Here is a 72,089-nt window from a genome sequence, read left to right as displayed (position 1 = left end):
ATAATGAGATATAACCCAGTTTGGTGTCATAGAGCTCACTGCTCACTTGTGATTGTTATCTGAACTATTAAGGAAATGAAAGCGTGGCCATGAAGATCCTTAAGGTACATGGTGAGAGAAGAAGAGAGAAGAGGAAACATATAGTTAAGGGAAGGAGGAAAAATATTTCTTCTGCTTCCACACTAGACCTGTCACCATCCCTTCATTTGTTCATTCAAAAGTTATGTGCTGAGTGATTACTATGTGCCACAGTGTGGTTTTAGCACTGGAATATAGCACTGAACAGATGGGACAAAATTCCTGATGTCATGGAGGGTATGGTTCACTCTCAGAAGAGAAAAAGTGGATTCTCTGAATTCTAGCGGAGCCTCCTTGGTTCATTCCTTTCCCTTGGGCCTTAAAACCTTCTTTGATTACGGGCCTTGGGAAATCAAAATAAATACAAATCCTCAAATTAAATGACAATGATTTTATCACGCTGACTAAATTCAGGGCTGCTTGAATGATTGATTTGAATGGAAGCTTGGAGATCACTTTTGCAGTCCAGTCCATACAACGATTCCATTCAACCCTATGTTCCACGTCTCCTGATTGACTCAGCCTGCAGATGTCCTGTGTTAGATGCTACCATTGTCCCATCCTCACCAGGTACTCTGTGACTGCTTTTCTCAAAAATCTATTTAACTTCTGTCCCTAAAGATGGCAACAAAAGCAACATTATCCGTTCAGAATCAAACCCTCCGGGAACATACTGTTTTTCTGCACAATAGGCCCTGAAGTGGCTGTTCTGCAGAGAGACATAATCTTTATTATTTGGATATTTAAAACCCTGCAAAAAGAGAATGTATCATGCACTGAGTAATCAGCATCATTTTCCTGAAAATAGAAGAAGCCCTAGAAACTCTCTGACATTCGAATTAGTTTTTGTGTATCATTTCATAAATAACTATTCAAAGTATGGCTAATATTATGCATAGTAATATAGAAAATTCAAAGATGTAAATCTGCCTCATAATAACAACTTAATATACATGATGTACACCATGGAAAGTTAACAAAACAAGAAATTTCACAAAGCAACAGAGATTGAAGGGCCACATACAGGACACAGATCATGAGTGTTTTCAATACAGAAGAAAGGTCCCTATGATCAAGGGAAATAATGATAGCTTTTATGTTATTTATTATGTGCCAGATACTGTTCCAACATGTAAGACAATAATAGAATGCAATAATAGAAACAATTAAAAATCCTATGCATCGTATATTATTATCAATATCAATATGTCATTATTAATAGTTATACTGATATGCTATAATGATTATCCTCATATTACAAACAAGGAAACTGAGGCACAGAATCAAGGTCAGACACCTAATAGAGGGGAAAGATAAGTGTTGAACCCAGGTAATCTGGATCCAGAATCCATGCACGTAACCAGAATACCATACTGTTCAGTAGTTTGCCATGTCCTATGAGGGGACAGGTGGAATTCCATTTACACCTGGGAGAGATTTATAGAGACGTAAAAGCAAGAACAGAACATTCTTGAGAAAGAAGTGAGTCAAGGACACACATAAATTCTTATGTCAAAGAAAAATGTTCATCTGAAAAAGATACACAATATATAAATGGCTCATATCCTACAATAACTGATTAGTAAGAAAAATAAATGAACCCTGAGCGTGGACAAATGAAAATATACTACCATTGACAGAAATATGTAATTCTGTCATTACTCTGAGAAATTTCGTTGCCTAGAAGATATCAAAGAGGCAAGGCTTGGCAGTTTGGAACAGGTTAACTAGGTTATAGGAAAAGCAGCTCTCCAGATAGAGAATTAGTATTGTAGCTTTTGATCATTTCTAAAAATTGGTCTCCCTCCCTTCCTATGGACTCATTTCTTAAATTCTCTACTCATATCCTTGCATGACCATCTAAAAATTCCTTTAAGGGTTTTTGTTTGTTTGTTTTTCTTTATAGACCTCTTCAAAGGCTGTCTATTGAGGAGAGATTAAAGTCAAAGTTCCTTAAAATAGCATTCCAGGACTTCTGTAATCTGACCTAAAAATTTCAGCACACTCCCCGACTCTAATAACCCCTCATATCTTTTTTTAAGCCACATGAAACCAGCTCTTTGCAATGCATTCTTAGCCCGGAATGTCCTTCCCCCTATTGTCCATTCTTTAAGGTAAAACACTTCAAAGAGAACTTCCACAAAACCCACCACCACCCCTTCCAATCAAGTTGGCATCTATGCACATTTACTTTCCTTTCTGTTGCTACAGAGGGAAACTGATATATAAATTTGCAATAAATGAGGTAGGATTGCCAACAAAAAAACAGTGACAGGCATTATATAACAACAGACTTTTTTTTCCAAGGCTTTTTAGATAATGTATTTTTCAAGCTTTTTAGATAATGAGAAAATATCTGAAATTGTTTTCCCCAATAACTGAGCCAACCTGCCAGGTGGCAAGAAATATGAATGGAGGATATATAGAGTAAGAGTGTTTAGGGAGGCAGAGGAGCCAATTTCAAGAAATAATAACTGTAGCACTACTTCTCCATCTAAAGAAATGTTTTTCCCTATTACCTACTACTCAATCTGCTTCAGGCAAACTGCTCAAACTGGCCTTTTTGGTAGCTTCCAGGCAGCGGGATAACTCAGAGGGGAAGTAAAATCCACTCCTCCCTGACTCTCTGTATGTACTTGGGTATTTTTTTGTTTTTGGTTTTATTTCTGCCTTTTTTCCTTTTTCTTTTTGTCTTTACTCCCACATATTCAAATACATTTCTGTGGACATAACTGAGTAGGCCACAGTGATTCTTTGATACACTAGATGAACAATCTGTGCTCCTATCAAATGGACGGCAGCTGCTTTGGTTTGCTTTTGGATCTAAGACCATTCCCTCCCCTCCCTGCACAATAGACCTGACGTCCACTCACAAAGGCAATGTACCCATTATTTTCACCCATCTCTTCCACCAGTCTATTAGGCCATTACCATGACCTTACAAACATGCATGTAATTTATTCTAAAATTGCTCTCTTATCTTCACCAATGCTTCACCTACTCTCCCATTTCTCTGTGGGATTTTTCAGCAATATTTCTGTAAACAGTTATCTATATTCCCTACATTGCCTAAAAGTATGCCATCAGAAGATAACACAATAACATTTTTTAAATGCTGCAATTGTACAAAGTAGAATTTCATAGCCAGAGAAATATCTTTCAAATATGAAAATAAACTTCAGACATTTTCAGAACAAAGAAAAGGAAAAAAACAAAAGGCAGAGAACATGGATGGCTAGCAAACCTGTAGTAAAAGACATGTTAAGGGAGCTCTTCATGAGGAAGACAAATTACACCACATGAAAAACTGGAATTACACAAAAGGACGAAGAGTGCAGTAAATGGTAAATATGTGTGTAGTTTCCCATAGATCAGGGTGATTGATGTTGTTGCTTTTGTTGGTAGCTGCCATCAAGTCAGACCCTGACTAATAGAGACCCCATACACAAAAGGGATCTGACTCTTGTGATCCATTAGGGTTTTTTTTACAGATTTTTGAAGGAGCTCACTGGGCCTTCCTTTTGGGGGTGATTGGTAAGGCTGAAATGTACCAACATACCAATTCCAAACAAATGGGCATTGTTTGGGGACTATGAACAATTATATATGTGGTGATTAGTACAGTGTTTTTAAATAAAGAATCGTAGAGGAAACACATGACCCCTGAGCAACTACAGTAGCTATTTGTGCAATGTTATTTGTTATGGTCAAGAATTCTCTCACATTATTGAATGAATAGATCTATTGAAGTCCTGAGGTGAAGAGTGATCAAAAATCCTATTTAATGTATAAGACTTTTGGGTGGTGGTTGCTAACTGAAGAGTTGGAGGTTCCGGTCCACCTATATGTACCTTGAAAGAAAGGCTTCGCAATCTACTTCCAAAAAATGTAGCCACTGGAACCCTAAGGAGCGAGGTTATACTCTGACACGCATGTGGTCACCACATGTCAGAGTCAGCTTGAGGACAACTGGTTTCTAACCACTGGTGGGTGGAAGAATGTTTTTTTCATTACCTGAGTAGAGTAGAGTGAATTGCTTTTATATGGCCATTCCAGCCATGGTCTTGTAACGTCCACAAAATAATTGACTGGGATAATGCAAGTGAGGTATGTAAAACACTTGCAGAACTGTGCAAATGAGGTGACTGTTCCCTACCAAGAGGATTGCTTTTGCCATTCAGCTGGGCTGAAAAGGGCTAATCCCACAGAGATTTAGAGGAACCTCACTACCAACAAGAAGTCTGGAGCAGAGCATGTAGTTTGGACCAAGGAGCCAGGGTCGCTGCGCTGATAACCTCCTAGGCCCAGAAGAGAGAGAAAATGCTGAAGACAGTGAGAGATATCAGCTGTGAGCCTTCCTCACACATGGAGAGAGAATTGAGTGCCTTCAGGCAAGAGGCTTGCTGGTGGAACTAAAAAATTTCTAACACTTGCTTGTGCAGGGCAAGAGGGGCCTAAGTGTGTCCTGTATAGGGGTGGCATGCACCCACTCATGGGCATCAGAGTCCGGGATACCACGGTGGCAAGATGGCCCCACAGGCCCAAGTAGCATCGTGGGACTCAGCAGCAGAGGTTCAGGAGATTCCGCTCAGGGGTTTTCCAGCTGGCAGCGAGGTCCCATAAGGCCCAGAAGTAGAGCAGAAGCCTCTAGAGCAGTTGAAGGTCCCTAAGTGCATAGTGGTGGCCAGAGGCAGTGGTGATATGAACACTGCGTCTGACCTGAACAACCATGTGCCTGTCCAGCTATGTAAGAATTAATGTGGATAAACGAGGAAGGATAAGAGTTTCCTCTTTGAAAATCTGTTACTGTTTACTGCCTGTTTTCTATAAATAATAATAATGGAGTTCACTTCACCAACACTGTGAAACCCTCTCATAACGCCTGACTCAATCACAGATGAACGTAGCACCCACAGAATGTTTGATGCCAGTGGGTGTATGTGCCTCATTCCTAGCAGTCTACTGACTGCCTAGAAGTTTGAGGCATAGCTTGTCTGCATATGCAATGCACACAGACAAACGTGTACATACACTGACCGTGTTATTTTCCCTCTATTTTGTCTCAGATGTTGAAGTGTAGTTAGATTTCATTTGGGATACAGAGCACAACTCTGTGATATTTTTTGATGTATGGATTATTAATGCTAGACACAAACAGGCAGCACTCAATTCTATTTCTGCTTTCTTTTTCTTTTAAAATATTATTCAGAGATTAAAAACATGAAGAAAAATCTCTCAGGTTCGTATAGTATTAAAAACCTCCTGAATTCACGACCCTCACACTTCACATCACCAGCTCCTTGTTTTCTCTGAATTGTGAGTTAATGACTTATAAATACTGCTATGGATTAATGATGGAGCATGGGAAATGAAGTTGTTACTGAAGTGTGACAAAGTGGTTAAGATGACAAAACTATAAACAATAACTAATAAATATCAACATGTTTTAACCAGAACATCTAAGTAAATTCCAAAGACACATATCCCGGGATTGCAATATCTTGGAAATATGAGTCCTTCAGTCCTTACCCCCATGATGTTTATGTAAATGTAGTATTACCAAACAGAAAATTCTCTGGAGTAGTAAATTTTCTGTTTATTTTGGAGCATAGCAACTTTTGCCTGTATCTCTCATTGTGAAATAGAAAGAGGGTGCTTGTCTCCAATGAAAGTAATATGATAGAAGGTGTGTCAATAGAATCATTTGGAGAAACTGGGGATATTTTCAAAAGGGGAAAATGAAGTATTACTAACTAGCTGAATGCTTTCTGGTCAGCAGAAACTTAAGCCCTAATGCTATAGACTAAAGTGAGAGGCTGCTTGAAAGGAACTTACCCAAGGTAGTAACTTACTAGGGCAAGGACTCTGTCAGAGGTTTTTTGATGAGGCAAGAACTGACTGTGTATTACACTAGTTAAGATGGAAAAGAAATTGAGAAGAATGAAAGAGGAAGCAACAGCAGATGGATAGATGTCCTTCTTCCCTACAGCATGACTCTAAGCCACAAAACCTGGCCTAGTAAGAAGTATTGATTTAGACATGACACTGAAGTTTTGATCTTGATCTGATGAACTTTTAATATCTGATAATGAGATCCAAAAACCCACCCACTGCCATTGAGTCGATTCCGACTCATAGAGACCCTATAAGGTTACAAAATGAAAATAACAAGAGCTATGGTATCCGCGTAAGAATTCATCAGTCAACTTTAGGGAACAAAGTAGGTTTGGAGTTAGTAGGTAGGTAAAAATAAAAACATTTGTGAAATCTTTAAAAAATTCAATCAATAATCAGTTGAGAGAAAAGAATGCTATGAAATAGATGGAAACTACTCATATGTTGGGATGTGGTTCAAATATTTAAAAGCTATTACATGAAAGAGTCATCCGTTGTCTCTCAGTTTGTCCTACTGCTGTGGCTTTGTGTTGCTATGATGCTAGAAGCTATGCCACCAGTATTTCAAAAACCGGCAGTTTGGCCATGGTGGACAGTTTCAGTGGAGCGTCCAGACTAAGATAGACTAGGAAGAAGGACCTGTCAGACTACTTCTGAAAAGATTGGCCAGAGAAAACCTCATGAATAACAGTGGGAAATTGTCCGATATAGTGCCGGAAGGCACTGGTAATGTAACTGGGGAAGAGATGCCTCCTCAAATTAGAGTCGACTTTAATGACATAGATTGAGTCAAGCTTTCAGGACCTTATTTGCTGATGTGACATGAATAAAAGGAGAAGAAAAAGCTGCAAGCATCCTTTGATACCTGCAAAGTAAAATGTATGAATTATGAATCTAGAAAAGTTGGAAGTCATCAAAAATGAAAAGAACACATAAACATCAATATCCTAGGCATTAGTGAGCTGAAATGGAGTGGCATGGACCGTTTTGAATCAGACAATCATATAGTCTGCTATGCCTGGTCTGTTAAACCCAGAAAAACAAATTAAAGAGGAATAGAGTCACATTCATTCTCAAAGGAAGGTTTCAAGGACTATCCTGAAGTACAGCTCTGTCACTAGAAGTATAATATTCATACACCTATAAGGATGACCAGTTAATAAGACCATTATTCAAATTTATGCACCAACCGCTAATAACTATGATGAAGAAATTGAAGATTTTTACAAATATCTACAGTCTCAAATTGATCAACTATAGAATCAAGATGCACCGACAATTACTGGCAATTGGAAACAAAGAAGAAGAATCAGTAGCTAGAAAATACGGCTTTGATGATACAACTGAAGCTGGAGATCACATGATAGAATTCTGCAAGACCAACAACTTCTTCATTGCAATTAACTTTTTCAACAACATAAAAGGCAACTATACATGTGGACGCCACCAGATAGAATGCACAGGGATCAAATTGGCTACATCTGTGGAAAAAGATGATGGAGTCAGAAAGTGGCCAGGGGCCGACTGCGGAATAGACCATCAATTGCTCATACGCAAGATCAAGTTGAAGCTAAAGACTATTAAAACAAGACCACGACAGCCAAAATACAACCTTGAGTGTATCCCACCTGAGTAATCTCAATAATAAATTTGATGCATTGAACACTAATGACCAAAGAACAGACGAGCTATGGAATCACATCAAGGACATGGTACATGAGGAAAGCAAAAGTCACTGAGAAGACAGGGAAGAAAGAAAACACCAAAAGAGATGCCAGAAGAGACTCTGAAACTTGCTCTTGAATGTAGAGTAGCTAAAGCAAACAAAAGAAATGATGAAATAAAAGAGCTAAACAGAATATTTCAAAGGGCACCTTGAGAAGAAAAAGTATTATAATGAAATGTGCAAAGACCTGGAGTTAGAAATAACAACAACAGCATTACAAATCTTTTCTTAACCAATTGGACAGGGCTAATGAAATAGCTAAGGAACTGGAAGGTTTGTTGTTCTTGTGTGTCACTGAGTGTATATCGACTCATAGCAACCCCGCATTCAAGAGAACGAAACGCTGCCTGGTCCTGTGCCATCCTCGTAATCCTTGCTATGGTTCAGGCAGTTGGTGCAGCCACTGTGTCAATCTATCTCATTGAGGGTCTTCCTCTTTTTTGCTGACCCTCTATTTTACCATGCATGATGTCCTTCTCTAGGGACAGCCCCTCCTGATAACACACCCAAAGAACATGAGATGAAGTCTTGTCATCCTAGCTTAAAAGGAGCACTCTGGCTGTACTCCTTCTAAGTCAGATTTTTTGATTCTTTTTGTACTCCATGGTATATTCAATATTCTTCCCCAACAATAATTCAAAGGCATCAATTCTCCTTTTCTTTTCCTTATTCATTGCCCAGATTTCAAATGAATATAAGGTAATTGAAAATACCATAACTTGGGTCAGGCTCAACTTACTCCTAAAAGGAACATCTTTGCTTTTTAGCACTTCAGAGAGGTCTTTTGCAGCAGATTTGCCCAATTCACTACAACATTTGATTTCTTGACTGCTGCTTCTATGTGCACTGATTATGAATCCAAGCAAAAGGAAATCCTTGCCAACTTCAATAGTTTCTCCACTTATCATGGTGTTCCTTACTAGTTCAGTCATGAGGATTTTTGTATTCTTTATGTTGAGGTGTAATCCAAACTGAAGGCTGTAGTCTTTGAGCAGTAATTGCTCAAGTCCTCTTCACTTTCAGTAAGGAAGGCTGTAAGGCCGATGTTCAACCATTTCAAGAGGTGGCATATGATTAGGAACCGACTGTACTGAAGGAAAGCATTGATGAAAAACGAGGCCCCAGGATTGACGGAGTATCATTTGAGATGTTTCAACAAACAGATGCAGTGCTGGAGGTGCTCACTCATCTATGCCAAGAAATATGGAAGACAGCTTCCAGGCCAACTGACTGGAAGAAATCCATATTTATGCCTAGTCCCAAGAAAGGTGATCCAACCGATTGTGGAAATTATAGAACAATATCATTAATATCACACCCAAGCAAAATTTTGCTGAAGATCATTCAAAAATGGCTGCAGCAGTATATCAACAGGGAACTGGCAGAAATTTAGGCCACTTTCAGAAGAGGATGTGGAACCAGGAATATCATTACTGATATCAGATGGATCCTGGCTGAAAGCAGAGAATACCAGAAGGATGTTTACTTGTGTTTTATTGACTATGCAAAGGGATTCCACTGTGTGGATCACAGCAAATTATGGATAAAGTTGCGAAGAATGGGAATTCCAGAACACTTAATCGAGCTCATGAGGAACCTTTACATAGATCAAGATGTGGCTGTTCGGAAAGAATAAGGGGATACTGATTGGTTTAAAGTCAGGAAAGGTGTGCATCAGGGTTGTATTCTTTCACCATACTTATTTAATCTGTATGCTGAGCAAATAATCAGAGCAGCTGGACTATATAGAGAAGAACGGGGCATCAGGATTGGAGGAAGACTCATTAGCAACCTGCGTTATGCAGATGACACAACCTTGCTTGCTGAAAGTGAAGAGGACTTGAAGCACTTACTAATGAAGATCGAAGCCCACAGCCTTCAGTATGGATTGCACCTCAACATAAAGAAGGCAAAAATCCTCACAACTAGACCAATGAGCAGCATCATGATAAATGGAGAAAAGATTGAAGTTGCCAGGGATTTTATTTTACTTGGGCCCACAATCAACAGCCATGGAACCAGCAGTCAAGAAATCAAAAGATGCATTGCATTGGGTAAATCTGCTGCAAAGGACTTCTTCAAAGTGTTGAAGAGCAAAGATGTCACCCTGAAGACTAAGGTGTGCCTGACCCAAAGCCGTGGTATTTTCAGGTGCATCCTATGCATGTGAAAGCTGGACAATGAATAAGGAAGACTGAAGAAGAGTTGAGGCCTTTGAATTGTAGTGTTGGCGAAGAATATTGAATATACCATGGGCTGCCAAAAGAAGGAACAAATCTGTCTTGGAAGAAGTGCAACCAGAATGCTCCTTAAAGGCAAGAATGGCGAGACTGCATCTTATATTCTTTGGACATGTTGTCAGGAGGGATCAGTCCCTGGAGAAGGACATCATGCTTGGCAGAGTACAGGGTCAGTGGAAAAGAGGAAGACCCTCAATGAGGTGGATTGACACAGTGGCTGCAACAATGAGCTCAAGCATAACGATTGTAAGGATGGCTCAAGACCGGGCAGTGTTTTGTTCTATTGTACATGAGGTCGCTGTGAGTTGGAACTGACTCAATGGCACGTAACAACAACAACAACATCATCTGTACATCACAGATTGATAATAGGTCTTCCTCCAATCCTGATGCCACGTTCTTCTTCATATAGTCTGGTTTCTTGGATTATTTGCTCAGCATAAAGATTGAAAAAGTATGATGAAAGGATATACCCCTGACATACACCTTTTCTGATTTTAAAACAGTCAGTGTCCCCTTGTGTTGTTCTAACAACTGCCTCTTAGCCTAGGTACAGGTTCAGCATGAGCACAATTAAGTGTTCTGGATTTCCCATTCTTCAAAATATGAATAGCAGCAGAACATTTAGTGATACAGTGCTGGAAGATGAGGCCTTCAGGTTGAAAGGCACTCAGAATAAAACTGAGGAAGACACGCCTCCTCAAACTAGAGTTGACCTTAATGACATGGATGGGGTAATGCTTTTGGCACCTACATTTGCTCATGTGGCACAACTCAAAATAACAAGAAAGAGCTGCAAACATCCGTTAATAATTAGAATCTGGAATTTGCAAAGTATGAATCTAGGAAAATTGGAAGTCATCAAAAATGAAATGGAACACATAAACTTCAATAACCTAGGCATTAGTGAGCTGAAATGGACAGGTATTGATCATTTTGAACCAGACAATCATGGTCTGCTATGCCTGGAATGACAAGTTAAAGAGAAACGGCATCTCAGTCGTTGTCAAAAAGAAGATTTCGGAGGCGGGGCCAAGATGGCGGACTAGGTGGATGCTACCACGGATCCCTCTTGCAACAAAGACTCGGAAAAACAAGGGAATCGATCACATACATAACAATCTACGAACTCTGAACAACAAGCACAGACTTAGAGACGGAAAACGAACAAATACGGGCAGACAGTGACTGTTTTCAGAACCAGGAGACAGCGTACCAGGCAGGTGACCTTCGGAGCCTGATCTGGGGCAGAGCCCAGGGGGGCAGACGGCACAGAAAGGGGGCCCACCCCTTCCCCCCAAACCCATCCCGAAAGGAAGTCTAGCTGGTTGGCACGGGCGGCGTAGAGGCGCAGCCGGAGGGAGAAGCACCCGGGAGGCAGTGACTGATCTGGGAGTGGGGAGGACAGCGTCCCAGCTGGGGTGCCGTCCTGCCGGGAGTTAGGCGAGAAGCCGACGGGGCGCGAGCGGGGGGGGGTCAACTATATTTCCCTAAAGTGACCCCAGGGCAGGGCCCACACGTTCGTGCGGGAGGACGCACACCCAGTCCGCACGTGTGGCACGGCACACCGGAGGGAGAAATCCCCAGAAGTGACTGTTCTCAAAGCAGGGAAAGCAGCATCCCAGACGGGGAGCCATTCCTCTGGGATCTGGGCGCGTGCGTGGGCGGGGCGTGACTGCGGGGTCCATTTTTATTACCCTGAATTGACCCAGGGGATGGGCCCACCTGGCCGTGCGGGTGACGCCCACCCAGTTCACGCGAGAGGTGTGGCGCACCGGAAGGAGAAGTCCCCGGGAGGAAGTGACTGGTTCCGGAACGGGGAAAGCAGCGTCCCAAACAGGAAGTCGTCCCGCTGGGATTTGGGCACGCGCACGGGCGGGGCGTGACCGCGGGGCCCAGTTATAATCGCCTGAATAGACCCTGGGGGCGGGCCCACCCGTTCGTGCAGGAAACGCCTACCCAGTGCCCATGAGCTGTGCTGCGCACCAGAGAGAGAAGTCCCCGGGAGGAAGTGACTGGTATCCGAGCAAGGAAAGCAGCGTCCTAGCAGGGGACCTGTCCCACCCGGATTTTGGCGAACAGGGGCGGAGCGTGAACGCGGTGTTCAGCTCTATATTCTGTGGTGCTACACTCCTTTTTTTTTTTTTTACACTCCTAGCTCTCACATCCCTCTCCTACCCTCCCCAGGCGGCCCCATTAACATCCGAATACCCGGAGCCAGAGGGAGAATTCAGATAGGAATCTGACTGCATTTTTTTTTAGCCGACTACCTGGAAAATCTAGTTTCCCAGTGATGGCTCGGAGACAGCAGTCCATATCAAACACATAAAGAAACAGACCATGACAGCTTCTCCAAACCCCCAAACAAAAAACTCAAAATCTTTCCCAAATGAAGATACAATCCTGGAATTATCAGATACAGAATATAAAAAACTAATTTACAGAATGCTTAAAGATATCACAAATGAAATTAGGATAAATGCAGAAAAAGCCAAGGAACACACTGATAAAACTGTTGAAGAACTCAAAAAGATTATTCAAGAACATAGTGGAAAAATTAACAAGTTGCAAGAATCCATAGAGAGACAGCATTCAGAAATCCAAAAGATTAACAATAAAATTACAGAATTTGACAACGCAATAGAAAGTCAGAGGAGCAGACTCGAGCAATTAGAATGTAGACTGGGACTTCTGGAGGACCAGGGAAACAACACCAACATAGCTGGAAAAAAATCAGATAAAAGAATTTAAAAAAATGAAGAAACCCTAAGAATAATGTGGGACTCTATCAAGAAGGATAACTTGCGAGTGACTGGAGTCCCAGAACAGGGAGGGGGGACAGAAAACACAGAGAAAATAGTTGAAGAAATCCTGACACAAAACTTCCCTGACATCATGAAAGACGAAAGGATATCTATCCAAGATGCTCATCGAACCCCATTTAAGATTGATCCAAAAAGAAAAACACCAAGACATATTATCATCAAACTTGCCAAAACCAAAGACAAACAGAAAATTTTAAAAGCAGCCAGGGAGAAAAGAAAGGTTTCCTTCAAGGGAGAATCAATAAGAATAAGTTCAGACTACTCAGCAGAAACCATGCAGGCAAGAAGGGAATGGGATGACGTATACAGAGCACTGAAGGAGAAAAACTGCCAACCAAGGATCATATATCCAGCAAAACTCTCTCTGAAATACGAAGGAGAAATTAAGATATTTACAGATAAACACAAGTTTAGAGAATTTGCAAAAACTAAACCAAGACTGCAAGAAATGCTAAAGGAGATTGTTTGGCCGGATGACCAATAATATCAGGTACCAGCACAATACAAGGTCACAAAACAGAATGTCCTGATATCAACGCTACTCAAATAGGGAAAGCACAAAAACAAACAAATTAAGACTAATTCTAAAAAATAAATAAATAAACAAAATAATACACACAACAGGAAATCATGGAAATCTATAGATAAACGATCACAATAATCAAAAAGAGGGACTAAATATAGGAGGCATTGAATTGCCAGATGGAAAGTGATACAAGGCGATATAGAAGGATACAAGTTAGGTTTTTACTTAGAAAAATAGGGGTAAATAAAAAGGTAACCACAAAAAGGAATATCAATTCCATAACTCAAAAAAAAAAGCCAAGAAAAACGTAACGACTCAATAAACACAAAGTTAAACATTATGAAAATGAGGATCTCACAAGCTACTAAGAAAAACAACTCAGCACAAAAAAGCATGTGGAAAAATGAAATGCCCAACAACACACATGAAAAGGCATCAAAATGACAGCACTAAAAACTTACTTATCTATAATTACGCTGGATGTAAATGGACTAAATGCACCAATAAAGAGACAGAGAGTCACGGACTGGATAAAAAAACACGATCCATCTACATGCTGCCTACAAGAGACACACCTTAGACTTAGAGACACAAACAAACTAAAACTCAAAGGATGGAAAAAAATATATCAAGCAAACAATAAGCAAAAAAGAAGAGGAGTAGCAATATAAATTTCTGACAAAATAGACTTTAGACTTAAATCCACCACAAAAGATAAAGAAGGACACTATATAATGATAAAAGGGACAATTGATCAGGAAGACATAACCATATTAAATATTTATGCACCTAATGACAGGGCTGCAAGATACATAAATCAAATTTTAACAGAATTGAAAAGTGAGATAGACACCTCCACATATATAGTAGGAGACCTCAACACACCACTTTCGGAGAAGGACAGGACATCCAGTAAGAAGCTCAATAGAGACACGGAAGACTTACTTACAACAATCAACCAACTTGACCTCATTGACTTATACAGAACTCTCCACCCAACTGCTGCAAAATATACTTTTTTTTTCTAGTGCACATGGAACATTCTCTAGAATAGAACACATATTAGGTCATAAAACAAATCTTTCCAGAATCCAAAACATCGAAATATTACAAAGCATCTTCTCAGACCACAAGGCAATGAAGCTAGAAATCAATAACAGAAAAACTAGGGAAAAGAAATCAAATACTTGGAAAATGAACAATAGCCTCCTGAAAAAAGACTGGGTTATAGAAGACATCAAGGAGGGAATAAGGAAATTCTTAGAAAGCAACGAGAATGAAAATACTTCCTATCAAAACCTCTGGGACACAGCAAAAGCAGTGCTCAGAGGCCAATTTATATCGATAGATGCACACATACAAAAAGAAGAAAGAGCCAAAATCAGAGAACTGTCCCTACAACTTGAACAAATAGAAAATGAGCAACAAAAGAACCCATCAGCCACCAGAAGAAAACAAATAATAAAAATTAGAGCTGAACTAAATGAATTGGAGAACAGAAAAACAATTGAAAGAATTAACAAAGCCAAAAGCTGGTTTTTTGAAAAAATTAACAAAATTGATAAACCACTGGCTAGACTGACTAAAGAAAAACAGGAAAGGAAACAAATAACCCGAATAAGAAACGAGAAGGACCACATCACAACAGAACCAAATGAAATTAAAAGAATCATATCAGATTACTACATAAAATTGTACTCTAACAAATTTGAAAACTTAGAAGAAATGGATAAATTCTTGGAACAATACTACCTACCTAAACTAACACATTCAGAAGTAGAACAACTAAATAGACCCATAACAAAAAAAGAGATTGAAACGGTAATCAAAAAACTTCCAACAAAAAAAAGTCCTGGCCCAGATGGCTTCACTGCAGAGTTCTACCAAACTTTCAGAGAAGACTTAACACCATTTCTATTGAAGGTATTTCAAAGTATAGAAAAAGACGGAATACTACCCAACTCATTCTATGAAGCTACCATCTCCCTGATACCAAAACCAGGTAAAGACATTACAAAAAAAGAAAATTTTAGACCTATATCCCTCATGAACATAGATGCAAAAATCCTCAACAAAATTCTAGCCAATAGAATGCAACAACACATCAAAAAAATAATACACCCTGATCAAGTGGGATTTATACCAGGTATGCAAGGCTGGTTTAATATCAGAAAAACCATTAATGTAATCCATCACATAAATAAAACAAAAGATAAAAACCACATGATCTTATCAATAGATGCAGAAAAGGCATTTGACAAAGTTCAACACCCATTTATGATAAAAACTCTAACCAAAATAGGAATTGAAGGAAAATTCCTCAACATAATAAAGGGCATCTATGCAAAGCCAACAGCCAATATCACTCTAAATGGAGAGAACCTGAAAGCATTTCCCTTGAGAACGGGAACCAGACAAGGATGCCCTTTATCACCGCTCTTATTCAACATCGTACTTGAAGTCCTAGCCAGGGCAATTAGGCTAGACAAAGAAATAAAGGGTATCCAGATTGGTAAGGAGGAAGTAAAGCTATCACTATTTGCAGATGACATGATCGTATACATGGAAAACCCTAAGGAATCCTCCAGAAAACTACTGAAACTAATAGAAGAGTTTGGAAGAGTCTCAGGATATAAAATAAACATACAAAAATCACTTGGATTCCTCTACATCAACAAAAAGAACACCGAAAGAGGAAATAACCAAATCAATACCATTCACAGTAGCCCCCAAGAAGATAAAATACTTAGGAATAAATCTTACCAAGGATGTAAAAGACCTATACAAAGAAAACTATAAAACTCTGCTACAAGAAATTCAAAAGGACATACTTAAGTGGAAAAACATACCCTGCTCATGGACAGGAAGACTTAACATAGTAAAAATATCTATTCTACCAAAAGCCATTTATACATACAATGCACTTCCAATCAAAATACCGATGTCATACTTTAAGGGAATAGAGAAACAAATCACTAATTTCATATGGAAAGGAAAGAACCCCCGGATAAGCAAAACATTACTGAAAAAGAAGAAGAAAGTGGGAGGCCTCACCCTACCTGATTTCAGAACCTATTATATAGCTACAGTAGTCAAAACAGCCTGGTACTGGTACAACAACAGGCACATAGACCAATGGAACAGAATTGAGAATCCACATATAAATCCATCCACGTATGAACAGCTGATATTTGACAAAGGACCAGTGTCAGTCAATTGGGGAAATAATAGTCTTTTTAACAAATGGTGCTGGCATACCTGGATATCCATTTGCAAAGGAATGAAACAGGACCCATACCTCACACCATGCACAAAAACTAACTCCAAGTGGATCAAAGACCTAAACATAAAGACTAAAACGATAAAAATCATGGAAGAAAAAATAGGATCTACCTTAGGAGCCCTAATACAGGGCATAAACAGAGTACAAAACATTACCAAAAATGATGAAGAGAAACCAGATAACTGGGAGCTCCTAAAAATCAAACACCTAGGCTCATCTAAAGACTTCACCAAAAGAGTAAAAAGACCACCTACAGACTGGGAAAGAATATTCAGCTATGACTTCTCCGACCAGCGTCTGATCTCTAAAATCTACATGATTCTGTCAAAACTCAACCACAAAAAGACAAACAACCCAATCAAGAAGTGGGCAAAGGATATGAACACACATTTCACTAAGGAAGATATTCAGGCAGCCAACAGATACATGAGAAAATGCTCTCGATCATTAGCCATTAGAGAAATGCAAATTAAAGAAAACAAAAAAGGAGATGGGGGATGAGAGAGAGAGAGAAGGATAACAAAAGAGAACAAATGGCAAGATATAAAGTAATTATCAAAGTCACAATTGGTGATGAGTCAAATGTTGCAACTCTCAAACAGAACCTTTAAAATAACTGTTTAATATGTTAAAGGATCTGGTGGAAAATACAGACAAAATGTATGAGAAGAATGGAAACCTCAGCGGTAAAATGGAAACGATAACAAAAGATAAATGATAAATGTTAGAAATGAAAAAGAAAAACACCAGAGTTGTAGGATTCTTTCAAATGTTTCATTAACCAATTGGACAAAGCTCATAAAATGGCTAGGGAACAGGAAGGCTTGTTGTTTTTCGCTGTCACTGAGTCCATTTCGACTCATAGTAACCCCACATACAAGAGAACGAAACGCTGGCGGATCCTGTGCCATCCTCACAATCCTTGCTATGTTTCAGCCCATTGGTGCCGCCACTGTGTCAGTCTATCTTATTGAGGGTCTTCCTCTTTTTTGCCGACCCTCAGTTTTACCAAGCATGATGTCCTTCTCTGGGGACTGCCCCTCCTGATAACACATCCAAAGCACATGAGATGAAGTCTTGTCATCCTTGCTTGTGATGAGCACTCTGGCTGTACTCCTTCGAAGACAGATTTGTTCACTCTTCTGGCAGTCCATGGTATATTCAAAATTCTTCTCCAACACCATAATTCAAAAGCATCAATTCTTCTTCTGTCTTCCTTATTCATCACCTACCTTTCAAATGCGTATAAGGTAATTGAAAATACCATAACTTGGGTCAGGCTCAACTTACTCCTAAAAGGGACATCTTTGCTTTTTAGCACTTCAAAGAGGTCTTTTGCAGCAGATTTGCCCAGTGCACTACATTTGATTTTTTGACTGCTATTTCTATGTGCTTTGGGTATGAATCCAAGTAAAATGAAATCCTTGGCAACTTCAATATTTTCTCCATTTATTATGATGTTCCTTATTGGTTCAGTTGTAAGGGTTTTTGTTTTCTTTATGTTGAGGTGTAATCCGTACTGAAGGCTGTAGACTTTGAGCAGTAAATGCCCAATTCCTCTTACTTCCAGGAAACAAGGTTGTATCATCTGCACATCACAGTTTAATAATGAGTCTTCCTCCATTCCTGATGCCACATTCTTCTTCATATACTCTGGCTTCTTGGATTATTTGCACCGCTTAAAGATTGAAAAAGTATGATGAAAGGATATAACCCTGACTGACGCACAATTTTTCTGATTTTAAACCAGTCAGTGCAGAACAGATCATCAGTTGCTCATATGCAAATTCAAGTTGAAGCCGAAGATGTAAAACTTTGAGCATATCCTACCTGGAGAAACTTTGAGCATATCCTACCTGGAGGATATACCAAAAGGGAAGAATATGCTCAGCATTTCTCAAGCTGAAAGAACTCAAGAAAAAAAATCAGACCTTGAGATGCAATATTAAAGAATTCTATTGTCAAAAAAAAACTCCGTCTTATAGTGTCACTGAGTCAGAATCAACTTGAGGGAACTGGGTTCTGGGTTTATTGTCAAAACACTGAAGGACCAGGAAGCATCAAAAGAAGATGGAAGGAATACACAGAGTCACTGTACCAAAAAAAATCGGTGAACGTTCAACCATTTCTAGAGTTAGCATATGATCAAGAGCCAATGGTACTGAAGGAAGAAGTGCAAGCTGCACTGAAGCCGTTGGCAAAAAACAAGGCTCTGGGAATTGAAGGAATACCAATTGAGATGTTTCAACAAACTCATGCATCACTGGGAGTATTCACTCACCTAAGGCCAGAAATTTGGAAGACAGCTCCTTGGCAAACCTACTGGAAGAGATCTATATTTTTGCCCATTGCAAAGAAAGATGATCCAACAGAATGTGGAAAATATCAAACAATACCATTAATATCACACACAAGTAAAGTTTTGGCACAGATCATTCAAAAGTGGCTGCAGCAGTATATTGACAGAGAACTGCCGGAAATTCAAACCAGATTCAGAGGAGGACATGAAACAAGATCTATGATGGTTGATGTCAGATGGATCTTGGCTGAAAGCAGAGAATGCCAAAAAGATATTTATCTGTGTTTTAACTGGAAGGTAAGTAATTTGAAATTATTCAAACTGAAAGAAAAAGAGAAAAAAAGCAACCTACCAAAAATAAATAAATAAAATAAAACCAGAATATCCAGGCTATGTAGTAAAGTCTCTAACATATGTGTAGTTGGAGTCCCAGAAAGAAATGGTGAAAGAGAAACCAAAACAGAGCATATTAAAACAGCTGATAATCACAGAGTAAATCCTAAAGACAGCCAAAAGGGAGATGGGGAACAAAGAAATAAAGGGCATCCAGACTGGCAAGGAGGAAGTAAAATTATCTCTATTTGCAGATGACATGATCTTATACACAGAAAACCCTAAGGAATCCTCCAGAAAACTACTGAAACTAGTAGAAGAGCTTGGCAGAGTCTCAGGTTATAAGATAAACATACAAAAATCACTTGGATTCCTCTATATCAACAAAAAGAACATCGAAGAGGAAATCGCCAAATCAATACCATTCACAGTAGCCCCCAAGAAGATAAAATACTTAGGAATAAACCTTACCAAAGATGTAAAAGACCTATACAAAGAAAACTACAAAGTACTACTACAAGAAACTGAAAAGGACCTACTTAAGTGGAAAAACATACCTTGCTCATGGATAGGAAGACTTAACATAGTAAAAACCTCTATTCTACCAAAAGCCATCTATATATACAATGCACTTCCAATCCAAATTCCAATGACATTTTTTAATGTGATGGAAAAACAAATCACCAACTTCATATGGAAGGGAAAGAAGCCCCAGATAAGTGAAGCATTACGGAAAAAGAGTAGAAAGTGGGAGGCCTCACTCTACCTGATTTTAGAACCTATTATACAGCCCCAGTAGTCAAAACAGCCTGGTACTGGTACAACAGGCACATAGACCAATTGAACAGAATTGAGAACCCAGATATAAATACATCCACATATGAGCAGCTGATATTTGACAAAGGCCCGGGGTCAGTTAATTGGGGAAAAGATAGTCCTTTTAACAAATGATGCTGACATAACTGGATATCCATTTGCAAAAAAATGAAACAGGACCCATACCTCATACCATGCACAAAAACTAACTCCAAGTGGATTAAAGACCTAAACATAAAGACTAAAATGATAGAGATCATGGAAGAAAAAATAGGGACAACATTAGGAGCCCTAACGCAAGGCATAAACAGAATACAAAACATTACCAAAAATGACTAAGAGAAACCAGATAACTGGGAGCTCCTAAAAATCAAACACCTATGCTCATCCAAAGACTTCACCAGAAGAGTAAAAAGACCACCTACAGATTGGGGAAAAAATTTCAGCTATGACATCTCCGACCAGCACCGGATCTCTAAAATCTATATGATTCTGGTAAAACTCAACCACAAAAAGACAAACAACCCAATCAAGAAGTGAGCAAAGGATATGAACACACACTTCACTAAAGAAGATATTCAGGCAGCTAACAGACACATGAGAAAATGCTCTCGATCATTAGCCATAAGAGAAATGCAAATTAAAACTAGGGTGAGATTCCATCTCACTCCAACAAGGCTGGCATTAATCCAAAAAAACACAAAATAATAAATGTTGGAGAGGCTGTGGAGAGATTGGAACTCTTATACACTGCTGGTGGGAATGTAAAATGATACAACCACTTTGGAAATCTATCTGGCGTTATCTTAAAAAGTTAGAAATAGAACTACCATACAACCCAGAAATCCCGCTCCTCAGAATGTACCCTAGAGAAATAAGAGCCTTTACACCAACAGGTATATGCGCACCCATGTTTATTGCAGCTCTGTTTACAATAGCAAAAAGCTGGAAGCAACCAAGGTGTCCATCAACGAATCAATGGTTAAATAAATAATGGTATATTCACACAATGGAATACTACGCATCCATAAAGAACAGTGAGGAATCTGTGAAACATTTCATAACATGGAGGAACCTGGAAGGCATTATGCTGAGCGAAATTAGTTAGAAGCAAAAGGACAAATATTGTATAAGACCACTATTATAAGATCTTGAGAAATAGTATAAACTGAGAAGAACACATACTTTCGTGGTTACGAGGAGGGGAGGGAGGGAGGGTGGGAGAGGGTTATTTACTGATTAGTTAGTAGATAAGAACTACTTTAGCTGAAGGGAAGAACAATACTCAAAACAGGGAAGGTCAGCTCAACTGGACTGGACCAAAGCAAAGAAGTTTCCGGGATAAACTGAATGCTTTGAAGATCAGCGGAGCAAGGGCGGGGGTTTGGGGACTATGGCTTAAGGGGACTTCTAAGTCAATTGGCAAAATAATTCTATTATGAAAACATTCTGCATCCCACTTTGAAGTGTGGTGTCTGGGGTCTTAAATGCTAACAAGAGGCCATCTAAGATGCATCAATTGGTCTCAAACCACCTGGAACAAAGGAGAATGAAGAACGCCAAGGTCACATGATAACTATGAGCCCAAGAGACAGAAAGGATCACATGAACCAGAGACTTACACCATCCTGAGACCAGAAGAACTAGATGGTGCCCTGCCACAACCTCTGACTGCCGTGACAGCGAGCACAACAGAGAACCCCTGAGGGAGCAGGAGAACAGTGGGATGCAGACCCCAAATTCTCATAAAAAGACCAGACTTAATGGTCTGATTGAGACTAGAAGAATCATGGCGGTCATGGTCCCCAAACCTTCTCTTGGCCCAGGACAGGAACCATTCCCGAAGACAACTCATCAGACATGGAAGGGACTGGACAATGGGTTGGAGAGAGATGCTGATAAAGAGTGAACTACTTGTATCAGGTGGACACTTGAGACTGTGTTGGCATCTCCTGTCTGCAGGGGAGATGGGAGGGTAGAGAGGATTAGAAATGGGCAAAATTGTCATGAAAGGAGAGACTGGAAGGAGGGAGCGGGCTGACTCAGGGGGAGAGTAAGTGGGAGTATGGAGTAAGGTTTATATAAGCTTACGGTTGACAGACTGACTTGATTTGTAAACTTTCACTTAAAGCACAATAAAAATTATTTTAAAAAAATGAAGATGAAATATTAAGAATTATAATAGGACTGTAATACAAGCATCATTTTAAGAGGTTCTTTAGACATGCAGATGTGATAATACCAGACAGAAACTCAGATACAAAGAAATGAAAATCTCAGCAGTGGTAAAATTAAATGAGATATAAAAGTCAGTTTTAGAACTACTTAATCATTCTAATGCTGTGATCTTTCAGAAGCAGATTGCCAGGCCTCACTTCCAAGTTGCCTCTGGGTGGGTTTGAACCACCAACCTTTTAGTTAATAGTCCAATGCTTACCCATTTGCACCAATTAGGGGCTTAGAAGGTGGCTATGAGTTGGAATCAACTCGATGGCAATGGGTTTGGTTTTTTATGGTTTAATCATTCTGAAAGATAACTGACTGTTTAAATTTTTGAAAGTGCCTGCTGTTTATAACATGAGCAAAACTAAAATGTACAACAAGAGTACGAAGAATGGGAGGAAGAAATTAGAAGTATAGTGTTGTATGGTTCTTATACAATATGTGAAGTTGTACAATATTATTTGAAAGTAGACAGTAGTTAAAGATGTATATATTAACCCATAATACCACCACTGAAAGATTGTTCTTATAAAGGTAAAGCTAATAATCCAAAAATGGAGATAAGATGAAATTGTAAAAATACTCAAGCAATTCTTTCTATTTCTATTCCAATGCCTTTTGGTGAGTGAACATTCTTGTATTTCAGTTTTTTTTTAATTTGTTGAGATACAATTATGGTCTGTACTGGTGAATTATTCATGTGCACTTAAAAATGTATGGCCTGCTCTTGTTCCGTGGTGTGATCTTTCTATAAATGTCAATTCGGACAAGGTATTCATTAGTACTACTCTAATCTTTATATCCTTTTTAATTTTCTGTTTACATTTTCTATCAATGAGACAAGAGTATTGAAATTTCTCAATATGACTACGTATTTGTCTGTTTCCCAATCCTCTACTTTGAACACAGCTATCTATTCATATCTAACAGGATGCCTGGTACAGTATTTTATAAGACCTTCTATTTTATCCAATATGACAATCTCCACAGGAGTGGATTCAACTTTACCATCTTCCTAGGGTTTCCTATTTGTCCCATCTATTCACACACCCTAGAGTATCTAAATGTAAAAGACAGAGAAAATAAGTGTTGCTGAGGATTTGGAGCAACTGGAATTCTCTACACTACCAGTGGGAGAGTTGATTAGTACAATGGCTTTAGACAACTCTTTAAAGTACCTACTAAAGCTAAACATACAGCTAAGATCCAGCATTCTTACTCCTAGTCGTATACCAAAGCGAAGGCAGTTCATATGTCCACCAAGTGACATGTAAAAAAAAAAATTCATAGCAGCTTTGCCTATCATAGCCCTCAACAGGAAAAATTTTAAATCCATAAATAATAATAAAAAGAATATGTAGATATATATTCACACAATGAGAATAAGTAAACTATAACTATATGTAACAACATGGATCATACCAATAAAACATAGAATAGAAGCAAAAACGTGATATGCTTCCATGTATACAAACTTCAAAAATTTTTAAAATCAGTTACAGAAAAGTCAAGATTACTGTCATCTTTGGACAAGAATTTCTGGGTATTAAGGGAGATCTTTTGAAAATATTCTGTCAGTTATCCGGTTCTTCTGGATACATGGATGTATTCACTGTATAAAAACTCACTAAGCTATATATTTATGATCATGCACTTTTCATTACAGATGATATACATTAATTAAAAATTTATTCAAAAATTATAATAATGGTCTTTACTCAAATGTAACACAGAGAAGTGGGTTTTACCAAATGATTTTACCAAACATTTAAAGGTGGGAAAACACCAGTCTTACATGGATTCCCCAAGCTAATAAAGAGTAAAATAACTTATACACTTTTCAGCTAATATTATAAAAGTGTTTCACCTTGATACCAAAATCTGTCAAGGACAATGAAAGCAAGAAATAAATCAGGCCAATCTTACACCTGACCACATATGAACAGCAAGAAGGAGAATGTCCAGAAATGACAGCAGCTGGTAAAAAAATAATTTGATTGAAGTTAACAAGGTAGTGATAAGCTTTAGAAAAATGTCAAACATGTCCTGGAATCAGGCAATTTTTTTCCAGTTCTTGAGGTCCAAAACTTTCCATCTATTCATATTACCAACAGTAGTTCACAGCATACCTGAAAAACAGATAACCAAAAAGGGAAAGGATGGAAACACAGACCAAGTCCAGAATTTAAATGTTGGTAATTCTCTTAAACACTGGAGAAAAGAAACAAGTTTAGTATGAGGGAAGAAGGAGGATTTTTATATTCGAATAATCTTTTCTTCAAATCCTGTAACCCTACCACGTGACATCCAACTAGCTGCTTCTCTGCTTCCCAGTTTCCTCCTCTTTAAAACTAGAATGATTATATTTTACATTATAAGACAGTTCTGTTAAACAGAGATAAACTGTATTAAGTGCCAGGCACAGCATCTAATTCTAGAGGAAATATAAAGATTCAACAAAGAAGACAATGGAATTCACATGACATCAGACCACCTTCAATGTCCTTGAGGACACTGTTCCCACTGCTACAAGTGTTTTTGTATTGTTGATTCCACTGCTGATCCCTTAGTAACTTTTTAAACTGGGACACCTAGGACTATTTTGTTGTTCACTCAGGTGTTCCCTTTGAACTGGTAGCAAACTAAACATAAAAATGTTGCTATTACAGAATGTACAGGTAAATCTGTCTCCCTGCACAGGAAGATCATCTGCACTCCTCTACCAAACCCAGGGAGAAAAGTTCCTTTTTCTCTGCACTACACTTTTCTTCTTTTTAGGAAATCTAAGATCGGTTGCCATTTTAATTTGGCAAGGGAAGAGAAAGCTGAAACTGGTCTCAATATATTAGAAACAATGAAAACCTAGGTGAATATTGCCTGTTGTAAAACTTGCTTTGGGCAGGGTGTGTGTGTGTGTGTGTGTGTGTACAATAGTAACACGCTCAGCTGCCAAACAAAGGTTTGGCAGTTTCAGTCTACCCAGATTTTCCTCAGAAGAAATGCCCAGAAATCTATGCCAAAAAGATCAGCCATTGAAAACCCTATGGAGCACAATTCTACTGGGGCACAAATGCAAATAAATAAATCTGCTTCTCTAGCCATATGGCCAACTCACACTGTTGATTCTAAAAGCCCAGAGACCATTTCTCAATTATTGGAAAATATCGATATCTCACCTCTAATTTTTCAAGAGCTACTTAATATTACGTACTGCAGTTCACCCCCGCATGTCTGTCAGTTTGTCGTACTGTGGGGGCTTTCGTGTTACTGTGATGCTGGAAGCTATTGCCACCGGTATTCAGATACCAGCAGGGTCACCCACGGAGGACAGGTTTAGCTTATCATCCAGATTAACGCAGAAGAAGGACCCGGCAGTCCACTTCTGAAAAGCACTAGCCAGTGAAAAACTTCTAAATAGCAGTGGAACATTGTCTGATATAGTGCTGGAAGATGAGGCCCCTAGGTTGGACAGCACTCAAAAGATGACTGGGGAAGAGCTGTCTCCTCAAACTACAGTCGACCTTAATGATGTGCATGGAGTAAAGCTTTGGAGACCTTCATCTGCTGATGTGGTGCGAAACAAAATGAGAAGAAACAGCTGCAAACGACCATTAAAAATTGGAACCTGGAATGTACAAAGTATGAACCTAGGAAAATTTGAAATCGTCAAAAATGAAATGGAATGCGTAAACATTGATGTCCTAGGCATTAGTGAGCTGAAATGGACTGGTATTGGCCATTTTGAATCAGACAATCATATAGTCTACTATACTGGGAATGACAACTTGAAAAGGAATGGTGTTGCATTCATCGTTAAAAAGAACGTTTCAAGATCTATCCTGAAGTACAACACTGTCAGTGATAGGATAATACCCATATGCCTACAAGAAAGACCAATTAATACAACTATTATTCAAATTTACACACCAACCGCTAGAGCCAAAGATGAAGAAATAGAAGATTTTTATCAGCTGCAGCAGTCTGAAATTGATCGAACATGCAATCAAGATGCATTGATAATTACTGGCGATTGGAATGCAAAAGTTGGAAACAAAGAAGAAGGATTATTAGATGGAAAATATGGCCTTGGTGATAGAAACAATGCCAGAGATCGAATGATAGAATTTTGCAAGACCAATGACTTCTTCATTGCAAATACCTTCTTTAACCAACATAAACGGCGACTATACACATGTACCTTGCCAGATGGAACACACAGAAATCAAATCAACTACCTCTGTGGAAAGAGACGATGGAAAAGCTCAATATCATCAGTCAGAACAAGGCCAGGGGCCAACTGTGGAACAGACCATGAATTGCTCATATGCAAGTTCAAGGTGAAAATGAAGAAAATCAGAACAAGTCCACGAGAGCGAAAATGTGACCTTGAGTGCATCCCACCTGAATTTAGAGACCATCTGAAGAATAGATTTGACACATTGAACACTAGTGACGGAAGACCAGACGAGTTGTGGAATGACATCAAGAACATCATCCATGAAGAAAGCAAGAGGTCATTGAAAAGACAGGAAAGGAAGAAAATACCAAGATGGATGTTAGAAGAGACTGAAACTTGCTCTAGAAGGTCAAGCAGCTAAAGCAAAAGGAAGAATTCATGAAGTAAAAGAACTGAACAGAAGATTTCAAAGGGCCTCTCGAGAAGACAAAGTAAAGTATTATAATGACACGTGGAAAGAGCTGGAGATGGAAAACCAAAAGGGAAGAATGCACTCGGCGTTTCTCAAACTGAAAGAACTGAAGAAAAAATTGAAGCCTCGAGTTGCAATAGTGAAGGATTCTGTGGGGAAAATATCAAATGACGCAGGAAGCATCAAAAGAAGATGGAAGGAATACGCAGAGTCATTATAACAAAAAGAATTAGTCAATGTTCAACCATTTCAAGGGATGGCATGTGATCAGGAGCCGATGGTACTGAAGGAAGAAGTCCAAGCAGCTCTGAAGGCATTGGTGAAAAACAAAACTCCAGGAATTGATGGACTACATCAATTGAGATGTTTCAAGAAACAGATGCAATGCTGGAGGTGCTCACTCGTCTATGCCAAGAAATATGGAAGACAGCTTCCTGGCCAACTGACTGGAAGAGATCCATGTTTATGCCTATTCCCAAGAAAGGTGATCCAACCGAAAGTGGAAATTATAGAACAATATCATTAATCTCACACCCAAGCAAAATTTTGCAGAAGATCATTCAGAAATGGCTACAGCACCTTATTGACACAGAACTGCCAGAAATTCAGGCCTGTTTCCGAAGAAGACGTGCAACCAGGGTTATCACTGCTAATGTCAGAAGGAGGATCACCTCTGTTTTATTGACTAAGCAAAGGCATTCGACTGTGTGGATCATAACAAATTATGGATAACATTGTGAAGAATGGGAATTCCAGAACACTTAATTGTGTTCATGAGGAACCTTTACATAGATCAAGAGGCAGCTGTTCGGACAGAACAAGGGGATACTGAATGGTTTAAAGTCAGGAAAGGTGTGGGTCAAGGTTTTATTCTTTCACCATACCTATTCAATCTGTATGCTGAGCAAATACTCCGAGAAGCTGGACTATATGAGGAAGACTCATTAACAACCTGCTTTATGCAGATGACATAATTTTGCTTGCTCAAAGTGAAGAGGACTTAAAGCACTTACTACTGAAGATCAAAGACCACAACAGCCTTCGGTATGGATTGCACCTCAACATAAAGAAAACAAAAATCCTCACAACTGGACCAATGAGCAACATCATGACAAAAGGAGAAAAGGTTGAAGCTGTCAAGGATTTCATTTTACTTTGATCCACAATCAACAGCCATGGAAGCACTAGTCAAGAAATCAAAAGACACATTGCGTTGGGTAAATCTGCTGCAAAGGACCTCTTGAAAGTGTTGAAGAGCAAAGACGTCACCTTGAAGAATGAAGTGCACCTGACCCAAGCCATGGTATTTTCAATTGTATCATATGCATGCGAAAGCTGGACAATGAACAAGGAAGAACGAAGAAGAATTGATGCCTTTCAATTGCGGTGTTGGCGAAGAATATTGAATATACCACGGACTGCCAAAAGAACGAACAAATCTGTCTTGGAAGAAGTACAGCCAGAATGCTCCTTAGAGGCAAGGATGGCAAAACTGTGTCTTACATACTTTGGACACGTTGTCAGGAAGGATTAGTCCCTGGAGAGGACATCACGCTTGGCAGAGTACAGGGTCAGCAGAAAAGAGAAAGACCCTCAACAAGGTGGATTGACATAGTGGCTGCAATAACGAGCTCAAGCATAGCAACAATTGTAAGGATGGCTCAGGACCGGGCAGTGTTTCGTTCTGTTGTGCATAGGGTTGCTCTGAGTCGGAACCAACTAGACAGCACCTAACAACAACAACAACTGCAGTTTAACATGTGATATAAAAGAAAATTGTGTACTCTAGCGCTCTCCTCATTTTAAAATTTTTAGGATATTCCTAGATCATTCACTGGTCCACTTTCAGAATTAAATAAAAAGAATTAATGGGTCAATCACAAAGATGTTGGAGATAGCTTTCTTCTGTCTTTTAAATTGCTTTATTAACAAAAATGTTTCTACTGGCTTTCATTGAGATTATGTGGGTCTAGTTCATTCTTCCATATGATATAACTAGAGAAGGAAAAGAACCAGGCTTTCAAGTGTTAGGTATCTTCTACTGATTTTGGCTTTGATAGTGTTTTTTAGTGTTTACTTCAATGCTATATTCCAGCTATTAAAATTCTCTAATGATCAAGGCTTCCATTATACCTTGTGTTAATGAAAATGTTAAGAGTTAAGAAGAACAACAAAAACAATACATATAGTTCATAATTTGGGAAGAGCATGTTGATGGGCATTTGGTTGCTTAGAATAGGCTGACTTTTGGAGATAAATCCAGGCATGGTGTGAAAAAACAGAATGAACCTAATGATGAAGGCAATGAAAAGATTAGGAGGGGCAGTAATAAGGTTGAATTGGACCTAAACCAAAAACCAAGTGCATTGGCCTTAGCAACTCTATAGAACAGAATAGAACAATAATTGTGAATTCTTTTTATAAGATGCTGAAAGCATCTACCCATGTTCTATCTTTCTGAAATACATGTTTATACTTTCACATGCATGTATGAATGTTATTTATGTTTAATGAACAGTACCTTCTTGTGCAGTTATACTTTAAAGTTTCATTGTGTTTCCAAAAATTCATTCAAAGTTGTGTTCATAGAAAGTGCGTATGCTCTGAATACTTCAAAACTCTTGGGGTGGGGGAAGAGGCAGCCCTATAATCCAAAGCCTTTCTCCTTTTGTCATTTAAAACCATTTAACAACCAACAAAATTCCACTAAATGCGATTTTTTTTTTTTTTTGGTAACTAACCTATCACGCATCTATAATATATGCATATTTATTTTGTAGTAGGATTGATCACTTTGCCTGAGTTGCCTCTCTTTAGCAAGTACAACCTATGTACATAAATCTCATTTTTTGCAATGCCCAGCTGTATCCAGTTCTAACGACTTTGGATGATAATGAACAAAGTTAAGTATATTGTGGAGAATCGAACGACGATAAACCAGCCCCACTGACCTTGCTGGACCTGAGTGCTGTTGGATAGCGCCAATATGCAAATACAGGAGGTTCGTGAGAGATACTCATTCAGCTTCTGTTCCGAAGAAAGAGGCGTTCTCCTCTTCTTCATCCATTCACCTCACTAAGAGGGAACACCAGACGGTAGCATTTTGCAGGTCTTTGAAGCCTCAGCCTGGAGTTGGAAGTAGCACAGGAGATAACTGAGGTCACTCTAGGATGCACCCGGGGTGCCTAAAAATCACCTCAAATTGTACTGAAATTGATCACGGCTTTTTTGCCCAGACTGATCAAGAAAATTATAACAACTATGACACTTAATTGTACATATAGATTGAACAAGTTTCTAAAGAAGGGGAAAATACCTTAGATGAAGAAACTTTAAAGAATTCCTTCTTGAAGAAGGGATACTTATTCATCATCTCTCCACTACTTCTCGTTGTATATCAGCTTTGATTGTATGACCTGTACTCTTTATAAAAAGGTTTAAAAAGATCAATAATATAAAATTGTGCATGCTTTTAATATTTATAAATTATTTCTTTGTTGTATCCCAGAACATATTCTCCAGCAATTCTTGTGAAATCACCTTCTCCCTTTAAAATTAGATGAAATCAAATTTGGTGTCATAGAGCTCACTGCACACTTGTGATTGCTACCTGGATGATTAGGGAAATGACAGTATGGGCATGAAGACTTCTAAGGAACATGGTGAGAGAACATACAGTTAAGGGAAACACGGAAAATATTTCTCTCATTTCCATCCAAGATCTGTCATCATTCTTTCATTTATTCACTCAAGAATTCTTTGCTAAGTGATTACTTTGTGCCAGAATACAGCACTGAACAGCTAGGGCAAAATTCACTGGAATACAGCATTGAACGGATAGGGCAAGATTCCTGGTGTCATGGAGCTTTTGTTTTATTCTCAAAAGAGAAAAAGAGGATGCTGAGAACGCAAGCAGGACCTCTCAAGTTCACCCCTTCCCTTGGGCTTTATAGCCCTTCTTTGATTATGGTATTTCTTAGGAAATTAAATACAATCTTCAAATTAAACGACGACTATTTCATCATGCTACTATAAATCCAAGGTTACTTTAATGAGGATTTGGGAGAAAGCTTGGAGTTCACTTTTACAGTCTACTCAGTTAAAAAGTTGCAATTCAACTCTATTTTTCCTTATCTCCTTAGCATGCTGATGACCTTTGTTTGAAGTTCCCCTTGCAACTTCCTCACCCAGTTTCTCAGGGACTGCTTTTCTCAAACATCTTTTAACTTTTGTTCCTAAGGATGACAGCAAAGGCAACATTAATCTCTTGAGATTCAGGACACCAGGGAACACATTGTCAGCACAATTAATCCCTATGTGGTTGCTCTGAAGACAAACCTAATCTCTGTTACTTTGGATATTTATGGACTAGAAGACAATGGGCTTTGGATATTTAAATCCCTGCAGAAAAGGTAACATGCCTCTTGTGAGTAATCAGCATTATTTTCCTGAAACTAGAAGAGCTTCAGAAATTCTCTGGAATTCAGATTATGTTTTGTTTATAATTTTGGACATTTCTATTGAATGTTATGTCCAGTATTCTGCTAGGCAGTATGGAAAATGCAAGGAAGCAAATCTTCCTCGGGACAACAATTCAATATGGAAAGCATACACCATGAAATGGTAACAATACACAGAATTTCACAAGGCAACATAGATTGAAGTGCCACATATGTGGCACAGATCATGAGAGCTTACAATACAGAAGAAAATGCCCTGTGACCAAGGAAAATAATGATTTATATTATTTACTATGTGCTAGACACTGTTCCAAGTAAAATGTAGAACAACAATAAAATGAATTAAAAATCGTATGAATTTTATATTGCTATTATTACTATCAACATCAATATACTATTATTAATAATTATAATATGCTATTTTTTATGATGATTATTCCCATATTCAAATAAGGCAACTGAGTCACAGAATCAAAGTCACACACCTAATACTTTGGAAGGCTAAGACTTGAACCTAGGTAATTCGGATCCAGAACTCATGCATGTAACTAGAATTCCACATTGCTTGTAACCTGGCAGTTCCTGTGTGCAGACAGAATTTCACTTACACCTGGAAGAGATTTATAAAGGTGTAAAAGCAAACACAGAGCATTTGTGAGAAAGCAGTGGGTCAATCAAACACAAGGATCCTTACATCAAAGCAAAATGTTCATCTGAAAAAGGTACGAAAGTTATAAATGACCAAATCTGTCGCCTTTGAACCAGTTCTGACTCATAGCAACCCCATAGGACAGAGTAGAACTGCCCCATAGGGTTTCAAAGGAATGGCTGGTGGATTCAAACTGCTCAACTTTTGGTTAACAGCCTAACTCTGAATCACAGAGTCACCAGGGCTCTATACATCACCAATAACACTTAATAACTGATTTGTAAGAGAGATAAGGGAAAGCAGAAAATAAGGGACTCAAGGAGTTGGAGTGTGAATGACTGGCCATATACCACTCTTGACAGAAATAGGCAATTGTATCATTTCTCTGAGAAAGTTGATTGCCTAGAAGGTAACCAAAAGGTAAGTCTTGGCTGTTTGCCTGTTGCAGGTTGACTAGGTTATAGGAAAAAACATCTCTTCAGATGGAGAATTAATATTGTAGTTTTTCAACCTTTCTCCAAACTGGTCTGTCTGCCTCCCTGTAGACTTTTATTTCTTAAATCCACCAGTCATATTTCTTATATAATCACCCAAAACTGAATATGAGGTTTTTTTTCTAGATATCTTCAATGGCTCCATATTGAGGACAGATTAAAGTCAAAAGTTCTTCAATTTTAAGACTTTACCACAGCTTTCTTCATTAGAAAATGGAAAAACATCCCCATTAGAAAGCTGTAATCTGACAAAAATCATCCAGACATAATGCGGCTAAATGATAGCCTTGGAGTCAAATGTTCTCCTTTGAGAAGCCAGATCCTTATTATTTGTTCTTCACACCTTATCAGTTGCCACGCAGTTTATATGAATAATGGGGGGGGGGGGGGATTAAGGCATGGATTTCAGGTGCATTTGATGAATTCTGTGCCCTTATCATTTATATTTTTAAACTATAAAATTACAAAGAATTATTAATCCAAATTAACAAAAATAAGCCACTGATAAATATTTGCCTTTGATGTCCACAATAATTGCCTCAATCTGCAATTTTAACACACACCACACTTATTTCTGACTCAATGTAAAAAAGGTAGAAGAGGTATTCTGTTCTATAAATTCTCCAACATTCTTTCTACCCCCACATACACATATGAACTTACACTAATGCTCAGGACAAGGGTAACATAAAAAAAAAGTAAAAGCTACAATATATTTGGTTTATATCCTAGATAAGGTAAATTCCCTAGTATTTTCTCTCTTTATGCCCACTTGGTATCATATCAATTATTAACACCAATGAAATACTTGCTTACACTCCTCATAACTGAGAATTGGAATAGAAATATTTTAGGAATATCATATATGAATATGTATATGTACCCACCAAGCTAAGAGATATGGCATTGCTAATATTACACTTTTAAAATGAAAAAGATTGTTATCATTTTATTAAATACATACTCAAGGGGTTCCATTGACTCAGGAAAAATAAACAAAGCAACCCGAAAGAAAAATTTTCCCTGAGATTAATGATCCAGAGAAACTAATTATGTTCAGTGAAACCAACTTGTATGACATAGTTTAATGAAAGTTGAAGGCTCAAGAAACCTAAAAAGAATGAAGGATTATTTAAAAAAAACAAAACTGTAAAAGAGCAAACAAGAACAAATTGTGGGCTACCATTACATTCATTTTGCTATTAAAGAATTAACAGCAATATTTTTATTTCCTGGTATACAATGACATTAGATTTACCACACTTAAAGAAATTTTTCAGGCCACAATCAATGACTGCCCTGACAGGGAACACAACAGAGAACCCCTGAGGGAGCAGAAGAACAGTAGGATGCAGACCCCAAATTCTCATAAAAAGACCAGACTTAATGGTCTGACTGAGACTAGAAGGACCCCGGTGGCCATGGACCCCAGACTTTCTGTTGGCCCAGGTCAGGAACCATTCCAGAAGACAACTTTCAGACATGGATGGACTGGACAATGGGTTGGGGAGGCATGCTGGTGAAGAGTGAGCTTCTTGGATCCTGCATGGAGGGGAGATGAGAAGGTAGAGGGGGTTAGAAGCTGGCAAAATGGACACGAAGAGAGAGAGTGGAGGGAGGGAGCAGGTTGTCTCATTAGGGGGAGAGTATGTAGCAAGGTGTATATCAATTTTTATGTGAGAGACTGACTTGATTTGTAAACTTTCACTTAAAGCACAAAAAAAAATTTATTATAAAAATTTTTTTCATTACACAAAACCTTCAGGTTGCTCCAAATGAAGTCATTTAATCATCATATGCTCCATGAAAATCAATTTGGTGAGAGACCCTATAGGACAGCTTAGAATTGCCCCTAAGGTTTCCAAGGAGTGGCTGGTGGATTTGAACTGCTCCAGCCTTTTGATTAGAAGTTGAATGCCTAACTACTGCAGGGTCAGGGCTCCTCTGCTGCAGAAAACCTCTTTAAAGTGTTAAAAAGCAAAGGTATCACTTGGATGACTAAGGTGTGCCTGAGTCAAGCCATGGTCTTTTCAATCACCTCATATGCATATGAAAGATGGACCACTGAAAAGGAAGACAGGAGTACAGTTGATGCATTTGAATGGTGGTGTTAACCCATTGCCATAGAGTCATTCCTACTAATAAGGACTCTATAGGACAGAGAGGAACTGCCCCATAGGGTTTCCTAGGCTATAATCTTTACCATAGGATTGCTAGGAGTCGGAATTGACCTAAACCAACAGGTTTAGTTTGGTTTTTAATCTTTACCAAAGTAGACTGCTACATCTTTCTCCCACAGAGGAACTGGTGGATTCAAACTGCCAACCTTCCCGTTAACAGTCAACCAATCAAGAAAAATGGTGCTGGCAAAGAATATTGAATATAATGTGGACTGCCAGAAGAGTGAACAAATCAGTCTTACAAGAAATATAACCTGAATGTTCCTTAGAAGAAAGGAGGGCCAGACTTCATCTTGCTTACTTTTGACACACCATCAGGAAAGACCAATCACTACAAAAGGACACCATGTTTACTAGAGGGTCAGCAAAAATGAAGGAAACCCTCAATGAGATGAATTGGCATAATAGCTTCATGAGCAAAGATCATGGAGATGGCCTACTAGAGGACAATGTTTTGTTCTGTTATACATAAGGTCACCATGAGCTGAAGCCAACTCCAGGACAACAAAATACATAGTAGAGAAAACTCCAAGGCTGTTTCTGAGTAAAACAGAGAGGATTATTAAGGGTTCAAGATAAGCTTGAGCCAGGAATTACGTGTTCCATGAATACAAAACTGCGGAGTTCAAGGCACAGTGTGACCCCAGTACTCCGCAACATGTTTTCTCCTATTCAGGACGGGCGATTAAGAGCTTGACATAACTAACGCCATGATGAACCTTTAAGTCTTTGTTTCCTCTTCCTGCCTTCTCCTTTCTGCATACTTTTGTTCATGATTCTGCATACCTTCCTTAATGACTTTGTTTTTATCTGTTCCACTGTCTGTGACTTATGAACCCCCACGCAAACATTAGAGCCCAGATGTCTGGCCTGTAAATCTTTAGCCTGATAAGGAGGTTTTCAGCATGTACCTCTTTAGCCTGATAAGGAGTCTTTTGTAGGTATCTTGCAATGTGTAACTCATCTGGTCATCTGTGGGCTACAAGGCAAAAGACACTTTCAACTCTTCTAACAGTCACATATAAGCTCTAATGTGAAACTGGCTTTCGGGAATCCATAGAGACAGGCTGTGTTGCTATTCGACTTTTCTTTGGTGCCACTTCCTAAATAAACTTTCTCTGTCTTTCTGACTTGGAGTATGTTTCATTGGCTCGACTACTCCAGGGCATGGGCCTTAATCGGGCAACAATGATAATCGCACAAACATTTTTATAGGGTCTAAACAAAGAATGAGGATGGGAGGGCAGGGACTGCAATATTCTGATTGATTTTCAGGCAATCAGGGGAGTTAGAGAGGAGTAAAATATAGGTGGACCCCAGTGATTCGTGACTTGGATTGCAGAGGTCTGTGCAGGCAGCAGGGTATATAAGGAGTCACAAGACAATTGTGGGACAAGCTTTTCTGGGCACATGCTACTAAACTGCTTTCTCAAGCATGTCTTTTCCTGGGAGTCTATGGTAAATGAGATTTTTTGATAATACTGTGTGTTAAGGCCCTTCTGGAACAGGCTGGGATATCCTGCATTGCTTGACCACAAGGAAAATATTTTCTTTAGGGTGTATTTTTAAGAATGACCAAAGGTTAAACACAGGACAGAAAAACTGCTGTTAGAAAAGGGCAACTTTAAGATTCAAGATGGATTCCAGACTCATGGAAAGACTTACGGTGGAGTTAAGGTTCTGCTTTCAATTTGCTCTATCTACAAACACTAACCACCTCAGATTTTAGGCTCTCTTCCAAAAACAATGAAAAATGAAAAGATTATCTAAGGAATTCTTAGAGACACCTTCCCAGGACTTGCCATGTTGTGGGAAAATGGGTCCTTCAGCCCTTACCCCTGATAGCCAAGCAGGGAGGAGCTGCTTACCTGCCCTTCCTGTCCATTAGTAAACAAAACCTTAGGTGATGGCAAGGGGTGTGGCTCAATAGGGAGCCCCTAGACCAAAGGGAATCTGCCCCCTCCTGTGATTGTCCTCAAAGTACTGGGTGTGGCTCAAGCCAGTCAAACCCAGTTTAGTAGCCTACATGCCAAAGGGAAAAAAAATACAATTTGTCTTACTGTGCCTGCATGTCATGATAACCTACATAGTCCCCGTAATATTTGCACTTCCCTGTACGAGACCATCTAAAAGGTTCTGCCACCCTTTGATCGGAGACCTTTACATGAGGTGTACACCTCCTTGTTCCTTGCCTGTGAGCTTTTAATAAAGGCTCTTCCTCCCTCCTCAACTCAGCATGTCTTTATTGACAAGAAGCCACACAGAGGAGGACATGCTTTGGGTAACACCCCCACCATGCTTTTCAGATAAGATGAAATTCTCCTGAGTAGAAATTGTCAGATGACTTGGAAGTAGAGTAGCATTTTCCTCCCTCCCTGGGAAGAAGATAATGGGATTTGCCTCAAGTAAAATGTCAAGAAATGGTAGGTACTCCAATGAACCACTCAGAAATGAGGCTAACTGCAAAAAGGAAAAGCTGAGATATTACTACTTATCTGAAGACATGCTGAGAAGAGGAAATTCACCCCAAATGCGACAGATTACTGTAAGAGAGCTCTAGAAAGTTACCCCATGTGGTACTTACCAGGGCAAGGATTCCAGCAGGTACAGGCTTGTTGATGGAATAGTAGATGACCATGTATAGAGGAAGTGAGATGAAATGACAAGGAATGAAAAAAAATAACAGATCGATAGATACGTCCTCTTCCCCAGTGCATATCCCTTAGCCACAAAACGTCAGCTGATAGGAAGAAAGAACCAGTAACGTCGGTAGATACTGAAGTTGTGATCTCGACTTGATGGACACTTTATTGTTGAAAAAAATTATAATAATGAAATTACCAAAATGAAAGTAACCAATAAATAATCAATTAGTTCTTTGTATTTCTAGTTTAATGCTTTTTTGGTCAATAAACGTTCATGTATATCAATTTTTTCAAATTTGTTGAGTTAGTGTTAGGGTCCAGAATAGGGTCTATGTTGGTGAATTTCCCATGCAAATTTACTAGGAATATGTGTCCTGCTGTTTTTTGGTGGTGTGACCAATAAATGTCAATTGGGACCAAGTGGATGATAATGTTATTCCAGGCTTCTATGCCCTTTCTAATTTTCTGTCTAGAGTTATATCATTTCCTGAGAGTGGGAATGAAATTTCCCACTGTAACTGTACATTTCTCTATTTTTTATTATTCCTCTTCTAAAAATATCTACGTGTTTATATTTGAAGATGATGTGTTATATCTAGAATATACTTGAGTCTTGTGTTTTATCCACCTATATCCTGCATTCTTGGTAGGGAGAAACACGTCTTTCAGTGTAGTAAAATCCCTGTATGTTTTGAGCTTGAAATAACAGTAATGAATTAACACATGAATACTTATTTCTTCTACCTGAGTAGAATGAACTATATGATCAGTAGGACAAAAGAGATGAACATTAGTTCTCCCCATCATTGAAATAAGACATTTAGACTAATTAAATTAAGACTAACAATCAGATATCTGAGAAGTGCTGCCTTGATTGGGACATATGAGTATATCCTGTAACACAGAAATCATCAGATGATTCCCAGCATATCCTCAACTAGTTTTCTCCTGAATTCAAATGAAGAAGGCAATAGACAATGTAAAGAGAACACGATGAGGACCAGATTGTGACTTTATCTTCTGCCTTTTTCTGTGGTGCAACTGAGGCTATTATTTTTGCATTTCTTGTCTCTGTGGACACTACCCCCCACAGGTGCTGCTTACATTTTTATTTTCTTCTTTTTTTTGGACAAAGTTAATTTCCCTGTAGGTTTATTAGTGGTTTGAATAGGGCCACCTAGGACACTTTTGTTTTTCATTCAGATGTTCCCTGTATAGTTGAGCAGATTAAACCAATAAAACAGACACCATTTCTACTAATTAAAATTTATGGCAATACATTTTTTTGCTCAGAGATATCAGACTATCTTCATTTCTGAAGCCACGCAGAGTTGCCAACACTCGTTGGCCTTGTTTGTCCATTCCTTCAGTCACAGAATACAGGGAAATAGTATTTCTTAGTTTGATGAGATAGGAATCAGACTCTTTTTTAGTCTTTGTGAGAGTAAGAGCAGAGTGGTGCTGCTCTCTGTGCCATTGTGGCCCATGGAAACTTTGCGTATCACCTTTCATTTGCAGGCACTTTTACCAGAAAGAGCACGAGAGGCTTAAAAAGTATGCCAAAGTTTACTCAAAGATACCTACTGGTACCTGGTGTTTCTCAGACCCAAGGAGGAACTTTGGGTTAAATTGCCTAAAAAGTGATGGGGAACCACCAGAAAGTAAGTATGAAATGCTTGTCATATCTGTGCCTAAGGTTTGGAAGCTGGAATCGCGGAGGTTACATAAAAGTAGTCCCTAGGTAAAGGCAGCAAGCTCAGTGCTTTCTGCTAAAAAGTCTGAACCCAAAAAGTACCTTCATGCTCAGGGAAGACTTGAAAAGTAATTCCTGAAGTTTCACTCTGTTCTTTATAACACGGTATTTGAATCTGAACGTGACTCTTGACTAGTGTTCTTAGAAAGGATCAAGATTAAGGGTAAGGCCAGCTAGGTACACAATAAAATGCTAAAACATGAGAGTTAGATATCACCTTAAAGTGGTATTTGATAGTTTTAAGCGCTCTGATAAATGGTTATCTAACTTATATTGAAACTTTCCAGTTCTTTTCCAGCCCATTCCTGGGCTTCCTCAGCCCTAAAGGAATCCATAATAATTAAAGACATATTAATTAGGTTAGATGCTAGGACCTGGAGCTTCTGAGGAGAATTGTCTTTTTACTATTGCATTCAGACAAATAATTCACATGTTCAATAAATACATGCTTGCTATGAATTTAAAACATTATATAGCCAGGGAAATAGGATGATGATGATTCTTTTTTTTTTTAGTGAAATATACTATTTAAAATTAGCCAATAAGCGTTAAAGTATTTTAGCTCACTTAAGAGAAAACCCCAACAGAAACAATATTAGTTAGGACTACCTTTTAGTAAAAAATACTTAAAGTAATTCCCAAAAGAATAATACTGAAATCCCCAAGGCTTTAGGGAAACAAGATTATCAGATACTAGTGTTGGAAGTATACACTGGTATGCATTTCCTAATTGATTAGTTTGACAATAAGAATCAAAAGTGCTTTAACTCAATATTTCCTTTTTGACTAGGTCTCAAATGCAGAATTAATCAGACAGATGAAAAAGATTTATATACTAGGGCCATCATGAAAATATTATTATGTAACAAATGGAAGCAACCTAAATGTTCAATATTAGAACTATAAGTTTTACAATTTTCTTGTATATATGATAGAGAAATGAAGAGCAAGTCAAATTGTGTTTTTGAGTTGTGGTGGACTCCTGGTGATGTGATTATAGATTTTTCTTTATTATGTTTTTCTGTTGTTTCTAAATATATGTAGTAAATGAATATGTACTAATTTTATTACGGAGGATGAAAGTAATGTTCTTCTCCTTGCACCAAAAAAAATGATGAATAGTAGATTTCCATAATTTAAAACTGTCTGTTATTGATAGCGGGAAGTGAAACATTTATGCCACATTCTCTAAAACTCCAGTTTTAAATATAATTTCTTTGCACTAATAGTTTCCCTCTTAAAGCACTCATTCAAACAATCCTGTGAAATTCACAAATTTTATTCTAGCTGTTTCCTCAAAATGGAGGACTTAAGTGTTTTTTTTCAGTCATGCTTTAAGTGAAAGTTTACAAATCAAGTCAGTCTCTCATACAAAAATTTATATACATTTTGCTATATACCCCTAGTTGTTCTCCCCCTAATGAGACAGTACACTCCTCTCCACCCTGTATTCCCATGTCCATTCAGCCAGCTTCTGTCCCCTCTGCCTCCTCATATTCCCTCCAGACAGGAGCTGCCCACATAGTCTCATGTGTCTACTTGACCCAAGAACCTCACTCCCTACCAGTAACATTTTCTATCTTATAGTCCAGTCCTATCCCTGTCTGAAGAGTTGGTTTTGGGAAAGGTTCCATTCTTGGGATAACAGATGGTCTGGGGACCATGAACTCCAGAGTCCTTCTAGTTTCAGTCAGACCATTAAGTCTGCTCTGTTTATGAGAATTTGAGGTTTACATCCCACTGCTCTCCTGCTCCATCCGGGATTCTCTGTTGTGTTCCCTGTCAGGGCAGTGATTGGTTGTAGCTTAGCACCGTCTAGTTCTTCTGATCTCAGTCTGATGGAGTCTCTGATTTATGTGGCCCTTTCTGTTTCTTGGGCTCATAATTACCCCGTATCTTTGGTGTTCTTCACTCTCCTTTGCTCCAGATGAGTTGAGGCCAAATTGATGCATCTTAGATGACCACTTGCTAGTGTTTAATACCTCAGACACCAGTCACCAAAGTTGGATGAAGAATGCTTTCTTAATAGATTTTATTATGTCAGTTGACCTAGATGTCCTCTGAAACCATGGTGCCCAGACCTCCGCCCCTGCCACTCTGGCCTTCGAAGCATTTAATTTACTCAGGAAATTCCTTTGCTTTTGAATTAATCCGGTTGTGTATTGTCTTTCCCTTCACCTAAAATACTTCTTGTCCACTGTCTAATTAGTGAATACCCCTCTCTCTCCCTCCCTCCCTCCCCACTCTTGTAACCATCGAAGAACATCTTCTTCTGTGTTTAAAGTATTTCTTGAGTTCTTATAATTGTAGTCTCATGCAATACTTGTCCTTTTGCAACTAACTGGTTTCACTCAGCATAATGCCTTCCAGGTTCCTCCAGGTTATGAAATGTTTCACACATTTGTCATTGTTCTTTATCAATGTGTAGTATTCCATTGTGTGAATACACCGTAATTTATTTACCCATTCCTCCATTTATGGGCACCTTGGTTGCTTCCATCTTTTTGCTATTGTAAACAATCCTGCAATGAACATGGGTATGCATATATCTGCAGGATTCGATGAGCCTCTTGGATAGATATCTTCTCATCTTTCACAATATCAGGGACGTTTTCTGCCAACAAATCTTCAACAATTCTCTCTGTCTTTAATGTTATCCCTCTCTGTTCTGGTACTCGAATCACTCATAGGTTATTTCTCTTGATAGGGTCCCACATGATTCTTAGGGTTTCTTCATTTTTTTCAATTCTTTTATCTGATTTTTCTTGGAACGTATTGCAGACAAGTGTTTTATCATCAATCTTACTAATTCTCACTTCCATTTCCTCAATCCTGCTCCTCTGTCTTTCTACTGAATTGTCTAATTCTGAAATTTTATTGTTAATCTTCTGAATTTCTTATTGCTGTCTCTCTATGGACTCTTATAGCCAATTAATTTTTCATTATGTTCTTGAATAACCTTTTTAAAGATCTTCAACCATTTTATCTGTGTGTTCCTTGGCTTGATCTGTGTTTTGCATGATCTCCTTCTTGATCTCTTGAAGAGTTCTGTATATTAATCTTTTGTGTTCTACACCTTGTAATTCTAGGAATATATCTTCGTCCAGAAGATTCTTTGATTCTTTGCTTTGAGAGCTTGTTGAAGCCATCATGTTCTGCTCCTTTATGTGAATTTGATATTGACTGTTGTCTCCAAGCCATCTATAAGTTGTTGTATTAATTTATTTTATGTTTGCTTACTGTATCCTAGTTTCTTGCTTTGTTTTGTTTTGATATGCCTAAAGAGGCTGCTTGAGTAAGCTAGTTTAATCATTTCGACCTTTGAAGCTCTAACGTCCTATCACCAGATGGCTAGAGCTGTTACCAGGTATATGATTCTAGGAGTCCATTCTTTTTTCTTGTATGGATTCAGCTCAGGTATCCAAGTAGTTCATCAAGTGTGTGGTAGAGACTCTGTCCTACAGTCTTAGAGGGGCAAGGGTGATTGCTGTAGGCACAGGTATCCAGTTGCAGTAGGGGGTCACAATCTGAACAAGGCAAGGGGCTAACAACTGTCCACCTGACTGTCTGTGAGGAAAGCGTGTCCCTGTTCCCCAGAGTGCACAGGTGGGTGGGTTCTGCAGCCAACCCATGGGCACCCAGTGCTTATGGTTGTAAAGACTGGGAGGCACCACTTATCCTTGGACCCCTGTTGTGGGTGGCTAGGTGATGTCTGTGGAAAGACCAGTCCTAAGCCCCCCGATGAGGGAAGCTGAGGACCCTGTTTAATAGCCAAAGTGGTATCAAACATCAAAAACCCACCTCACCACCACACAACTGAGACAGGTGAAGTCACATCTCAAGCATATATACCATTGCAGTCACAAGGGCCTGATCTCCTGAAATGGGCCCACACAGATCCATGCAGGGTTAAAGGCATTCAAAGCCTGCAGACCATTTGTGCCTGGACAGGAGCCACTTCTGCCCTGAGCTCCCCAGCTTAGTGGAGGTGGCAGATTATCTTTTTCCCCTGTTGTTAATTTATTCCTTCTCCAAGGCCAGGAGAATGGCTCAGGGTACGCAGTAGGGCTTATCTCCGGCCCAGGGAAATCAACAGCTCTGAAGCTGGCTGGGGGTCTGGGGGGTGCAGTAAAATAGACACAAGTACTTAGCTTTTGCCAAGAGCACTGTTCTTCTCTGGTTCTGGAGGTGTGAGTAGACTGTGTGGCTCACTCTCTCTCCCTGATGAAACTACATCCCCAATGCTACATCCAGCCCCGGGGTGGTTGCTCAATGGGATCGTGGCTGAGGGGTGCTGATTCCTGCTTTGTCAGGTCCCCCAACTGCTCGCTGCTTCTGAACCATCTTTCCCTCCCCCTGCCACTCAGCCTGGTTTCCTAACTTTGACTTTGATGTCCAGGGCTCCTAGCTTGTCATATATACATATGTTTCACTTGTTTTGGGGGGTCTTTTTTGTAAGAGGGATCACCAGAAGCATCTGACTACTCCACTCTCTTGGCCCCACCTCAAAGATTTTATTTTTTTAAGATTTGTAAGGGAGGCAGAATAATTTAAGAGAAAGAGATGCCACCCAGTGATTATTTGGAGGTCACTGGAGGCCATCATGAAGGCACTGCATTATACAGGCAAGGAAAGAGGAAGAGAAGAACATCAGGGGCACTAACTGATAAAATGTGTGGTTCCTGGGAAAGCACCACTTCCTAGTTTAGTAGAGCAATCTCTGTGTGAACGTGCATTACTTAAAGGTTGCCAACACTCAGGCAAACTGTTTATCCCATTAGTCTCAGTCACCAGCCTTTTTCTACAAAGGTGTCTTTAATTCTGTCGCACTGGGGCAGCTCCCCTCAATAGAAATAACAAACAAAATTATGCCTTCCCTAAACTTAGAAAAAACAACACTTACGGTATTTTGGGTGGTAATATCTTCAAATGTCATATAAAAACCATTCATATTACAAAATAGTGTCTCAAGGGAGGATTTATTGAAGAAACCCAGATGCCCTGGTGATATTCTGAGTGGATAAGAAACATTTGAAAAGCCAACATTTGAATTAATTAATGATTGTTGAAATAGCCAAAAATTCTAAAATTAGAGCTTTCCTGGAAATGCCATAGCTGTGGATCTAGTTTGACCTGGGATAAAACTCAGCCCTGACACTTCTTAGAGGTGTGATATTGCCTCCATTACTGGAATGGGTGAGTGAATAGGTAAATACGAGGAATGAAAAATTACTCAAGAGCTTCCTGGGAGGTAGAGAAAAGATGGCTTCTTTTTCACAATCCTCAGAAGGAAGCAGTCTTTTAGGAAAACTCGTAAGGGGATATGTTGGCTTTTAAGAGTATCTGTGGAGCCCCTGACTGGGGCAAATGGCTAATGCACTCAACCACTAATTGAAAACCTTGTGTTTCAGTCCACCTAGAAGCACCTTAAAAGAAAGTCCTGGCTATCTACTTTCAAAAAACCAGCCACTGAAAGCCCTGTGAAGCACAGTGTCATTCTAACACACATGGGGTCACTACTAGTCAGAATCAACTCCAGGGCAAGTGGTTTGGTTGGGTTTAAGAATATCCATACCTAACTGTAAAATTATATTCTCCACATCATAAACAAAAAAAGAAAGAAAAAGTCCATAGCCATCAAGTCAATTCAATGGCAACCCCATGTGTTACAGAGTAGAATGGCTCCATTCAGTTGGCTTCGTATGCATCACTCAGGAGCCTTATGTCATACATAATCCTTGTTAAATATTAATGCCTGGTGATAATTGTTCTTTGGGGGACTAAACGCAGAGTCAGAGTCCATCCTTGGACCAGAGTGCTGATGGGCAGAAATGTGCAGTGTAATAGGGGCAACCATGATTAGTAACATGCCCAAGGGTAAGGTGAGCCTTTGAAGAAAGGAATCATGGCAAAGAGGTCAGCTTTTTTCCCAAGTGGATTCTACCACCTCTTTCCATCTTGGATATAGATGGCAGACTCAGAAGGCACTGTGAACATAAATAGCTATGCATAAAATGCAAGTCCCCAGTGAGGATTATGGAAGTCTAAGACAGGACTGTGTTTTCTAGGAAAGACCATAGAACATCCTATTTGTTGGGAAGGCATGGTATGGGATGGGTGGGATATTAGGCATCACATGGAGATCACCTTATTGCTTAAATCCTTTAAGTTCCAACAAATCTCTTATCAGGAAGCCTATACACAATGCAAATTCAGAAAAGGAGGCAAAGCAGAGGCATAGGAGAGAAACAGAGTGGAATATTTCAGCATGCTATCATGAAGGAAGCATGAAGAAGAAATTATTTAGGAGTATGTGACTCGGGATTTAATGACAACCCTGGGACACTACCACAGTTCAGCCAAACGGTGAAGTTAAGCAGGCCTTATTTGAGGGGAACAAGGGTTGCAAAGCATTAAAAATAGTACAGATAAGCCACTGGTGGGAACACATTACCATAGTGTATGAGAACAACTTGATGCACTGCCCTGACAAATGGGGAAATGAAATTTTTACGAAGATCATTTTTTTTTTCCATTTAGCCAATATTTATGCAGCCCCCACTGGGGATACCATGATGCCTGCCTTCCTCTCAGTGGACTGTGAGATCCTACTGGAAATCAGAAAGATATTTTTCCTGAACCTCATTCTGAAGCCCTGGGTAAAGCAGAGTCCAGGGAAATGAAGCAGGGTGCAGCCACTTCTACATCAACATTGCTGATGATCAAGTAAAAGAAAAAAAAATGTGCTTTTACTGTCTTGATTGAATTTTCTACATTTAGCATATTGAAATATTGTTTTTATAGTCTATTCCCCAGATTCAAAGCTTGTGATTTAAGACACAAGCTCATTACATAGCTAAAATCACTGATGAGAAATCGTTCTGCAGTAACAAAATTCATCCAGCTAGGACTAACAGATGACCCACAACTACAAGTTTTTCTAATGGTATTTCTGTTCCTTACCTACATTTTCACCGTTGCTGGAAATCTAATCATTATCCTCCTCACACTGGTGGACGTTCATCTCAAAACACCCATGTACTTTTTCCTTTGCAATTTCTCCATCTTAGAAATAATATTTACAATTGTCTGTGTTCCTAGATTCCTGTACAGCATGACACTGGGGACAAAAGTGTTACCTACAATGCTTGTGTAGTCCAATTATTTTTTGTCATCTTTGTCGGGGCAGCAGAATTCTTTCTTCTAACTGCCATGTCCTATGACCGCTACGTGGCCATCTGCAAGCCTCTGCGCTACACCACCATCATGAATGACAGGGTGTGCACCATATGTGTCCTTGGCTGTTGGCTGACTGGGTTACTTGTCATACTCCCACCGCTTAGCCTGGGAGTTCAGCTAGATTTCTGTAACTCCAATCTCATTGACCATTTTGGCTGTGATGCATCCCCTCTTCTGAAGATTGTTTGCTCAGACACGCAATTTGTAGAACAAGTTGTTTTAACCATGGATGTGCTAACCCTCATATTCACACTAGTGTGTGTAATTGTATCCTATACATACATCATCAAGACCATCTTAGGACTGCCCTCTGCTCGGCAAAGAAAAAAGGCTTTCTCTACTTGTTCTTCCCATGTGATTGTAGTTTCCCTCACCTATGGAAGTTGCATCTTCATCTATATCAAACCAGCAAAGGAAGGAGTGGCCCTTAATAAGGTGGTATCATTGCTCAACACCTCGTTTATCCCTTTGATGAACCTTTTCATTTACACTCTACAAAACAAGCAAGTCAAACAAGCCTTCAAGGACTCATTAAAAAAGATTGCATTTCTTTCAGAGCATTAGGAGATTTTAAGTTTTCAATAATATTTACATATAATTGTTTCTTCTTTCACTGTGTGTTCTAATTCAAATCTACACTAGGGTTTCATTAACCACTAAAGTTTTTTTTTTTTTTAGTTACTCTTAGAACCCCAGACTAGCATAAGCTTTACAGTCTTATTTCAAACAGACCATTCATAATGACTCATTGTCATAAGCAGACAGGAAAATAGATTTCCAAATTCCACATGAGGTCTCATCATCGTTACAGCGGAAACACAAAAAAGACAGCAACAAAAATTTGAGATCTATTTCTCCCTATTCATTTCTTTTTCAGGACAACAATTATCTCAGGATTCTTTCCTGGTCTAAAGTGCACTGCCAGAGAAAAATGGGTGAGTTAATTAATTTATTCCTTACTTTTTGTATGCAAACTATCCTGCTACAGGAACCCTGTAAAAGAGCTCAAAGCTTTAGGTTTCTCCATAGCCAGCAAGAGAGAAGAATAAAGATGGAAATATTTCATCACACTAAATTTGTTCTATTAAAGTGGAACTTAAAGTTTTTTGTAAAGGATAAAAGCAAGGGGAGCCCCTTCTTAACATCTCCTTTCTAACACAAGATATTCATAAAGAAAAAATGAGAGCAAAGGAATAATTGAAGAAGCCTAAAAGCCAACAAGCACCTAAATTTATATTTCTGCCTTATGTAAATAATTCACAGCAAACAGTACTGTTGATCTTACTGAGGTATCTTCTAGATATCAGTGCATTTGGCAAATGAAACGTCTTCATCACCAAAAGAAAAAATAACCCAGTGAGTACTTAAATGACCATTTCTGAAATCCTAACAAATATCTTGGCATTTGCAGTCCAAAATATCACACCCTGGGCTCACAGGTCTAGAATCCTAGCACTTGTATTTTTTCACAAGACTATAACATAAAATAAATCTCCTAACAGGTTTTTAACAGGCCAGGTGAATGAGGGCATTTCTTCTATTATGAACGAAGGACGCTAAAGTTGAGAACAAGGTGAAGAGCTCATCAAACTCTACACAGTTCTTTTAGTGTCAATTTACACATACAGCTGAAACAAAAATTAATAAGTCATAGTATTCTAATAGAATGTTAATACCAGTATTCCCAAGTTAGTGTTCTAGGATTGGATATTTTTCCTTATGAAACAGTAAATCAAAGGAAAAGATTCTTTTTCTCCCAACGTCTGTCCTCAAATCCAATAGATGATAATACATCTGTGTAAATATTTTTCTAAGATCTCATTTGTCTCAAATTTGAACCCCTGGAGTCAGGGTCTATTCCTGTGAATTTCAATATTTGCTGCACCCAGCACCTCATGGTCCCAGCCCAGTGCCACAGACATTTCACAAAAACTTTAAGTCAGTGCTTTGAATATTTTCTTTGAGAATCACCTGAAAACCTTCTTAAAATACAGATTCTTATTCAGTTTGCCTGAGGTAGAACTTGAGACTTTGCATTTCTAATTAGCTCCCAGGTGATACTGTTGCAACAAATCTGATGACCAGAATTTGAGTAGCAAGACTTTAAGATGATGACAGGTAATGTCAGGTCTACTGAGATATTCAAATAACCAGCTCTTGTCTCCTTGTTAGGTGATGGTGCCTGCATCTAGGAATACCTTGGAGCAAACTTACAAATGTAGTAGCTTCGTGAAAGTTAGCCACCTAGTCTGGACATCGACAACACAGTTTTCTACAGTAACTTGAACTTCTTTTTCCTTTCCCTGTGTCATATCACTCACAGGGAGGAAAGCTTACTAAGAGGTAAAATACAGAGCCATGAAACCCCAATATATGCCTATTTGGCATCAAAGATGATGAGAGTTGTGCACATTTTAGTTCTGATTTTCACAATATCTTTAACTGATAGCCATCAACTTTACCAACAGCTGTAAAAAAAATTATACCTTTCATGTACTAAGCTAAGGGGATGTAGTATGGGCAGGGTTGGGCAATATACTGACAAAACACTTCTACTTGTATCTCCAAAAGAGCAATAGTTTGGGATTCTCTGAATAATTTCTGACATATAAATCCCCTGTATATAATTATCTCAGACTTCTAAATCTATCAAAATTGTCTCTGCATTTATACCTTGTTTCTTTCCTTTCTATCACCACTCTCATCTAAAGTCTTACCATCTCAACACTAGTATTGTTATAAAATGTCCTCGTCGATCTCCTTATATCTCACCTTTTCTTCTAATAATCCCACAAACCATCTCAAGATTTCCTTTCTCTGCTTAGATCCTTCTAATAGGTCTTAATTATCTAGGGGGAAAATACACAAGTTTTATAGCCTGCATTAAAATTCTGGGAAATGAGATGCCCCTCAAAAACTACCACCTATCCAAAGTTATTTTATATCCTTGCATCCTCTGTATAAACTGTTATCATTATATTTTCCAAATTAAAAAAAAAAAAAAACCCTCTTCATTACCATGTCCAAATCCAGAGCTCTAGAGAGCAACTTTACCTCAGCATTCCCAAGTACATTCAGCCACCACGCCTCTCCCTTAGTTAGAAACTTCTAAGGAATGTCTGCCCTGTAGAACTCCAGTCTGGATACCAGGGAATTTAGTACACGAAATGATTTTGTCATTACAAAATACTGTTCTTCTTTTTTTTTTCTCCTGCACTTGATTTAATTTGGGCATGTTTGCAATTCATTCCTGACCATCCTGACAAATGCACATCCAAGGTAGACTAGAAAAGTGATTTACTTCAGACAGCCACTTTAGATCATTGAGACTTCCCCTTGGAATCTAAATTGGCTGTTTGCCGTAACTCAAATCACCTTTGTACTCCGATAGGTATTAGGGTGAATAATATAATTTAGTAGAGTAATATAATGTAATACAGTAGATAATATTTATCTGCTAAAATATTTATTGACCAACTAGAGCTTACAAAAAGGTGGAAGGATCTGGGGAAGTGGAGATCTGATAGGGACAGGGTAAGAGAATCAGAAAAAGAGACACTAACAAGCCCATTTAGAGTCTTAATGATCTAAATTGTCTGACTGCAATAATCAAAATCACCTTTCTGCTCTAATTTGGGTGTGCATTTGTGGGCATGGGTGGTGAGGAGTGAACTTTGAAGATGCTTAAATTAATTCTAGAGCTTTGTCTATTGATCTCCACATTTAGAAAATGCCTACTGTGGTGGTTTCCAGCACTACCTAATCTTTTTCCTCTCCTTCATTTTTTCTAAACCAAGCACAGCAAAAAGAAAAAGAAGAAACAGACTAAGGCCTGCTAGAAATCACCATAGGCATTTTCTAAAAGTGGAGATCAGTAGACAAAGCTCTAGAAGTACCAAGTACAAATACTGGCAATTTTCTGCTTATACCAGAATATTATTTGAAATAAATCCTCTAAAAGCTCTCATATTTCCCGATAAATAACAAGTTTCAGGTTTGAAAGCAAAGTGAAATAAATCATTAAAAAGTTTCATATGGGAGAAAAAAAAAACCTACAGATGCATTTTCAGTTTGATTATTGCTGATAAATGAAGGCTAATTCCTTAGTATCAACTATACTCAGTCATGCTTTCATCAATTCATTTAGAAAATACTTATTGAAGAATTAGAGCTTAAAACAGGGTGGGAGGATCTGGGGAAGTGGAAGTCTGGATAACGGCAGAGTGAGAGAATCAGAGAGAGACTCTAATGAGCCCATTTCAAGCACTGACCTCATCCCTGCCACCATGTCCTTTTTGTTCATACTCTCATTGGGCAAAGACATGGGTAGCAAGAAAAATAGGCTGACTGATTACCCAAGGAGTGGGTAATCTGGTCCACTTGATTATCAACTTGTTTTTCCACTGAGATTGCTCTCTAGTGATCGTTTTCATGGGAGGCAAATATATTCACAGCTCTATGTCAAGTTTGAGAGGTCAAACCACATACCCCTTCCCCTTAGTCCTCTCAGTTATCAATTGCTTTTCTTTCAAAGCTCTCAATATACAATCAATCCATTAGCCACAAACCATGAATTCGCGTTGCCTGGGGACAGCCCCAGCAAGGAAGACCGTCGCTGTGTATCCTGGCAGATAATCCGAAGAACTGGCACATACCCCTTTCCAGATTCATGAGTTTATTCAGGGAAACTTACTGACGTGGGCAAGCAGCTGCTCTCCAGTGGTGGTTGGCTGGAGTATTTTCTACAGCTACCTAGCAAGGGATCCAAGCTTATGTACCACTCGAGCTGGGACCAAGGTTCATTGTTTTTCTCCCACGTCCTTGGGAGTCAGTGTTCCCAGAGACTTCACATCAAGGCCCAGATGTTTTCCTTCCTGTCGCTAAGTCATTCCTCAGCCTTGGCCTCTGGCCCAGTCATGCCACTCCCAGTGTTGTACCTTTGCCTGAGTCCATCCCAAATTCATCCCCAGCAAGCTTCAGGGAAGAGCAAAGTTGCTTCCATTAGGAGGGGATGCATATAGCTGAATAGCTATTACCATACAGTGTAGATCCATACATTTGACCATCTCTTCTTCCAGGCAAAATGAACAACCATGTACATGGCTCAAAGTTTTTGCTGGTAAGATTTCTTTTCACTGCATCTCTTCAGTGCCAACACTATAGCTGCTTACACTCAGGAAGTTTCAGTGTTTCATCCAAAACCATCTTTAAATAATGCTTGACTTTTCTATTTTTCAGTTAACTGGTCATAGGAATTAATCCTTTTTTTTTTTTTTTTTTACTAAGGATATAAGTTGAAAGACAGAAGGCAATGTACCAGGAGTGGGTGGAATGGGAATCTGAGCCACTTACTTGTGCAACTTATTTGTGACTTAAGAACTATCTCAAAATAAAGCCAAACGCATGTATACCGCTATCTCTTGATGATGGAATACTGTATGAACACCCAACCTTATGGCTCGGTTTGTCAGAAACCAGCAGTTACTAATAGTTCGGTCAGGTTGCATGGTAACTTGGCGATTCATGGTAAAGCAAGTCTCTGTCAGGACCCTGTAGCAAACAAGAAGCTCTTTCTCAAAAGAATCATTAACTGCAAATAATGATACAACTTTGCCCCAAAATCCTAAAGGCTCACGCTATGATTCAGCTACAGGCCCCAACCAATGTTTTCATACAGCATCTCTATACCATAAGATACTTCAAGCAATGTAATATCTGCAGGAACATACAGTCTAAGTGATAGAGAAGCAAGGGTGCCTGGAGCTGGTGCAAAGCCTTTGTATGGCTCTGAGCAGCACTCAAAACTGACATCTTTTTTGGTTATTCAGGTTATGGGTGAGAATACCACATTCAAGTGAGGCATATGTTGCCTTCAGAATCAAAAGAGGCCCAATGGCCATGCTACAACAATTTGCTTGACACCTTGGAAGGAATATCTCGACATATCCTAGACCACTAAAAAAAAAAAATATCCTAGACCACTGGACCCCTAGAAATCTCATTTAGAGAGAAGGCTATTAAAATTAGGTAGCATTTTATTTCCAACTCATTAACATGCATATGCTTTTGTGGTACTCACTATGTCCTGCTTATAAGGTCCAAAGAGCATTATAGCATCAAAGTATTAGAATAGAATGGTGTCATACAGAATGGATAAACAAGGTCCCTGCAGGCTAGAAGTCTGGAGACCTATTATACCTCTAATGTAGGGGAGTCCCTGGGTGGCAGAAGTGGTTAAACACTCAACTACTAGACAAAAGGTTGGTGGGTCAAACTCACCCAGAGGCACCTCAAAAGAAAGGCTTGGTGATCTGCTTCTAAAAGGTCACACCCTTGAAAACTCTATGGAGAAGCTCTACTTTGCACACATGGGGTTGTCATGACCTGGAATCAACTCACCTGCAACTAACAATAACAACAAAGTGGGATAGTGAAGATATGTCTCTGATCATGCCAGCTAAAAACATAATTTTCCTGTTGGCCTTTACTAGCAGGTATAAAAAAATAAGCAAATGATAGATCAATACCTGCATGCCAGACTTTTCTAGCCTTGTTCTGAGATAGTTCTTAAGGCACAAATAAGTTGCACAAGTGAGTGGCTCGGATTCCCATTTCTCCTACACCTGCTACATTGCCTTCTGTCTTTCAACCTGTTCCCCTAGTATCATGGATTAATTCCTATGACCAGCTGACTAATAAATAGGAAATTGAGGCATTGTTTAAAGATGGTTTTGGATGATTCAAGTCAGACTTCAGTCCACCACACCTAAAGCTTTTCAACCTACACAAATAAGATAACATTTTAGTAGGCGGTCCAACTATTTAAATCCAGGGATATCATGATTATTTCATCAACATCAGAGATCTCTGTGGGTCAAACCTTCTTGATTATCACCTTGGCTTTGCTGCCCATTATATTAACCACATATACCTGTCTCTCAGGTGTAAGTATTATGTGGCCCCTGCGTAAATGGACCCTTTTATCTCACTGAATTCAGGGATCACTTTTTTAATAACACCTTTTCCTATTTTGATCTTGGACTTCATAGAATAGCCAAAGAGGACTTCAAGAGGCCAGGGCCTCCTTAAACAAGGTGTTTCTTAAAGGCTGTTGAAGGAAATGTTCTCTAGACTCCCCTGGGAATCTTGTTAGACAGTAGGTGAGTAGGTTCTACATAATAAATCCGATCCAGTATCCCAATCTCCCTAAATCCAGGGATGCTTGCCTCTACAGCATAACAAGGAAGTTCTGGAATCTCAATTTCATTCAGTATAGGATACATTTGGGTCCAAGTAGAGCCACTCCCAAACATTTGAGATAGCTCCTTGAATACAGATTCCCTGGTTATAGCATTCATATCAGTAAATTCAGGCCAATCCACTGCTAATTTTCTTCTTCCCTGATCCAAATAGTTTATGATCCATTCCCACAGGTATTTCTCAGTTTTCTGTTGATAGAAATTATCAAAATCTTGAAATTCTGTCAGTGTATTATGGTATCTCCTCCCAGGTTGCCTTGTGTATTCAATGCTCTGGAGTATGTTGGAACTTGAACCTGGTTATCAGGCTCTAAGTAACAAGATAAAGTTAGAATGAGTCTTACACAAGTCCAGTATTCTTCTGAAAGAAAATTACCTTAAAAGAGGTCATTGCAGTTTCTTCAGGCAAAAGGAGATAAACTCTTGAGGCAGGATATAAATGCCTGCTTTTCTGGCAAAGGAAGATGGTCAGAATATGGCGCTTCAGAGGAATCTACCATTATGTGCCCTCCCAATATAGGATCTCATTAATTCTCAATTAGTGTTATAACTTTAAGATCACTCACCCTGGGGGTTGCGAATTCAATTGTATTGAAATTAATTCTTTCACAAAATTCGACCTGGGTTGGTTTCCAGGAGTTTCAATCCTGCAGCCACAGGAGATAGGGGCTTCTTTCAAGGAAGTCATAGATTTCTGATTCATTGCTCATAGTTGGAGCTGAGAAATTAATATCTTAAGCCAATCGTTTTTTTTCTTTTCCAAGTTCTCTAGCTTACTTAGAAACAAATAACCATGTCACATTTATATTCCTTATTTCCACTAAAATAATTTATGTCAGCAGCTACTTGCCAAAAACAATTCTTAAGGGCAGCACACGTTCAAGGGGTATCAAAATCAACTCCATCCTCTGCCTTTTATGAGAGGAGCTGCAATGTACTGTGGCCATTTCTGAAATTTTAATTAAATGTGTGCTTAAGTCATATCTAAGCCAGATTGCAAGCTCATGGATCTTATGTCATTCCCTTCTGCAGGCCTTCCTTGATATTCTTGACACCAACACCCAATCCCAAATATCACTTCTCCTAGGTAGCAAAGAGTATTTATCTCATAAGGTGAGGGAGCAAGCCTTTGCTGCTGCCAAATACATACCTGGATAACTCTAAAGATTATTTGGGTGTAAACACCATTATAATTCTTATAATACTTTTAAACTGGATATGAGCTTTTAAAAACAGTATTGAAAAGAGTTTTAAGAGGAGATAATATCTGAGAAAAAATCATAAGTAATGAAAGAAAAGAAGTGGTTACAGAAATATTTATAAAAAGCAGAGTAGCAAGTTATCATGATGATTTTCAAAGGTGAAGAGCTTTACAAAATGTTTTAATATCAGGAAAAACAGGATAAGAAGAGAATGGGTGCAAACTGAGATGGCATAACAGGGACCATACGTGCCCTTTCAGCTTAAACCACTAAAAACCAAACAAAATATATAAAACCATAGTTTTCCAGATATTAAACACCAGGAAATGAAGGACAGTGATCCCTGAGAGACATTTCTCCAGCTCACTGCCTGGAGACTGTGCAAGAAAGGGGAACTCATGTGGACCTCACCATCCACATCAACTAGAGTTGAGATGGAGGTGGGAGTCCAAGGAAGGCTAGAGACTGGAGGTCACAGGAAATGGTACCAAGAAGTGAGAAAAGTATAGAGGGAGATATCCAGTGATCTACTGAGGGTCCCTCATAAATACCAATTAGCTTATGTATGGGAGAAAATTATATCAGATTGAAGAGAGAACCACCCAAAGACTGCAATGAACAATATTCTGAGTTCACACTGGAATGGAAGTAGTTCTTATTCACACTCAAACATGATAGAAAAATCTCCTAATTTACGTGGCATTAGACAGAATATTCAGAAGGATTTTATTTTGATATTGGGGGAGAGAGTAACATTAGACTAAGCACTGGTCTGGTCCAGTGTCACACAGATTAACATAAAATCTGAAAGGACCAAACTAATTCCAAGTGACATAAATAACAAAGAAAAGAATCTTTACAGGAATGTAAATTCATCCAGACTTCAAAAAGGTAAAATACATAATGTCTAATGTATAGTGAAAAATTACGAGGCATGAAAAGAAGTAGAAAATTCAACCTAAAATGAGGAGATCAATCAATACAAATAGACCCAAAAATGACAGATGAAATAATTAAAAGAAAAGGACATTAAAAGAGTGATTATGTTGAAGAAGCTAAAAGAAGTGTTAAGCAAGTTAAGTAAAAACATGGAAACTATTAAAAACATCCAAACTTCTAGAAATGAAAACTAAACTGTCTGAGAAAAAAAAGAAACACCAGATGAGTTTAACATCAGTAAGGTGCTGCAGAAATAAAAATTAGTGAAATGGGAGAAATAGCATTAGAAACCATCCGAAGTGAAACATACAAGGAAAAAACATGAAAAAGAAAGAGTGAACAGAATATTATGGAAGTATGAGACAAATTCAAGTGGCCCAATACATTGTATAAGTGGGATCCCCTAAAAAAAGAAAGACAGGAGGAACAGAAGAAATAAAAAAAGAAACGAGGGAAAATGTTTTAAATTCAGTGGAAAATGTACATCTACTGATCAGGGAAGAGCAACTAGAAGTATATAGCAAGATATATATAAATTTTTATATGAGAGACTGACTCGATTTGCAAACTTTCACATAAAGCACAACAAATCCTGAGCTCACACGCACAAAAAAGAAGATGAAGCATCATAAAGTTACTTAAAACTCGATAAAATGAGAAGATCTCACAAGATGACAAAGAGTAAAATCTTATTACATAAAAACGGAATGACAGCATGCTTCCTGACAGAAACAGTGTAAGTCAGAAGGCTGCCAAGCAACATCTTTAAAGTAGGGGGAGACAGGGGAATGGCAACTTAGAATTCTATACCCAACAAAAAAGATTTTCGAAATTCAAGGTGAAATAGAGACATTGCAGAAATAGAAAAAGCTAAAATAATTCATCACCAGCAAATACGCTCTACAAAAAATGTTAAGTCCCTCAGAAGTAAATTGCAACCAGATAGTAATACGCACTTACCAAAGGAATGAACAACACCAGAAAAGGTAACAACCTGAACAAATATAAAAGAATTATTTTCTTAATATTTAAATTACCTAAAATGATAATTGAGAGTTTAAATCCTACACACACACACACAAATACATAAAATATTGTGAGTTTAAAGCATATGAGAACAATAGCACAAAGGAAAGGAAGGAAGAGAGAGAAGTCACCTTTGCAAGGTTCTTGACTATATATAAAGTGGCCTCTCATTAGCTGACGGTAGATTGCAATAAGTGTAATATGTATACTATAAATCTGAAAGAATCACAAAAATAACATAACACAGAGTTATATAGCTAATCAGCCAACAAAGGGAACAAATGGAATTAACCCAAAAGAAAGAAGAAAAAGGAAACCAAGAACAAATGGCAATACTAGAAAACAATCAGTAAGACAGTAGATTCAAACCCAACCAAATTAATAATCACTTCTAACGCAAGCAATCTCAATGCCTCACAGCAAAGGTAAAGATAGATTGGGGGGGAAAAAAAGAGGCAATTCTTTTCTGCCCTTGAGAAAGCAGCTTTTAATATAAACACAGAAATAGGTTAAGAGCAAAAGAATAAAAAATATATAATTACAATTTTTTTTTTTAATTTGAATGGCCATGTTAATACCAGACAAAACAGATTTAGAGCAATGAATGTTAATGGGATAAAGACTGACAACAGCAACTCGAAAGATGAGACAAGAACTTAGGGGGCAGTGAGTTAATGTTAATGGGGAAGGATCAACTCAGAAAAGAAGGGTGAGAAGAACGCTTGTGCAACTCGACGAGTGTAATCAATGTCACTGAATCGTACATGTAGAAACTGCTGAATTGGAGTGTTTTGATGTGTATATTCTCAACAACAAAAATAAAATAATTTTTGTAAGACTGTCATTTCTTACTGAAAAAGAGGTTTATTCTTCAAGAGAGCATAAATAACCTAAATGCTTATGTATATATAACGCTTCAAAATATGTGAAGCAAAAATTGATAAACCTTCAAAGAGAAAAAATCCAAAACCATTCACAAAAATTTCCACATTCCTGTCTCAATAATTGATTGAACCAAAAACAAATAAACAAACCAACCCAATGCTGTTGAGTGGGTTCCAACTCATAGATACCATATACAACACAGTAGAACTGCTCCATAGGGTTTCCAAAGCTGTAATCTTTATGGAAGCAGACTGCCACATCTTTCTCCAGTGAAGTAGCTGGTGGGTTCCAGCTGTCAACATTTTGATTAGAACCAAGCGCTTAACCCCTGTGGCACTAGGGCTCCTTTCTGATTAAACCAGTACCCAGAAATTTGCTAAGTGTATAAAAGACTTCAACAACACTAACCTCATATATGATCAAAATGACATTTATTTCAACCAAAAAGTAAAGAGTTTTTCTAAACTTTCACAGAATATTTATTAAGACAGTTAATATTCAGGGCTATAAAACAAGTCTCGATAATTTAAAAGAATTCAGATTATACAAAACATGTCATCTGACCAAATGAAATCAGTAGCATAAAGATTCTGGGCAACACCAATCATTGGAAGACAAATATCAAAATTGGCAGGGCCCAGCTAAAGCAGTGTACACAGGTTAATGTACGCCTCTATAACAATAATAGTGATTAAAATAATTATGAGATGGATGGCTGTATGAAGGGCCTTGAGTATGCTCAAAGAAAAGGGCAAATTAAAAGCACTGATTTTAAAGCATAGGTGGATATCAGTAATCGTTTCAAGCAGTTGTGAAAAAATCTTCCAAAAGGTTGCAGTTTCAGCGCTACTTAAATTCACACACCAGGCAGGCCTCTTATGCAACAATAAGGAAACTGCTAGAGAGGAAATAGGACTCAGAGGTAAAGGAAACATTTGGATACAAACAAATGAAGCTAAAAACTTCAGCAGTACATGCAGGACATAGCTTCCACAGAAACAACCATTTCCATTATGGACTGATTCCAGAAACAGGGCTGGTAGGCAGAAGAATCAGTTAGCATTAGGTTCAACTGCATATAAAAGAAAACACAAGAGAATCCAGACATAAATCCATCCACATATGAGCAACTGATATTTGACAAAGGCCCCAAAACAGTTCAATGGGGAAAAGAGAGTGTCTTTAACAAACAGTGCTGGCATAACTGGATATCCATCTGCAAAAAAATGAAACAAGACCCATACCTCACGCCAGGCACAAAAACGAGCTCAAAATGGATCAAAGACCTAAATATAAAATCTAAAATGATAAAGATCATGAAAGAAAAAATAGGGACAACATTAGGAACCCTAATACATGGCATAAACAACATACAAAACATTACTAAAAACGCAGAAGAAAAACTGGAAAACTGGGAGCTCCCAAAAATCAAACAGCTGTGCTCATCCAAAGACTGCACCGAAAGAGTAAAAAGATTACCTACAGACTGGGAAAAAGTTTTTAGCTGTGACATTTCCAGTCACAGCCTGATCTCTAAAATCTTCATGACACTGCAAAAACTTAACTACAAAAAAATGAACAATCCAATCAAAACATGGGCAAAATATATGAACAGACACTTTACTAAAGAAGACATTCAGGTAGCTGACAGATACAGAGGAAATGCTCATGATCATTAGCCATTAGAGAAATGCAAATCAAAACTACAATGAGATTTCATCTCACTCCAACAAGGCTGGCATTAATCCAAAAAACACAAAACAACAAATGTTGGAGAGGCTGTCGAGAGACTGCAACAATTATACACTGCTGGTGAGAATGTAAAATGGTACAGCCACCTTGGAAATTGATTTGTTGCTTCCTTAAAAAGCTAGAAATAGAACTCCGATATGATCCCACAATCCCACTCCTTGGAATATATCCTAGAAAAATAAGAGCCTTTACATGAACAGATATATTCACACCAATGTTCATTGCAGCACTGTTTACAATAGCAAAAAGATGGAAGTAACCAAGGTGCCCATTGACAGACGAATGGAAAATAAATTACGGTATATCCACACAATGGAATACTACGCATTCATAAAGAACAGTGATGAATCCGTGAAATATTTCATAACACAGAGGAATCTGGAAGGCATTATGCTGAATGAAATTAGTCAGTTGCAAAAGGACAAATGTTGTATGAGACCACTATTATAAGAACTCAAGAAATAGTTTAAACACAAAAGAAAAAATTCTTTAATGGTTACTAGAATAGGGAGGGAGGGAGGGAGAGATGTATTCACTAATTAGATACTAGACAAGAACCATTTTAGGTGAAGGGAAAGACAACACACAACACAGGAGAGGTCAGCACAACTGGATGGAACCAAAAGGAAAGAAGTTTCCTGAATAAACCAAATGCTTCAAAGGCCAGAGTAGCAGGGGAGGGCACTTGGGGACCATGGTTTCAGGGAACATCTAGGTCAAATGGCATAATAAAATCTATGAAGAAAACATTCTGCATCTCACTTTGGAAAGTGGCATCTGGGGTCTTAAATGCTAGCAAGCGGCCACCTATGATCATCAACTGGTCTCAACCCACCTGGAGTAAAGGAGAATGAAGAACACCAAAGACACAAGGTAATTACGATACTCAAGAGACAGAAAGGGCCACATAAATCAGAGACTACATCAGCCTGAGACCAGAAGAACTAGACGGTGCCTGGCTACAACTGATGACTGCCCGCCCTGACAGGGAACACAACAGAGAAGCCCTGAGGGAGCAGGAGAGCAGTAGGCTACAGACCTCAAATTCTCAAAAAGACCAGACTTAATGACCTGACTGAGACTAGAAGGACCCCAGATGTCATGATCCCCAGACCTTCTGTTAGCCCAAGACAGGAACCATTCCCAAAGGCAACACTTCGGATATGGATTGACTGGACTAGGATAGAAAATGATACTGGTGAGGAATGAGCTTCTTGGATCAAGTAGACACATGAGACTATGTGTGCAGCTCCTGTCTGGAGGGGAGATGAGAAGGCAGAGGGGGACAGAAACTGGCCGAATGGACACCAAAATAGAGAGTGGAGAGAAGGAGTGTGCTGTCTCCTTAGGGGGAGAGCAAATAGGAGTATATAGCAAGGTGTGTATAAATTTTTATATGAGGGACTGACTTGATTTGCAAACTTTCACTGAAAGCACAAAAAAAAATTAAAAAAATAGATATAAATCAATGGGCAAGCAAGGACTTGGCATACATACAACTTTTATGTACAAATGAAATAATTTTGAAATCAAGACAAACTCAGTAAGACACAAATCAAAATAAAGATTGAAGAATGAAAAAGCCGTGACATAATTAACAGACTGACAATAAGGCACAAAACAGTATTAAATATACTACAAATGTTTTCATTATTAATATAAAATTTAATGAAAAGGTAAAAAATTATTTTTAGAAGTTAGTGTAATTATAAATTAATATTAATAATCTGAAAGGTTAAAAAAAACATAGAACACTAGGTATAACTTCCATATTCGAAAGGAGAACAGAGAAATGAAAACACAGCAAACAGCCAGAGATATTAAAAAGAAAAACATGAAAGTAAGGACAAACATTCTGTGATGTTTAATTTTATGTGTTACTTGGGTAGACTATGATTCCCAGTTGCTTCACCGAACACTAGTATGCTTGTTATTATGGAGTAATTACCTGAGCTTTTATGGAGTAGTTATAGATGATTTAATCAGTTGACCTTAAGTAAAACAGATTGCCTTCCATAAAGTAATCTAACATAATGTAATATAATTACTTCACATCCAATAGAATGTAATATAATTATCTCCCGTAATAATCAAATCAATCAATCAAACAGGGAAAACAAAGTTTCCCAAAGGTGTGTTTGCCTCAAGACTATAAACAGATATTTTGGTAGGCCTATCCCATCACTCTTCCCATCTCCTGACCTACACAGGTTGGGACACAAGGAATTTCTAGCTTATCACGTGACCTACAGATTTCAAACTTGCCATCCTTCCACAAATGTATGAGCCAGCAAGAGTCTCCAGCCTATTCCCTGACTCACAGATTTTAGGCTTGCCAGGCCCCCACAATCTCCTGAGCCAATTCCTTGAAGAATATGTATCTCACTGTGCTGTTTCTCTAGACACTAAGACAAATTCACTTATAGTAATAATAGTGACTAGATTTTACCCCCACTTAAAAGCAAATGAATCAAAAAATCAGAGAGACCATTCACATATGTATGGTTTAGTTTATTACAAAATGATAGGCAAAAATTTATCAGCTAAATAAAAACAAATGCTGTCAAGGACAATACAAGGCAGTCATCACTCAGGAAAATGTAGTACATCATCACAAATGAACAGCAGGAAGGAGAGTTTCTAGAAATGGCAGCAGAGAAAATAAAAAAAATAGTTTTATTCAAGTTAACTGGGCAGTAATAAATTTTAGCAAAATAGGAAACAAGTCCTGGAACCAGGCAATTTTTTACCAGTACTTAGGATGCAAGACTTTCTTTCCATTGATTCATATTACCAAAAGTAGCTTGGAATGTAATATCAGAACATCAAGTCTGCACTTTAAAAGCTTGTAGTCCTCTTAAATGTTGGAAAAAGAAATGAGTTTAGTGGAGGGGGCGGAGGGGAAGGAGAAGCAGAATCTTTGTATTCAGATAAACTTTTGTCCAAAACCTGCAACCGCTGTGTATCATCTGACTACTCATTTCTCTACTTCTCAATTTCCTTGCCTTTAAAGTTAGAATAATTACTCTGACTTTACACAAGATTCAAGTCAAAGATAGATAATATAAATTAAGATTGAAGACCAGGATCAAAACCTTAAGGAAATATAAAGAGTCAACACAAAAGAGATAATGGAATTCACACTACATCAGACCACTCTCCATGTCTCTGAGGAGAACACTGTTCCCACTGCTACCTGTGACTTTGGCGTCATTGATTCCACTGCCAACTCATTAGTAACTTTTGAAATTGGGTCACCAAGGAATATTTTCTTATTCACTCAGATGTTCTCTGTGCACTGGTGGCAAACTAAACATATAAAAGATATGCTGCTATTAAAGAATTTGCAGGTCAAGCTGCCTCCTCGGCAGGAAGATCAGATGTGCCCCTCTTCCAAAACCAGGGAGAGGGGTTGCTTTCTCTCTGCACTACCCTTTTCTTCCTTTTGAACAAAGAGAGTACTGGGAAATCTAGGATCAGGTGCCATTTAGACTTGCTGAGAGAACAGGAGGTTGACATGGGTCTCAATATATCAGGACAATAAAAATCTAAGCGAGGACTGTTTATTGGAAGACTTGCCCGCTAGAGGGTGTGTTTTTGTGACTGTGTGTGTGTCTGTCTGTCTGTCCGTGTGTGTGTGCACAAGCTTCTGGACAGAATGGAGCTGAATGGAGACAGATGATGCGAGGTGTGGACAGGAGCATACACAAGCCTCCCCACCAGCCTGCTGCCCTTCAAATTGTGGTTCCATCAAGGGCTTCCGATGAAGCACTGTCAGAAAAGTAAGTATGCAATTGTCATATTTTTCCATACTCTCTAAACATAGACAGAGGCTAAAAAATCTGATTTCAGTTCACTGCAATTGAGACTGCAAAAAAAAAGGAGTCAACGGTTATTGCTAATATGCTCTTATTCTGAACAAATCTCATGTTAGAATTTTCCTGCCATGATCAACCTACCTTTAGAAAAAAAAAACTGCTGTAAATATCCGTTGAAGAGACTGTTATTACTTAAGAGGCAAAATATGAAGGGCAAAAGAAAAGACATTCTCCTCCCAAAATATTCCACAGTGTCATAAGAATCAAAGAACATGAGGATTAGAAATGGCCTTACAGGGAACCTGGGAAGTGCTGTTCAACTCCTTCTTGGACTTCAAATATTCCAGTCTATAGGAATCCTATTCCCAAATGAAGACTGATTGAGGATTGTTCCAAACATAAGTGAGGTCATGGTGTCTGAAATATATAAAAGAATTTATTAAATAGGGATTCAATAAAAGAGAAAAGCTGAACCTCAATCACACTTGTAGCTCCCGAAGTGGCAGTGAGAAGAGGTAGCTTTGTATAGGTTAGCTCCTCAAGATCTACCTGTTGATGTCAATGAAAACACTACCTTGGGGGGGAGGTGGCAAAATGTATTGTTTATTTAACAAAATTGTTTTTTCAGACGTTAAAATGATCCAAATTATATTAAAAAAAAAAAAAAAGTAGCTTTCAATTTTCAAGGAAACCACCTGTAGATTAACTAAAATGAGAATGTGATGTGGCTTCAGGTGGACAAAAAGCAAAATAAGCAGCCTTATATTCAAATGGTCTCTCACCACAACATTAGCTTCATTGCTAGAACTAATTTTTTTTTTTTTTTTTTTTTGACATCTTCAACAAAGCAGCTTGTCTTTATTGCAGGGAAGCTAGTGAGGAGCAAGCAGGGCGAGTGAGGGTCTCCCCAGGAACTCCCATCACTGAGCAGAACTGCCAGGTCCCAGGTCTGTCTGCCCACTTTGGTCCATCCTCCGGGCCGGGGGCCAGGACCCTGCTACTTGGGGCCGAGATAGGAAACGGCTCTTCCTGTTCTCTTCAAGGTCTCCAGCAGAGTGTCCACGCTGTGCTCAGAGGAGTTGATGCAAACCTTCTTGTTCGGCAGGTCAACGTCAAACTGAACTCCTTCCAGCTTGCTGAGGACCCGACTGACCGCATTAGAGCAGCCCTCACAGGTCATGTCCACGGAGAACTCGTGCTTCGGCATGACGGATGGCCACAGCCGCGGCAGCGCCTTTTCTGGCTCCGAAGGCTAGCTCCGGCCGCTAGAACTGATTTTGATTTAACAAGTTTCATGTATTAAAACAAGATTATATTATTTATCTAACACATTAAACTAACGGGCATTAAAATTCTAAAGTGATTTTTTTCTCAAGTCATTCCTATCAAAATTGGAGATTAAGAATTTTCAAAAGTGGAAACAGACAATAATTTCAGAGCCTAGGAAATTTGTAGAAAAAGGAAGAATAGAGAAAAAATGTCAATGACCGGTACAAAGATAAAAGGTTAACACACTTGGATGCCAACTGAAAGATTGGTAGTTTGGTCCAAGATTGGTAGTTTGGTCCACCCAGAGGCACCTCAGAGGGAAGGACTGGTGATTTACTTCCTTAAAATATGTCGTTCAAAACACTATGGAAAACCGTTCTACTATGACACACACGAGATGACCATGAGTCAGAACTGACTCGACAGCAATTGGAATGGTAACATGGTAGGAAGAAAGAAAGGAAAGAAAGAAGGCTGAAAGGAAACAAGAATTAGAAATGTAGAAATCAGTACCTGTTGAAGTCCAGTTGATTCCGACTTATAGCAGCCCGAGAGGACAGAGTAGAACTCCCCCATATGGTTTCTAGGGAGCTCCCGATGGATTCAAACTGCTGACCTTTGGGTTAAGCAACCATAGCTCTTAACCACTAAGCCACCAGGGTTTCCATCACTCAGTAGGCCTATCAAAATCTTCTCTGTGTGGCTTCACAGTACTTCACAAGATACCATCTCTCCAGTGAACCATTTCTCCCATGAGGTGAGTTAGGTTTCTTGATTCCATAAAATCTATGTGAACGCTGAGCAACGCATCTTGCTAACTCAGGTTAAGGTGACAACTGACACTGCCAACTTTAATAGAAAAAAAGCCTAGAGGAACTGAGTAAGACAGTAAAATAGGAATAACCCACTGCCGTCGAGTCAACTCCGACTCATAGCGACACCAGTATAATGAAGAGTGATTGTCAAGGAATAATAATAATAATAGTTTTCACCCCAGAGGAGTCCTGGTGGTACAGTGGTTAAGTACTCTACTGCTAATCAAAAAATCATTGATTCCAACCCACCAAATACTCCATGGGAGAAAGATGCAGCAACCCACTTCTGTAAAGATTTACAGCCTTGGAAACCCTATGGGACAGTTCTACTCTGTCCTGAATGGTCACTATGAGTCAGAATCAACTCGACCACAATGGGCTAGTTATTACCCCAAACACAAAATTTCATTTTCGTTGTTATCTTACTATGTCTCTGATCATACACTGAAATGAAATATTATCTCCCATCGGAAGACTGAAGTCTCCTTTGGAGAGAGACTTGTTCATGGTTAGATCTCCAGTCTTTGATGTTATGCTCTGTAAATAATAGGTGATCATTAAATATTTATCTGAATGAATGAATGTTGATTATTTACTTGAGCAATAGTAAAGAAGAGAAGTAAGGAAATCTAATGTATTTTTGATTCTCACACACATTGGGAAGAATTGGGTAGATAGGGTTTCCCTGAAAACCCCTGAGTTACACTGAAAATTGCTCATTTCAAAATCAATTCCCACTAATAAAACACGAAGACATATTATGAGTCAATATATTAAGTTATTTTTCATTAATGGCACCCCCAGTGAGAATGTATTTACCAGATCTTCTTTTACAGGACGGATGTTTGAGAATGGCTCCTCACAATGTAAATCAAACTGAAAGAAAGTTTTGGCAGGAAGGCTGGAGATCTTCCTGAGCCCCCAGCAAATGGAATAATAACTGGGAAAATGTAAATATTAGAATCCAAGGAGGCGGAAAACTGGTAGGAGGTCCTGACAATGGCAAATGCCAAGGAAAAACTGGGTTTATTAAAATTTGTGTATAAAACTTGGATCATATGGATCAGTTTGTTCATGGGTATTGTTTAGAAAGATTGCATGTATTAAGAATTCAAAGAACTGTAGAGTTAGTGAGTTGGCAGGTATATTAATAGGAAAAGGTGATTTGAGGAGGAGGGCAGAAAAAAATGTCAAAAGGAAGGGTCACTGAAATGTGTCTGAGACAGATTCTGAAGATCTGGGTACTGCTGAGGAGAACACCCAAGATGAGCAGGCTGGCAGAAAAAGCAAGTACCAAAGACCATTCCTTCTGGGTTGGTGCCATGGCTCAAAGCACCAGGACAGCACAAACCAGGCATATTCCAGCAAAAAGGCTCCTCACATCTCTTCGGGAAACCCTCCGCCTATGCAACCATGTTATCAGGAGGGTCCAATCCCTGGAGAAGGACAACGTGTTTGGTAAAGTACAGGGTCAGCAAAAAAAAGAAGACCCCCAATTAAGTGGGTTGACACAGTGGCTGCAAAAATGGGCTCAAGCAAAACAACGATTGCGAGGATAGCGCAGGACCAGATTGTGAGGACAGAGCAGTTTTTCATCCTGTTGCACGTAGGGTCGCTATGAGTTGAAACCAACTCAATGGCACCTAACAACAGCCACAACAAGCAACCGCTTTACTGGGTTAGAAATGCTTTTGTTTGATTAAATACAGGAAAGACAAAACAAAGATATAACCTTGTATTTTAAACATTTTTCTTCCTAATCTGAGATAATTTAAAGTACAAAGACATGATCTAACCCTTTGAAGATATTTTGCTTAGGTTAAATATAATCAGAGACCAGCATAAAATACTACTGGACAAATCCTACCCTGTTATGAAAAGTGAGCAGTTCAGTAAGATGGGAAAAGCAAAGAAAAAGGTGACTGGAAACAAAACAAAACAAAAACGTTTTAAAAAATATAATAATCTGTAAAATAGGGGGTGCTAATAGCTGTGCTATGAGTTGTGTCTTTTTTTTGTTGTTGTTGTTTGTTTGTTTTAATAGCTGTGCCACAAGGCAATAATATTGAGAAATAGTGTATGAAACAAGGTACATGATGAGTGACTTGTTTTTTGTTTTAGTTGCCAGCTTTATAAAGAGTTTCTAATCAGGGAATTATAAACCTAAGATTCATATTTAAATATTTCCAGTGAACTTCCATTATCCAAATGTAAAATGCACTACAATAATACTGCTTACATCCTTCATTCAGGTTCCACGCTAGCTTCCTTCTTACAGCCCTTCTCTCTTCAGAGCCAATCGCTCTTGACCTGACACAGGTAGTGATGAGAAATCATACCGCCATAACAACATTCATCCTGCTGGGGCTGACAGATGACCCAATTCTACAGATTGTGCTTTTGATATTTTTATTTCTCACCTACATTTTGAGTGTAACTGGGAACCTGACAATTATCACCCTCACACTTTTAGATTCTCACCTTAAGACTCCCATGTATTTTTTCCTCCGAAATTTCTCTTTCTTGGAAGTGTCATTCACCACTGTCTGTGTGCCCAGATTTCTGTACACCCTGGCAACTGGAGATAAAACGATTACCTATAATGCTTGTGCCACACAGATGTTTTTTGTTGTCCTCTTTGGAGCCACCGAATTTTTTCTCCTTGCTGCCATGTCCTATGATCGCTATGTGGCCATCTGTAAGCCCCTGCATTACACAACCATCATGAACAGTAAGGTCTGCACTACCCTTCTTCTCTGCTCCTGGTTTGCTGGCCTGTTGATCATCCTCCTACCTTTTAGTATGGGTCTCCAGCTGGAATTCTGTGACTCAAATCTCATTGATAGTTTTGGCTGTGATACGTATCCTGTTTTACAGATATCCTGCTCAGACACAACGCTTATAGAAAAAAATGCCTTGGGTTTTGCCGTGGTAACACTAATTATTACCCTAATTGGTGTGGTTCTTTCATACACATACATTGTCAAGACCATTCTAAAATTCCTTTCTGCCCAACAAAGAAAAAAGGCCTTTTCTACACATTCTTCTCACATGATTGTGGTTTCCATGACCTATGGCAGCTGCATCTTCATCTACATCAAGCCTTCAGCAAAGGAAGGAGTGGCCCTTAATAAGATGGTGTCAATGCTAGCCACTTCTGTTGCCCCTTTGCTTAACCCATTCATTTATACACTTTGAAACAAACAAGTGAAAGAAGCCTTCAAAGACACTGTTAAAAAAATTGCATTTCTCACAAAGAAGTAAGAGACAATTAATGCTTTGTGGCTGAGCTTAAATCTGAATAACCCATAATCATCTTTCATGACATTACCACACACATTGTTTCTTCCTATTCTGTATAGTCATCAAGCTAGACTTTCCCCTCAAATATTTTTCTATTATGATCAGAAAAAAGAAAAAAATCAAGCTATTTAGTTTACCTTCTTTTAATCTTACTTTATTAAGAATAATAAATTTATGCATTTATCAAGTAATGCATTTATCTCAGGCTGGATTCTGAAAATTCTCAGTGATATAAAAAGGAAATGCAATTAAATAAAATCTGCTTCTGGCCATATGAAGTACTCATGATGTGGATTCTAAAAGGCCAGAGAATATTTCTCACTTGTTGGGAATATTCAATGTTCAGGCTCCAGTTTTTTAAGAGTAACTGGAAATTCTTTACTGCAGCTTAAACCATGGTATGAAACAAAATTGGGCACTCCAGAGCTCTCCTTTTCAATGTAAAAGTTTCAGGATATTTCTGCATTATTTCCTAGTTCATTTTTAGGATTAAGTAAAAAGGTTTAATGGGAAAATCACAAAGACAATGGAGATAGATTCTTCTTTCTTTTAAATTAACTTACTCACTTTTGGGACATTATTTGGGTTTAGTTTATCTTGTGGAACCCCTGAATGGTGCAAACAGTTAAGTATTAAACTACTAGCTGCAAGGTTGGTGGTTTGAACTCACCCAAAGGCACCTCAGAATACAAGCCTGGATATCTGGTTCAAAAAGGTAACAGCCTTGAAAACCCTATAGAGTAGTTCTACTCTGAATACATGGGATCACCATGAACAGAATCTACTAAGCGGCAACTAACAACAAAGAGTTCATCCTGACATGTGATATAAGTAGAGAAGAAAAACAGCCAGACTTTCAAGCGCTGGATGTCTTCTACTGACATTGACATTCATAGTGTTAACGGCTTGATTCAAGGAGAACAAGCCTTGAATTTAGGGGCAAGATAATTAGCCTTCAGTTGAGTGATATCTGCAACTGTCCAGGCATCCATTATCTCAGGACATGTAACAAATTAAAATATTAAGAATTGAGAAGGTTGGAAAAAAACAATAGCTATAATTAATAATTTGGGCATTTGATGGGCATTCGGTTGGTTAGCATAAGCTGACTTCTGGAGATCAAATCCAAGCATAGTGTGAAAAAATTGAATGGACCTATAGTTGGGGGAGAGAAAATGTATGGGAGGACAGTAATTAAGATTAACTTGGACCTAACCAAACCACAAAAAACCTAACCCAGTGCCATCGAGTCGATTCTGACTCAAAGCTACCCTATAGGACAGAGTAGAACTGCCCCATAGAGTTTCCAAGGAGTGCTTGGCGGATTTGAACTGCCAACTGTTTGGTTACCAGCTGTAGCACTTAACCACTACACTACCAGGGTTTCCAACTTGGACCTAGAAGCTATTAATTCTTTCTATAAGATGATGAAAGCATTTATCCAAGTTGTATCTGGGTGAAAATATACATTTATACTTTGCCATTCATATACAAATGTTCTTACATTTTATGAATATCATCTAGTTTCTCAGATATACTTTATAGCTTCATAATGCTTCCAAATATTCATATGAAGTCATGTCCATAGAATGTGCATATGTTCTGAACATTTCAAAACACTTCGAGAAAAAAAAGAGATTTATTATCCAAAGCCTTCCTCTTTTTCTCATTTAATACCATTTAGAAGCCAACAGAATTCCACTAAATGGCTAATTTCTTTTTTGATAATTAATTGAGCATGCATCTATAATATGCATGTATTAGTAATTGGGTTGATCAATTTGCCTGAGTCGTAGCTCATTAGCAAGCAGAGTCTATATCCATATATCTCCTTCCTCAAAATAGCTGGTTGTGTCCAGCCAGTTTGTAAAAGCTTTGGATGATGATGGGCAAAGTTAAGTACATTTTTGAGATTCAAAAAGAGATTAGCCATCTCCTTTTACCTGGCTGGACCTTAGTACAGCTAGATAGAACCAATATTTTAAAATGCACTAGATTCATGAAAAATAAACATCGAGCTTCTTTTCTGGAGAATGAAGCTCTCTCTCCTTCATCCATTCTCCTCTCTAAGAGGGAACATAGAGGATGGCATTGTGGCATGTTTTGAAGCCTCAGACTGGAGTTGGAAGAAGCACATAAAATAACTGAGGTCACTCTCGGGTACAAATGTGATTCCTAAAAATTACCTCAAAAAAAAAAAATCACGGCTTTGCCCAGGCTAATCAAAAAAAGACTAAGAACTTTATGTCACTTAATGGTATGTGTAGGTTGGGGAAATTTCTCAATGAGGGGAAATACCTTAGATGTAGAAAATATTACAGAATTCCTGCTTGAAGAAGAGATGCCTATTCATCATCTCTACACTAGTTGTCATTGTACAATCAGATTTCATTGCATGACCTGCATTCCTTTTATAAGATGTCTCAGAAAGGTCAATAATATAAGACTTTGTATGCTTTTAATATTTATAAGTCATTTCCTCATTGTACTCCATAACATTTTCTGCAGAAATTCTTATGAAAACGCCTTCTCCCTTTTAATTAGATATAATCCAGTTTGGTGTCACAGAACTCACAGCACACCTGGGATTGCTATCTGAATGATTAAGGAAATAAAAGGGGGCATGAAGAGCCCTCAGGTACAAGGTGAAAGAGGAAGTAAGAAGGTAAAATACATCCTTAACGTATTTCCCTTGCTTCCATTCAAGTCTTGTCATCATTATTTATTCAAGAAATATTTACTGAGTGATTGCAACGTGCCAGAGTTTAGTTTTAGCACCTGAATATAGCACTAAACAGATGGGACAAGATTTCAGATCTTGCAGAACTTGTATTTCCCTCTCAGAAGAGAAAAGAGGATGCTGAGAATGCGAGCAGGAGCTCTCAAGTTCACTCCTTCCCTCAGGCATTAGAATGCTTCTTCAATTATGGCCTTCTTTGGCAAATCAAAAGAGATGGCAACCTCAGATTAAATGACAATGATTTTATCATGCTGATTAAGTACATGGATATTTGAGTGATGGATTCGAAAGAAAGCTTGGAGATCACTTTTGTAGTACATTCAATACAATGATGCCATTCATTCCTGTTGTTCCATTTCTTCTGCTCTTCTCCTTAGCCTGCTGATGACCTGTGTTTGATGCTCACATTGCCACTTTAGCAGTCTTCTGGGACTGATTTTCAGACATCTATTTAACTTTTGTTCTTAAAAGGTGTCAACAAAGGCAATATTAATCTCTCCAGAATCAGGACCCCCAGGGAATGCATTGTTTGTCAGCACAATTGATCCCAAAACTGCTGCTCTGAAAGGAGACATAATCTTTGTTCCTCTGGATAATTAAAACCCTGCACAGAAGATAATGTATGTCTAGCTGAGTCATCAGCATAATTTTCCCAGAGATAGAAAGAACCCTAGAAATTCTCCGACATTCAAGTTATGTTTTGTGTATCATTTTATAAATTTCTATGGCAGGTATGTCTGGTATTTTGCTAGGTAGTATGGAAAATGC

At 38.6% G+C, this 72,089-nt stretch overlaps 3 protein-coding genes across 3 annotated transcripts; 2 read left to right on the top strand and 1 right to left on the bottom strand.

Moving 5' to 3' along the window:
* Nucleotides 1-11,907: 11,907 nt before the first annotated feature.
* LOC135231318 (olfactory receptor 6C2-like) lies at nucleotides 11,908-46,877 on the top strand. Its single transcript, XM_064285149.1, has 3 exons — nucleotides 11,908-12,061; nucleotides 45,615-45,733; nucleotides 46,176-46,877. Exons 1-3 carry the CDS (start codon nucleotides 11,908-11,910, stop codon nucleotides 46,875-46,877), a joined length of 975 nt encoding a protein of 324 aa, XP_064141219.1.
* A 17,314-nt stretch (nucleotides 46,878-64,191) lies between these two features.
* LOC135231382 (copper transport protein ATOX1-like) lies at nucleotides 64,192-64,431 on the bottom strand. The gene has a single exon (XM_064285255.1). It carries the CDS (start codon nucleotides 64,399-64,401, stop codon nucleotides 64,192-64,194), a length of 210 nt encoding a protein of 69 aa, XP_064141325.1. The 5' UTR covers nucleotides 64,402-64,431.
* Nucleotides 64,432-67,569: 3,138 nt separating this feature from the next.
* On the top strand, nucleotides 67,570-68,476 carry LOC135231381 (olfactory receptor 6C2-like). The gene has a single exon (XM_064285254.1). The coding sequence runs from the start codon at nucleotides 67,604-67,606 to the stop codon at nucleotides 68,474-68,476; it is 873 nt and encodes a 290-aa protein (XP_064141324.1). The 5' UTR covers nucleotides 67,570-67,603.
* The last annotated feature ends 3,613 nt before the right edge of the window (nucleotides 68,477-72,089 follow it).

The sequence above is a fragment of the Loxodonta africana genome, chromosome 4, assembly GCF_030014295.1.
Source record: "Loxodonta africana isolate mLoxAfr1 chromosome 4, mLoxAfr1.hap2, whole genome shotgun sequence".
Lineage (NCBI taxonomy): Eukaryota > Metazoa > Chordata > Mammalia > Proboscidea > Elephantidae > Loxodonta > Loxodonta africana.
The sequence above is the reverse complement of the archived record's forward strand: the minus strand, read 5'-3'. Positions and strand labels throughout refer to the sequence as shown.

Bases quoted from the DNA above. Each gene is read 5' to 3' on its own strand.
- LOC135231318 (XM_064285149.1), top strand. From the start codon at position 11,908: ATGAGCTGTGCTGCGCACCAGAGAGAGAAGTCCCCGGGAGGAAGTGAC. The intron at 12,062-45,614 runs GTGCTACACTCC...TTTTCCATTTAG, and splicing joins GTTCAGCTCTATATTCTGTG to CCAATATTTATGCAGCCCCC. The intron at 45,734-46,175 runs GTAAAGCAGAGT...CTGTGTTCCTAG, and splicing joins ACCTCATTCTGAAGCCCTGG to ATTCCTGTACAGCATGACAC.
- LOC135231382 (XM_064285255.1), bottom strand. From the start codon at position 64,401: ATGCCGAAGCACGAGTTCTCCGTGGACATGACCTGTGAGGGCTGCTCT.
- LOC135231381 (XM_064285254.1), top strand. From the start codon at position 67,604: ATGAGAAATCATACCGCCATAACAACATTCATCCTGCTGGGGCTGACA.